This window comes from Canis lupus, chromosome 4, assembly GCF_003254725.2.
Source record: "Canis lupus dingo isolate Sandy chromosome 4, ASM325472v2, whole genome shotgun sequence".
NCBI classification, from domain to species: Eukaryota; Metazoa; Chordata; class Mammalia; order Carnivora; family Canidae; genus Canis; species Canis lupus.
The window spans coordinates 74,044,683-74,116,771 of record NC_064246.1 but is presented as its reverse complement, the minus strand read 5'-3'; the positions used below and the strand labels follow the sequence as shown (position 1 = coordinate 74,116,771).

At 42.8% G+C, this 72,089-nt stretch overlaps 1 protein-coding gene across 7 annotated transcripts; it reads right to left on the bottom strand.

Moving 5' to 3' along the window:
• Window positions 1-18,166: 18,166 nt before the first annotated feature.
• Window positions 18,167-68,970, bottom strand: LOC125755008 (uncharacterized). Of its 7 annotated transcripts, XR_007410404.1 has the most exons (8): window positions 68,727-68,970; window positions 63,904-64,000; window positions 62,051-62,105; window positions 37,011-37,082; window positions 35,758-35,884; window positions 23,797-24,055; window positions 22,740-23,524; window positions 18,167-21,348 (listed from the first exon to the last, which is right to left on the bottom strand). XR_007410404.1 is itself a non-coding variant. In XM_049109398.1 (7 exons), the coding sequence occupies exons 1-7, from the start codon at window positions 68,862-68,864 to the stop codon at window positions 23,391-23,393; spliced, it is 882 nt and encodes a 293-aa protein (XP_048965355.1). In that variant the 5' UTR covers window positions 68,865-68,970; the 3' UTR covers window positions 21,606-23,390. The 7 variants fall into 7 exon arrangements, 3 of the variants coding, with proteins under 3 accessions (XP_048965355.1, XP_048965356.1, XP_048965357.1); XR_007410407.1 differs by lacking the exon at window positions 18,167-21,348 and having other exon boundaries at window positions 21,606-23,524; window positions 62,051-62,101; XR_007410406.1 differs by lacking the exons at window positions 18,167-21,348; window positions 68,727-68,970 and adding an exon at window positions 66,770-66,880 and having other exon boundaries at window positions 21,606-23,524.
• Between the last annotated feature and the right edge of the window lie 3,119 nt (window positions 68,971-72,089).

The following is a 72,089-nucleotide window of genomic DNA, read 5'->3' as shown; positions in this document are numbered from 1 at the left end:
AAGGACTCAGTCTCTCTTGTGGGGGCAGCCTGCATCCAACAACTGGTCCAGCTGGGGAGGCTCTGCAGGACCAGCCCTAGAGCCCCGGTTAGGACCAGCTCAGGCCGACTGCATCCTGCTCAGCTTACCCCTTTGCCCATCTGGCCTCTCACCCCACAACAGCAGCTTTCTTTCCCCAAAGCACTCTCCAAAAAACCTCTTAGTTCAGAGGCTCGGGTCGATTTCTTGGAGTCTCCAAGCTGCATGAATGTGACCGCCTGGAGCCTCTCTCAACCGTCTCTGCAGCAGGCTCGCCTCCAGCGAGGGTGAGGAAGCGTCCTACAAGCAGCACCAGAAGGACTTTTTTCCCCCTTCTGGTTCCACAAGACCCTGGCAGGGCCGATTCAGGGGCTGGGACCATGCCTAGGCCAGAGTTCCTTTCATCGATCCGTGCCAGTGGTGTCATGCTTTGCCACCACCCTGTTTCTCAGAGCTTCAGCATCTTTCTTCATGACAGCCTAAGCCTTTCAGGGGCGGCTTCCTGAATGGCCATCACAGATCTACAGAGCTCAGGAGTCCAGCCATCTCTGGTGTCTGAAATAAAATGCCCGGGTCCTGCAAAATTCAAAGTCCAAAGTCCCCCACGTGCCCAGAGAGCGAGCCCTGCATCCTCAAGGGTTCAGGACATCATTCTATTAGGCCTGCACCTCACCCACGCCCCAGCCCCATCTCAGCTTCCCCCTGGCTGTGAGAGCCTGGACACGTCACCTGCCCTCACTACACCTTCATCTTCTCCTTTGTAAAACGGTGCTAATGAAGAGCACCCTATTTGTAAGCACTTTCCCGAATCACTTAGTTCAATGCCAACTGAGGGCAGGGATTCCCCTTGAACGACACGGCAGCCCGCTTCTGTTTGACCACTCCCTGGCACCCCATTTTCTCATCAGGCTCCCCAGCTTATTTCCTGGTCCCCGCTTCACATAAGTTCCAGATTCCCCATCATTCTGGTTGTTTTCTTCCAGGAGACTTTCCTTTTCTTCTTTAAAGATAGGGAAAGAATGGACCCCAACATTCAAGGTGCTATCTGCATAAAAATTCCATTCATGCATTTAAAATAATATTCAACTTACAGTGACTTAATTTACACCTATCTTTTCAGGAAGATGTTTGTTATAGTAAATATATCATGCTACCCCATACTGAGAGATTTTCTTGGACTCATAGGGTTTGCTTGGGTTAGTGTGCACGGGCTGCAGTGATAGAATTCCCAGCTAACTGTGGCTTACGAAATAAGGATCTTCATATCATTTTTTAATTTTTTATTTATTTTTAATTTTTAAATTTATTTTTTATTGGAGTTCAATTTGCCAACGTATAGCATAACACCCAGCGCTCATCCCATCAAGTTCCCCCCTCAGTGCCCATCACCCAGTCACCCCCACCCACCTCCCTTTCCACCACCCCTTGTTCGTTTCCCAGAGTAAGGAGTCTCTCATGTTCTGTCTCCCTTTCTGATATTTCCCACTCATGGATCTTCAGTAATTTCAGAAAATAAGATGTCTAATCAGAGATGGGTGATTTTTGTTTGATGAGGGGCCTAACAATGTCCATCACAGACACTGGCTTTGGTCTACATGGTAGTGAGACAGCTGCTGGACTTCTAAGTGGCATATTCTTGCATAATCACATTAAAGATCACAAAAAGAGTCAGGCCTCCTTACCCTCCCTCTCTTTATTAGGGAGCAAAATCCTCAGGAATTATCCACTGGATGGCCCTACATGTCTTATGGCTTAACTTGCCATATGCTGATACTAAACCAATCATAGGTAAAGGAAATTAGGAACACATACTTGACGGATACCAATCTAGGTGTATCCTCCTCCCACTATCCTACCACCTGCGGACCCCCCAATGCCAAGTTGGCAGATGGGCCTTTCTCTCAGGAACATGCTGTCTAAAAAAGAAGTGTAGGCACTTAACAGTATCTATCATAGTTCCTTAGGATGCAAAATCACTTCAAAGTCAATGTTATAAAACCCCCTTTCCAATGATCAGTTTCAATGCTTTACTTAAATAAATGGGGACACTATATTCCAAGAAATTATTAGACAGTTTCCTCTTTAAATTATTCTTTATAATTTAATTCTAAACTTATTTTCTGTGTTTCTTGGGTCATCCGGAGCAATGGGCTTTCTTTTCCAAAAAGTGGCCATTCCAATATTCTAAAAATTTTTTCTCCCAAGTTATACATACCCAATCCTTTCTCCAGTCTTCATCATATGGTTTTGAAAACTTGCACAATATTATCCGTTCTACAGACATCCTCTGATTTTTCTGCTTGGTACTCACACATTCCTGTTTCTAACATGGTTTAATCAGTATAGCGTAGAACGCAACTATTGCTTCCTTTTTTTTTTTTTTTTCATTTAAGATAATCTAATACTAGTTACACCAGTAATGTAGATTTACCATAAAATAATTTATTTTTAAAAAGATTTTATTTATTCATGAGAGACAAAGAGAGACAGAAGCAGAGATATAGGCAGAGGGAAAAGCAAGCTCTCCACAGGGGCACTTATGTGGGACTCGATCCTAGGATCCCAGGATCACGACCTGAGCCAAAGGCAGACACTCAACCACTGAGTCACCCAAGTACCCCACTGTAAAAATACTTTAAAAATTCTGGTGAGCTTTGAAAGATCACTACAAGATATTCTCCTCTTTCGTGTATTTTCTTCCCCGATCTCCCCTGAATCTACCCATATCTTAAATTTCTTTCTCAATTTCCCACCAATATCTTTCTTCTTCAAAGCCAACTCCCAAAGCCACCAGAAGATCTCATATGTGTTTCCAGAAACAATGTTAACCCCAAATTTGTGAACCTTATCCAAAAGTGGTGGATTTCTACTCTCAGTTAATTTACTCTCCCTTTGGCAATTTTGGAATCACCTTCCCTGTTTCAGATTCTATTTTTCTATTAATACAGCCCAAGATCACCCCAGCTTTTTATGCACTACATTTTTTAAGACCCCTTCATTACATTTCTTGTTTCAGTGTAAGCTTATTATTGATAACAAGTATTTCTGTGTGCTGCTATTCAACTAAATTTCTTCATTCTTGTAGAATTTGTGCAGTTGGCTCTGTGGGCCAAGTACAGGGCCTTTATTTATGACTGTAACATTTCATCCTCTTGGATTTGACCCATTGCTCTAACAAAAACGCCTTTGGATACTGATTCTGTCCTCCAACAAATTCAGTATCTCTCTCTTAACAAACTCTAGAAATTGCTGTGAAGAATGTTCTGTAAATGTCAGACAGTAATATGTGAGTCATGTCTGCTGCCAGGAATTTCAGACAATTTCACACTACATTTGTAGCTAAGCCTTTCAAACTCATGACCAAAGAGCGCTGCTTTTTCTGCATCTTCCTCTCCACTTTGGGTAGTGTGTCTTGTGAAACTGGCCAGGAATTTAAAGACAATGGCTCTTCCAGGAATTTGAAAAAGAGAAATGACCACAATTCCAAGTGCCCAGGAGTCTGGCCTATGCAGTATTGCCTACCTCACCTCAATCCGCTCCCCCGCCCCCGCCATGTGCTGCCTTGGTAAAGGTTTTGTTTCCAGGGGCTTCCCATCAGCCCAGCTACAGTCCAAGTGCCCTTCTCCAGCTACTTTCTGTGGCTTTCAATTTCCTGCTCTCCCTGACCCAAAGGACCCTGTAGTAGGCCTAATAGTGGCTTCCAAAGATACCATGTCCCAATCCCTGGAAACTGTGAATGTTAACATGCATGGCAAACATCTTTGCAGGTGTCATTAAGTTCAGGATGTTGAGGTGGGGATACTATTTTTTATTATCTGGGTGAGCCTGTAATGCAATCACAAATATCCATCTAAGAGGGAGAGAGGAAGATTTTATATACACACAGACAGAAGAGAAGAAGGCAATGTGACCATAGAAGCAGAGACTAGACTAATGTGTTCACAAGCCAGGGGATGCTGGTAGCCATCCAAAGTCAGAAGAGGCAAGGAATAGGTCACCCCTTAGAGCTCAGATCCTGTCAACACATTGATTTTGGTCCAGTGAAACTGATTTCAGACTTCTGGCCTCCAGAGCAGCAAAAATATAAATTGTGCTAATTTGTTAGAGCATCCATAGGAAACTAGTACAGACCCTAAGGACGCCTGGAGGAAATGCTCAAATCTTAATCATTTTCGCCCCACTGCAGGTCTGTTGGAGCTCCTCCTATAGCCCCCACATCCTGGGTTGTTTTATATACTATTTTATTTTTATTATCCTCATCTTCTTTTTTTTTTTTCTTTACAAATACTTCCCATGCTTGTCAAGTTACCAGCCTACTACTTCTTTGCTCGTTCACTGTTTTACTGAGAAGAGCAGAATTGCAAGACATAAGCTCCCTCAGCTAGCTCCCTCCCTGCCTTTTGATTTGTACACCCTGCACCTGCACCTGGAGGAGAACTGCCCACGGCACAACTCCAGAGGGCACCACTCACAGCCCATGTGAACGGTGCCCTCTGTAGCCTGCCTGGAAGACCACACAACACACACACACACACCTCTATTCTACCTATTGGAATTTTAGCTTATATATCTCCCTTTACTCCCTTGATAACTCTGGCCAGAGTGCTCTCTTTCTTCTCTTTCTCTTTCTTCTTTCTGAAGCCATGAAGCCCCTTATTTATTCTGTTAAGGCATTCCTATTATGGTTAGCTTCGTTTTTGCCTCTCAGTATTGGAAGCTCAGAGGTGCCATAAGCCTCTGTGTCCCCAGTGCACCTTTCCTATAGCTGGCTTTCTGTACAGGTGAGACCTGGGTATCAGTAGCCTGATAGTGGCCCTTCAAGACCCCTACCTTTAGGATTCATTCAAGGTGGACTTAACCTCCAAGCTTACAAATGGTGGGAATCAATGCGGGAAGGTGAGATGTAGGAATGGCTGATGGCTCCTGGTTACTCTGCACTCCACTCCCTCTTACGGGTTTACTGTCTGGGGCATTTCTCCTCTGAGCAACATCTCCCATTGTGCTCCTGGAGGACCTCTCCTTTCCCATAAGGGCAGCTAATACAGGGTTGTGTATCCAGGAAACTTTTTCTGAAGGTTCGAAGCAACCAGAATGGGCCTTTACGTCACACAGCATGACCTAAAACTGAATAAATACCAGGCATGCCTCCTCTCTAAAAAAAAAAAAAACTTTGGTCAAGCCCACCAACCAAGAATCTCTGCAGGGTAGCCTTTCTCTCTCCCTGCTCCTCAACATCTCTAAGTGAAATGTCTTATTCTTGGTCAAGCCAAGAAATTGAGCAACCTCCAGTCTTTTCCTAAGCCTAAACTGCAGCACATAACTTTGCTAATGGTCAGTTGAACAAGGCTTTGGATCCACGACTCCACCTCTCAGCATCAGAGCAGACATTTGAAATTATAGTTTTCTCTTTTTTTTCACAGACCACTTCAAATTCCTGGGCTGGAATGACCTCTCTCCAACCACCCCCCACCCCAACAAAGAGGCAGAAGGAAGTGCACATTTACTCTTCGCAGCATTATTGGCTGATTAATGAAGAAGATGGGCTGTTCAAGCCATCCACTTTTGGGGACTGGTTTTACTTTTCCAAGAGATAATGGCCCACAAGACAATCTCACTGTTCCTTAATCTGAGTGGGCTGGTTTTCTATGAGGTTTAATCAGAGAAAAAGGAAATGAGCTAATGCAAAATGAAACCCCCCCAAAGCCTCAAATTCTTGGGTTTTTGAGTCATCTGTGCAATATTTTCCTTTACCTCACTGGAAAGCAGAGCAAGAGAAAGAAAGTGTATTGGTTTCCTAGGGCTGCTGTGACAAAATATTACAGACTGGGTGGCTCAAAACAATGGAAATGTATTTCTCTGGTTCTGCAGGCCAGCAGTCTGAAATCACAATGTCAGTGAGATTGGTTCCTTCTGGGGACTCTGGAAGCGAAGTTGTTCTATCCCTCTCTCCTAGGTTCTGGTGGTTTACTATCAATCCTTGACATACCTGCAATGTACACCGTATTTCTATTCTGAGGTTCTTGGTAGTGAATTGGGGGGTGAGGGCACTATTCCAGCCTAGCCAAGAAGGGAAAGGGCTGTAGGCCTGGTAGGAGGACTGCAGAAGCCCCCTTCATTCCCACCTGTGGGGGCTCCTCTGGAACAGGTACAGAAAAAGCAGAGTGATTTTAGATTCTCATTCTCAGTATCAGCATCCTCGTGCTCTCGTCAGCCCCACCTCACACCTTGTTTCTTCCCTTTCTTTACCTGACTCCTCACCTTGAAAAATGGGGGTAATAACAGTCCTGACTTCAAAGACTGGTTGTGAAGATCACGTTCATTAATCAGTGTGGAGTGCTTGGACCACTTCCAGGCACCTGGTTCTTGTTCAATAAATGTTACCAGCTGCCTATATTTTTCTGAGTGCTTTTTGCTTGTAGGGGCCACAGAGAGGCACTAGGGACGAAAAATGACGCAGGCAAAACTTCTGCCCCAAAGATACTTGCCAACTCACAGGGGAGACTTTGACAAGGTCAATAACCATTAGAATATGTATATGCTTGTGCTGAGTGGTGGACGGCTCAGCTGGCAATTGAGAAGGAAGACAGTCATAGCTTGACTCCTTTGGAGACAGAACTCCCCAGAGCTTCTTTTACAGGGAGTGATACTCTTCAGGCCTCATGAGGATACTCGAACAACATGGGACATTTGTGCAGAACGCCACCATCTGTCAAATGCTTCCTCGTAGACATCTCGAGCAAGCCCCACAATGACCTCATGAAGCAGGCAATGCCAATTTCATTTCAAAACTGGTGAAAAATGAGAGCCAAAGAGGTTAATAAGTGATTTCTCCAAGGTCACCCAGCAGATCCAGGTCTCAAAACCAATGTTCTTTGCCTGATGCAGCAAATGACTTAAGTGATCACACCCTGGGCCAATTGACCAAAACAGCTGTGTAAAAGGAGGAGACGTCACAGGCTGCAGGAACACTGCGTCTCCTGATAATGACAAGATAACAGACAATGAAGATGATGTCGTGCCTTGATTTATGTCTGCTCTGGATTTCAAAAGTGATTTGGGAATCACTGAGAAAACTTAAAAACTAGATTTCAAACTGAACTTGGCTGCTCATCTGTTACTTAATAAAAAGTGGCTGTTTTGTTAAATAAACCACTGAATGCTGAGTGCACCTGGTAGTGGGAAAAGGGACTGTTAATCACCTTACCTGATTTTGCATCACAGGGCTCTCTTGAAAAGTCAAGATGTAAATGATTTTGAACATCAGTTGTCTTTCCAGGAAACCCTTCCTAGATTTGAGGATGAATCCTTCTTATCCTAACTTTACATTCCTTTATATTTAGCCTTTCTAATTGTTTATGATCTATAAATTAGCTTTTAAAAGTATGAGAGACACTGCTCTTTATTTTAAAAAAGGAGAATTGTTGTCTAAATATAATAATGCTTCCATAATACACTAAGCCTGCCTGCATAGGTATAAGTTCCAGCTCCTTTACTTTGGCAGTTATGCTTATTTTCCTTTATAAAATACGAGTAATAATATCCACTTCTTAGATATTAAATAAAGAGTTCAATAAAGCAATATATAAAACAGCAGTGCTTGACTTTTATTAGTGGGTAATCAAGTGTTAGCTTTTATTGTAGGTCACGGAATCAGTGGCTGTGGTGCACTGTCTATACAATTCATATCAAACCACAAAAGACTCCAAATAGGCAGAGCAATCCTGAGAAAGAACAAAGCTGGAAGAATCACATTTCCTTTTTTCAAACTATATTACAAAGCTATGATAATCAAAACAATGATATAAAAACAAAGAGACCAGTAAAATAGAATCAAGAGCCCAGAAATAAACCTCACATATATGTTTAACTAGTATTTGACAAGGGAGCCAAGAATACTCAAAGGAGAAAAGATAGTCTCTTCAATAAATGGTGCTGGGAAAATTGGATATTCACACACAAAAGAATGAGACCAGACTTCTATCTTATACCACTTGTGATTAATTTGAAATGGATTAAAGACTTAAATGTAAGAACTGAAACCATAGATCTCCTAGGAAAAAGTTTCCTTGATATTTCCTTGATCCTTTGAATAGGATGCCAAGAGCACAGCAACAAAAGCAAAAATCAAAAAGTGGGACTACCTAGAACTAAAAACCTTCTGCACAGCAGCAGAAACAGTCAACAACAGGAAAAGGCAACCTACAGAATGGGAGAAAATATTTGCAAACCATCTATCTGATAAGAGGTTAATATCCAAAATGTATTAGGAACTCACAGTTCAATAGGTTCTTAATAGGAGGTTTTTTAAAAAAAGATTTTATTTATTAGAGAGAGAGAGACCAAGCATGTGCACAAGCAGGAGTAGGGGGGAGCAGAGAGAGAGGGACAAGCAGACTCCCTGCTAAGCAGGGAGCCTGACATGTGGGGCTCGATCCCAGGACCCCGAGATCATGATCTGAACCGAAGGCAGATGCCTTAGTGACTGAGCCCCCCAGGCACCCCTCAACAGGAGTTTTCTTAAAGGGAGGCAGCGGATCTCCTCTCTCTGTCCCCTTCACTGCCAGCCCCATGCTCAGCAGGAGCAAGTTGCTTTGGCAACTTTGGAGCAAAGGCTGTCAACTTCCAGACTTCTTTTAGCCACCAGAGATCCACCTGGCTCCCCTCCCTTCCCTGGTACCATTTAGAGGCCCGTGGAGTCAGATGGTTTGCAGAGCTGTTCTGAGGAATTCTTGTTTAAAGGGTTGGGAGAACCCAAAACAGGGGAGCAAAAACAGTGTGGGAAGAACACTGCCCCATTCGGAGCCTTTTGCCCTCTGTGGTTGTTTGGCTCCCACCTCCCTCCACATGCACAGGAAAGCAGTGTCCTAATGAAACTCTCTCTCGGAAGGCTGCCAGCATCCAAACATCCGTCTCCAAGGCAGCTGGAGATGAGCTCAAAGTGAACCACTCACCGACCGACAGCTCTTCTCCCGAACACCGAGCAGATGCACCACCGACCCTCATGCCTCTTCTTTGGCAGCTTCTTAATAGTAACCCTTCTAGCGAATTCAGCTGCATGCAATTTGTGAGCTACGGGCACATTTTAATGAATTTCAAATAATGGTTTCTATAAAGCTAGCATGAGAAATTAAATGAGAAACCTCTGCCCAAGCTTTTCATTTACAGCACTTAGCAACCATCAGCCAAGCTCGCCTGTGTGATTTACAGGGTCTGAGGACCGGATCCTCCTTCTCCCCACCGGGTTTGCCCAAGTAATTCCAGAACCTCTGCAGAGAAGCTCTTTTTCAAGAGGCCTACAGAATCACAAGTGTTCCACAGAGATAATTCAGCATTTCCATGCAGTTGGACGGGAAAAATTGCAACTTTATTCTCACTAACCTCAAATGGATATTTAGCACTTCTTTCAGTTATAAGGAAATTATAATTGGCAACAAGCCACGGAACTCACAGTAATCCCTAGAACTTTTTTGCCCGTTGAATCCAAGATATTTTCACAACGTACGATAGCTGTTGCAATCGCATTTACTAACATCGCGACCTCTAAAATAAGGTAATTAATAGACCCATCACTAGATCTCATTTAATGCATTGGCAAAGAAGATCTATGCTATTATATCACAAACCTGTTTTTTAAGCATTGAGACAACTATTTTGATATAATAGTGGCCTGCATTGTCATCCCATGATTTTTATTTTATGCATTTAAGAATCTTATTCTGACAAAGGGACCACAGCCTTCACCAGGCTGCCAAGGATTCCATGGCACAAATACATTTAAGGACCCTCTAGCAGAAGGCCTCATGCCTGGTCCTCTGGCCCATCCACAGCACATCTTTCTTTCTTCTCTCATCCTGATCTGTCCTTCTTTTTGGGGCTCCTAATTCCCCCAATCCCCCAGACACTACCCTGATTAGGGTAACCCTTTTCTGGCAACCGTTCCTAAAACACAAACTAAAAGTATAGGCATTGCTTGATTAAGCATGTAAAATGCCATACCTCCCAGAACTGAGGGAATGTTCTCTGGGTGCTCTAAAGTACCAAAAACCGCTTTCTAAATGTGGAAAAATGAAGCTGTGCCGGTGGAACAGCAGGCCGTGGGTTCATCAGAGGGCAGAGGCCAGCTACTCGTCCATATGCTCTTGTGGGCAGCCCCCTGCTAGGCTGAGAGGCCTGGGTCTGCTTAAGTCAGCCACGGAGTTCTCATGAGTCACACTCCCTAACTGCCCCGCAATGCACCATCCTGCAAAAAGCACTTGTGGGAGGCCTTTCAACGAACTTTCAGCAGCATGAGTTCACTGGACCACTGATTTCCTAGAGGACACCTTACCAGAGAAAAAAAGTTAAAGCACAGGGGCTCCCGGGTGGCTCAGTGGGTTAAGCGTCTGCCTCTGGCTCAGGTCATGATCTCAGGGTCCTGGGATCGGGCCCCGTGTTAATCCCTCTCCCTCTGTGTTTTCTCTCACTCTCTCTCTCTCAAATGAATAAATAAAATCTTAAAACAAAAAGTTAATGCACACAAAGGTATTATTGCTTGTATGGTCAAAAAGTGGCTGGGTCATCAAAAAGGTGCCTCTGGCTCCCAGGGCTATAGTTCTTGAAGAGGCTCCCTGCCCTTAAAACAAAGGTCCTAGATCTTGGTTCCCTCCTTGCTTCCCCCCTCCACTCCACCTCTTTCCTCTGCTCCCTTCACTGGCTCTCTTCTGCCTTGCAGCTTAGGGACTTTCCTGAAAGGGTTGCTTTCACTGGGGGTTAGTTTTTACTTCATAAAAGATGTGAGTTTTCAAAGGACCTGAGTGGCTCAGTGGTTGAGCATCTGCCTTCAGCTCAGGGCACAATCCCGGGGTCCTGGGATTGAGTCTCGCATCGGGCTCCCTGCGTGGAGCCTGCTTCTCCCTCTGCCTGTGTCTCTACCTTTCTCTCTATGTCTCTCATGAATAAATAAATAAAATCTTTTTTTAAAAATGAGTTTTCAAAAGACATCTAGGCCTGGACTCCATGAACAGGGACACCTGGATGAAGAGTCAGGGGACAGAAATACCAGAGAAGCTCTCATGTGCTCTGGGGGCTGGAGGCCAGCTCCCCCTAACCATTTCTGAGAGTGAGGTCTGGTGTCCTGGGATCCTGACACTCCCCAGAGTCAGTGCTGCCTTGGACAGAAGTGAGCTATTGCCTGAGGACCAGCAGATCTGACTTTTTCATCTCATGTTTTAATTACGGAGCTAGACCTTTCAGGGACAGACAGACAAAGCCACCGACTGTTGCATGGTCGTACAAACAGTAGCAAGAACATTGATCAGAGTCTAGGCAATGAGCTCCTTTTCTCGTCCCTACGTGTTGGGAGGCCTCAGCAAGCCTCAGCCTCATTTGCAAGAAAAGGAGAATATCTACCATATTATGATGCTGTGAAGAAATGATGGAGGTGAAAAAGAAAGTATGTAGGAAAGTACAATTTTTCTACCCAAATGGATTACACTTTTTATATTTTTTAAAAACACGCTTCTCATGCTTGGCACTCATTCTGAAAACCAGTGGTCTCCAAGATTTTTAAATGATTCACCTGCAGTTAAAGTTTCGAGGCACCAAAGCTCAGCTTAAGTTCCTTGGGAACATGATTCCTTCCCTAGGGCTCTCACGTTTATAGTGTGTAACGTACTGGGTGAAGTTTACCTTGACTTTCAGATCCTAGCCCATGGGGTCCAAAATGCAAGCTAAGTTAGATGATTTTATAACCTAATCAGGATAATGGACTTGGTTCAGCTGGTAATGGGAAGTCATTGCACGTTCTTGAGCAGAGAAGTGACACAAAGTACCACATAGGGCCGTACAACAGCAAGGAGACATTGAAGGGACAAGAAAGTGCAAAGTGGCTAAATAATGACTCCAATACTCCAGTATAAGGAGCTTCCTCTTCCTTGCCTGAGAGCTGGGCCAGCCAACATCAACTTCCGAAGTAGATGAATACTTTTATTTCTCACCCATTCATTTCTTAGCCTCTGAGCCTCTAGGTATGAATATTTTTATTTCTTACCCATTTATTTCTTAGCCACTGTCCAGCTGTCATAAGAACTTTAATAAGACACCCAGGGACACCCGTCCTACAGCATAAAAGCTTCCCACCTTTAAACGTGCTCCCCAACCCCCGCAGGACTCCCCTGCTCCAGGAGGACAAAAGGAGATCCACCTCTTGCCTCCACCCTGAGACTGATGGAGACTTGTACTTTCAAAAGAGAATCTAAGTCCCCACCAATAGATCTGCAACGAACGTCATGTTGTATGACACCAGACGGTCACAGGGGGATGAGTTCTTGGCAGGCAGCCTGGCCAGGACTTCGTCCACAAGGTGCTGCTCCTGAGCTCATCCTGCAGTCGAGGCTTCTTCCCTCCCTGCCTCTCAGAATTTCTGGCGTCTCTGACAGCACATACCTTCAGGGCAGGGACCGCTTTCACGCTGGTGCCCCATTTGCCATAATGAAAGTGAGGCTTTGCTGGGAGAGGAAGTAAGTCCTGTACCTGGAACAGGTAAGCATGAGCCCCAGTGACTGACATCATAGCTTCACAGAGGGGAAGAAGCGAGAGGGGGTGGGGAGGGAGGGGAGGGGGAGGAGAGAGCCTTCATCTCCCCAGGTTGGGAAAATCCTTGCTACCATCTAGAACCTTTGCTCATTATGAACAAGAGGTCTTTTCAGCTATAATGTTCTAGGAATCGCTGGATTTCTTAAGGTAAGCTGGCCAGGATCATTGTGGGCCACCTCCCATCACAGCTAAAAGTAAAATTGGCCAATTAAGCTGTCACCTCTAAGGAATTATCTCCCGGGACCATTGATCAGCCAATAGGTTCATAGATTTTGAGAATCTCCTCTATTGCCTGGTGGCTCTTACCAAAAGAATAAAAAAATAAAAGCTCAGTGCCCTGCCCATCAGGCACACAGTCTGGGAAATCAGAGTCAGGGATGTAGAACTATTTATATAAAGGCAAGTGCCAGGTACTGGAGTCCTGAGTCCATGGGAGCTCAGGAACCAGTACACAAAGGACCAGCTAGATAAAAATCAGGTTGATCTGGAAAGTTCTTGTGGAGGACAAGTTCTTAGGCCTGCTTCTCTTTATTCTCCAGCATGAGATTTGGAGAGAAAGCTGGAGGAGCAGGCTCAGAGCCAGCCACTGCAGAATTATTTTCCCCTCAAAAGCCTCCTAAACTTACATGTCCTATTGTTGCACGGTTACCCCCATGACTCCCCTTTCTCCACAAGAGCCCCTGGGGAACACCCATTTCCCTGCATACTCTGAGAAACATCCCAAGGCTGCCTGGAGCCCCTGGGCCACCAGGTCACTGAGGAAGGCCAGGTTCACCCTTGGGCATTACAGAGTTTCTCTAAAATGATGCTCCCTGTCCCAGGGCCGATGCTGAGGTTGGGGATTGTTAATAGGTCCATAAACTATCTTTATAGCTCTTCTTGTTTGTTTTGAAAACATCATAGTTATCAGCAGGATCCTGAAAGAGTTTTGTTTCACTATTCGAGTAGGCCCTATTTTTGGCCTGGCAAGTTAGAGAGCAGAGCCTCTTCATGAAAGAGAAAAGAAGTCAGAAAGAAATGGCTTTTCTAAAAATGTTTACATAAAGAAAAGAAATGCTGTCAAAGGTGGAAGTTCACCTAAGAATACAACAGAGGCCCAAGGCAGGAGAGAAGGCCTTCAGGGGCTCATGGGACCCTCCCCTCAGAAGGCCCCATGCTTAGACCATGCAAGGCTGCCACCATCTTAAAATCTGAATAAGTCTGGAAGATGGGGCTCTGTATTTTCATTTTGTACTGGATCCCACAAATGATGCAGTCAGCTCTGGCCAGCCGTCTGTTTTCTGGGAAGTTCTCAAGGGATGAAGAGGGAGCTCAAGCGAGGAAATGGCCATCTCAGACATAAGGGTATAAGCCAAAGTCCTCCTGGGACAAATCAGGCTCCAGGCTCACTCCCCCAGGTTCCATTTTGCACTGGCTGGCATCCTCTGGGAAAATAAATCCGTGCTAGAGCAAAGGTCTTTGTTGGGCCAAGCACTCTTAGGGCCATGTCCTGAGTGATGCCGGCCCCCTAAGTAACACGAGTTTCCTTGGAGGACCCAGAATCGGGATGGGCTGGGGAGCTGTATTTATTTCCTACAGCTGTTAAAACTACTGACTACAAATGGAGGGGCTTAATACAACACAGATTTATTCTCTTATAGCTCTGGATACCAGAAGTTTGAACTCAGTCTTATGGGGCCAAGATCAAGGTGCCTGAGGGCTGTGGGAGAGACTCTGATTTTTGCCTTTTCCTCCTTCTGGTGGCTGCCAGCTATCCTTGCCTCATCATGTAGCCTCATCGTTCCTGCCTCTGTCTCTGTGGTCACTTTGTCCCCCTCCTCTTATTAAATTCCCCTCTGCCTCCTTCCTATAAGGACACTTACAGGTTACATTTATAGGGCCCACCAGGATAATCCAGGATAATTCTTCATCTCAAAATCTTTTATTTATTTACCTCTCATAACTGCTTTGGCCATATAAAGTCACATTCCAAATTCTGGGGTTTCAGGCGATCATTCTGGCTATGATAGGGGCAGTGGGGAAGCTGGTGCTCTGCTGAGGAGCCCAAGGAGCTGAGATGCACCTGTAAGCAAATCGAGTGGGAGAAGGGGAGAAAGGAGAGGAGGGCCCCCAGGACCCTGCTCCGTGCCTAACTGGTTAATACAATAAAGGCATTTGAGCAATGGCATGCATAATCTTAATACTTAGTTTGACCTCAAAAAGAGACAAATAACTTCAGGCCCACGGGAGGACATTTGGTTAGGCCCAGGGGGATGAACAATATCAATTTACCAGCACACAGGGGTGGGCCACCAGAAAAGCAAAAATAGCAGCTGGAGTCCTATATGAAGGCAGAGGGATGGCCTAAAATGAGCTCCGCAGGGGTGGGTCTGCGTCTGTTCTGCCGCAGGATCTGACTGAGGCCAGGGCAAGGCCAGTGGGAAACGAGGACAGGTAGCCCGTGGTCTCCAAGGCTGCTGCTCGGCGGCCTGCAACTCTGGGCAGCGACACACCAGGGGACGTGGCTTCCAATTATCACCAGCAATGAAAAAGCCCTAGATGATGTTAGTCCCTTGGAAATGGGCCTGACATTCTGAGTGGAATTTGGCATCAATCGGGTGCTGGGCAGAGCCAGCCCTGAGCTCCCAGGGGGTGCGTGGAGTGTTGCCCTTGTGTTTCTCATCCCCTAGGAGCCCCCTGAATCCCCACCCCGCCTCACCCAAGTCCCCAAACGCTCCACCTGCACTGCCCGATGCTGTCCTCGCCTTTACGGTCCTGTCAGCATGGGCTCAGGGGACAGCAGAAGAAAAATAGCACACTTTAAAAAGAAAAAGTGAAAATAAAAATGAAAGAAAAAGTGAGGAACAGACTAAAAACCCAATGAGGGATGCACGTAATTGTATCAAACTCAGAAAGGAGAGAGCTTTTGGTAGAAGGTACTACTTGGGTGTGGCCCTGAAGGGTGAGCGGGACTTAGGGGCAGGAGGAGGAGGGGTAGATGGGAGGACTGGAGAGAGGGAAGGGAGGGCCACAGGAGGGGTTTGGGGGAAGGCCAGCGAGTGGAGGCGAGGGGTGGCGGGGGTGTCTGGAAGCAGGGGGACCCGTGGGCACACAGTGTGGCCAGAGCCTGCTTGTAAAGGGATGAGGTCTAGATCCAAGTGATGGTATGGAGAAGGGAGGGTCATGAGAATTGAGTTAATGTGGCCCAAAGCTAGTAATCCCCCTGCCCCCCTACCCCTCCCCAGCCCACCCCACCCCTGCCAGATGGGTGCTTCCAGCCCGCCCCATCCAAATAACAGCACCCCTGTGCCCCAACCCAGCGGCCACCTCCCGCAGTCACACAACCACCACCGACAGCTCCACTCGCAAAATCGATCCTGCATCAGATCACATCGAATCCCCTCCGGTTCAAGACATCTTGCCTCACACGTGTGACCCAGAGAGCTCCCCTAAGTGGGGGAACTGGGGTGAGCCCCCCTCCCCGTGATGAGAAACCCTCCCCCATCTCCTGTGAGTGGTGAAGGGAGGGGTGTGGCTCGGGGTGCTCCTCCACGGGAGGGGATAGGAGCCCCCTCCCTGCACGCCAGCACACGTCTACCTGGGTGAAATGCTCGCGCGTGCGGAGAAAACCGTGCACGTGGATGCCAACAAAACAGCAAAGTGGAAATGGGAGAGTAGGTACTTTCTGTTGTCCTCTGATACCTTGATGGTTAATTCCTACCCTAACCTTGGAAAGGTCTTGGCTCCAATTCCACCTTCTGGGCGGGGCCTCCCTAAGACCCTCACCCCCCCACCCGCACCCCCCACCCATCGCTCTCTGTGACTCGTCTTACCATCCAATCAATATACTATCTTTTTACTTAACTATTGTGATTTTCTGTCTCTGCGAGGATGTGAACTCCGTGAGGGTGAGATTGCCTGCCCCCTTCCCTCCTGTATTCCTAGACCCTACAACAGATAACCCCATAGTGAGCACTCAGTTTGTTGAATGAAGGATGGATGAAATAGCTGAAGCCAAAGAAGCAGCATGTCCTATCTGGCAGCAAGCATCATAGGGCCTCTGGTCTCCCAAGGAGACCCACAGAGCCACCGCCGCAGCGCTCCCAGCAGCTGGGAAGGGAGTTTGCGATCGCAGGGCCCTGCTCCTGGGGGTGCTGCTGCCAGCCTGCGGTGTAGCTGTCCTTCCTGCTCTGTACTCGGTGTACACAGCCTGCAGCCCCTCCAAATGTCATTCGCAGGCCGCTTCGTGTAACTGCTCAGGGTCACTGGTGGAAGTGGTCCAGGCCTCTTCTGGGCCCCAGTGACCCGGGGTCAGGGTACTGTAAACAAGGCCAGGTGCTAACTGCTTCCTGCTCGGTAGCTACACTCAAAGACAGCTCAACCCTCGGTCCCCAGAGTCCTCTGTGCAGACTACACACGACCTGCAGGAGACAAGGGAGAGAAATACAGTCCCCATGGCCATTGCCTTTGGGACAGTCTAAGAACTGAAATTTTCCCTCTTGTGTCACAGTGTGGAGACTTTCCCAGGGGCCATCACGTTGACGGTTTGATTTTACGACCAACAGGGGGAAAACCTAAAGAATTACTTTCCGAGTCTCCCAGAAAAATGATCGCTGCTGTTGTGTATAGGAGTGTTTTTAATCAGACTTTTAAAAATTGTTAAAATAGTAACATAATAACATCAAAGAAAATGTATCCAGCGTAATCCCACCGTCCTGACATTCTGCTTCTCAGTTTTCAAAGTCCAGTCCTTGCCTGTAGGTACGTACGTACCTGATGGTCGTGATAGTCACATCCTACACACAGGGTTTCATTCCACTTTAAAATTTTTTCTTTGTGTTCAACACTCGTGAAAATTTTCTTGGTAAAAGATTACGTTTAAAACTTCATAAGGCTAGTTATTATCAATGCCTGTGTTATATTCGTTAAAAGATATGAGATGAGAGAAGATAGGAGAGAATTTCTAAAACAGCAAGCAGCCAGGCATTGCTACCCAGGCCACCCCAGCCCATGCTCACCAAGTGCAGTAGCTCTGTGGTTTACAATCCTTGGGTGTTGTGACCTCTTCACACTATTAAACATGTTGAAGGACCTCAGAGAAACTTTGTTTGCGTGGGTTATATGTATCAATCTGTACTGACTTAGAAATTAAAACTGTGACCTCTTTAAAATGCTTATTTATATCTATTAAAGACAATAGTAACAATTTCATCAAATAATGTATTTTTTATGAAAAGTGACTAGGCTGTCCAAAACAAAAGAAAATTTAGTGACGAAACTGGCATCGTTTTGCATTTTTTGCTACTTTCTTTAAAGTCTGGCTTAATAAAAGACATCTGGACTCTCATAACTTCTGCATTCAATCTGTTGTGATATGTTGCTTTGGTTGCAGTATATGAAGAAAATCTAGCCTACAGACAGATGTGGAATAGGAAAAGAGAGGACTATTTTATTAGCCTTTCCAAATAATTGCAGATGTTGTTTGTTACTCAAAACTTGACAAGTGGGAGTTCATTAAAGATTGGTTGCAATGTGGAATCTGAAACAATATCAATGAACTTTTCATATCTGTTACATTAAAATCCATTTGTCTATCTTGCACTTAGAATGAATCTTTTATTCATGCAATTTTGAAACATCATGCATTGGTCACTTGGAAGATATCTGTTCAGGGAGATACACAGAGCTTCTTAATATTGACACGTTTTATTTTAAAGTATTTAAAAAATCACATTTGTTCATATCACTACTGACTTATCAGAAAAGTCTTTAAATGGTAGGAAGCTTTCAAGCTGATAATGTGAGCATAAGCTTCCCCAAAATTTATCTTTTGCTTAGAAGCTTAGATGTTATTATTAGCAATACATAGTATTAGTTGGTTTCCTTGAAATAACAGACTCACTTGATTACCTTTTGAAAAAATATCTGCCAAATACTCTAACTTGAATAATCATAGTTTGTCAGTCATTCTGTCAAATAAAAATGGTGTTCCATGAAAAATGTTGTTAGTTCAGCTTGTAACTCAAACAATTGCAATGTCCTTTTTTTTTAATGACAACCAGTGTACAGACGTCTGCAGCAGAAATGCTTTATGCCTATTGCATCATATTAAAAAGATGTTTTTTTGTGAAGCTCTTTTTTAAAATTATGACTATATACTAATAATATATATGATTTTAATACCACACTGTATTAAAGCATAAAACCAATTCTTTAATTCATGCCAGCACCTTAGTTCACTTTGCTTTTGCACCGTTAAATTAAAAATGCAAGTAACATCGTAGTATTATTATGAAGGTGGTTTGAGCTTGCAAATCTCCTGAAATGGTCCCAGAGACCCCCAAGGTCTGTGGATCACACCTTGAGAATTGCTGCCTTAGGAAAGTGTTGAGATGAACCACTCTGGGCAAAGGAAAACTTAATACTCTGTGTTGGCCTCAGACCCCTATCTGGAGTAAACTGAGCTGGACATCTGTGAGTCACAGACTTTTAATCCTCTATCCCATGCTATACTAAAAAAAGAACCAAGTTATCCTTGCCTACTTTCCCATGGGTCACATCCTTTTCTCAAGGCTCCAGGTCTTACCAACCTGATGGTGAAAAGAAGCAACTAAAGATAACCCTGAGAAAAGACTTTGTCCTTCAGCCCCACAGGAGAGTCTCCCAAACCACTTACTCCTTCCCCTAGGCTGCAGTTTGGTCTGGCTAGGTTTTCCCAGCAGGGAATCCTCCTAAGAGGAAATAGCTCTCAATTTGCCTAATCTCTCCCCTCTCCACCTAAGGCCAAAAGGATGAATAAGAGTTTTTAACTGTTCCCTCTTACCCCAAATGGATCCCCTGTGAGCTTTGTCCAGAAATGTGCCCTAAAGCTTTATCAGCATGGAGCCTACCAAAAAAGTAGGGGGCGGGGCAGAGAGTGGCACCTGGTGGCTCAATTGGTTAAGCATCTGACTCTTGATCTCAGCTCAGATCTTGATCTCAGGGTCATGAGTTCAAGCTCCTCATTGGACTTCATTCTGGGCATGGAGCTCATTTTTAAAAAGAAAGAAAGAAATGTGTCCTAAAGCATTATCAGAGTTTAAAGCTCTCCCCACTGGTATTTAAATACCAGTGGGGGGTAGGAGTATCCCTTGCTGTTGGGTGCTTGCAGCTGCTTCGAATGCTTCACCATTGTAATAATGTAGCAACAAACACCTTCTTATTCACCTTTGGAATTCTTTCATAAGGTTAATCATTCTACCTGTTGGTTTTAGCCAACATACACTTGGCATCTGGCAGGACAACACTTTCATGTTATGGCATCTGGTTGGTTACTTGGGAACCCTAAGACTTGTGTGTATCACACCCTTGATTCCAAAAAGAACTGTCCAGTTCCCATTGGAAATATTAGTAATACAAGTGGTGTTCACAGATACTTAGTTGATAGGACAAGGAGAATCAAGGTAACATTGGGGGGCAGAACCCAGATAACAAGACGTAGTTGCCAGATGTAGAAGGTTCTGAGGTTCTGTGCAAATTGGACTCTGTAATGAGGTAGGTGGGCAAGAAGTTAAAATATCAGATTTGAAGGTTAAAGATAAAGAGTCTAGTATAGTGGTTAACAAATATGGGTTTGGAGTCACGTGTCTAGATTCAGCTTCCAGCTACATAAATTGGAAAAGTAACCTAAACTGAGTTTCTTGTCTCCAAAATGTCAAATGTTACCACACTGACAGGATTCCTATGCCCTTGGACTTCGTTTTGGGTTTGGCCAAAGGGAACACCAGCTAATGAGAAGGGAAGAGAAGAGAAGGTCTCTCCTCTCCTCAACAAAACATCATTACTCTTCTCCAGGTGGCCTGCTCTATAATACTGCCTTCCCTTCCAGATTCCGGGAACCTGTCCCCTGTCATGGCATCTGTCCCCTGTCCCTTTGATCTTAGGGATGGGCACAACTCTGCTGCTACTAGTCCCAGGATCCTTGGAAAGAGAAACAGGTAGGCAAGTAGCAGTAGGAAGCACACTGTCCCAGAGATCCTGCCAAAATGGTGGATCAGAAATCCAAACCAGTAAGTCAGGGGTGAAGGTGCACGTAATAGCTGCTTGTTGCTAGGAAGCAGAAGACCCAGAATTTGCATGGAAAACAGTGCAAAGCCATACAAATGAAAGAACCATAAAGTGAGCATGAAACTGAGATAAGTTCCCAGTCTGCTTAGGAGCTCTTTATTCCCTTCCTGTGGAGATAGGAAGCTGTTCCACCATCCACCATGCATGCAAAATAAGAAAGGCAAATAGTAAGTCACAGGGGTGAAAGGTAGAGCATAGGAATACGGTCAATGGTATTGTAATAGTGTTGTAGGGTGATAGACGGTAGCTGTTCTTGTCGTGAGCACAGCATAACGTATGGACTTGCCAATCACTATGCTGTACGTCTGAAACTAATGTAACACTGTACATCATACTTCAGTCGGAAATAAGGAAGAAAGGAAAATGGCAGCATCTGTTTGGAAAAGGAGCAAGGGGGAGTACAGATGGCTAATTCTGACAGAAGATTTAGAGCACTGGTCACGTTCCTTGAGTCCAATGATTCAGATGCTTTCAAAACTGAGCTGAGTTTCTTGGCCGGGCTATTTATGCCATCCAACCCACTAGATTCCAATCTCCTCTGGTCTTTGGTACCAGGCTCTGTCTCAGCCCAGATGTGCATGGCGTTCAGGTCAACATCCCACAAGAGGGAGGCTAGTAAGCTCCCCCTTCTCCCTGAAGCTGGTAAGGCCTGGGCGGGTGCTTCTCATGTTCCTGTTGTGAAATGGAATGTACAAACAGGGGATGTGATTCATGTCTGTAGACACATAGTATTCCTGACAGCTAATCAGGAAATGCCTCTTTATGTCTGGTCTTGTAAAGCCTCTTCAAAAGTTTGATAGAGACTACATGGGAGCAATCATTTTAAAGTGAGCACTTGTTATCTCTTTAAGGGCTGATGTCTTGGAACCACCACATCAGGTTCTGAGAAAACTTTACATCCCCCTCCCCTACCTCTGCCCAATCCTGCTATGCCACCCCCACTCATCGCCAACCCACGAGCGTGTGCACACACACACACGCACACACCGAAATACTTTGGAAGAAATGTCACACAACATGAGGCATACTTCAAACTAAAGTATGTTGTTTGCTTTCAAAGCAGAATAACAGTTTCTCTTAATTTGTATAAAATAGAGAGAAATATTTAAAAGGCTTGTAAGAACAAATAAATCCAGCTCTCATCTGGTGCTCAACAAATAAGGAAGAGGGGGATAGGTAGGGAGAAGAGTTATTTATAAATCATGTGCCTTTAACAACTTGAATTGAGGCTTCCCCAAAAGGAAATGAAAACTGCTCTCTGCCCCCTATTCAGAGAAGCAAAACTAATTATTTTATTTTATTCATTTGCTTAATTATTTATTTTGCAAAGAGGCACCTAAATTAACAAAAGGACCAGATGTCAAGGAAATATAAGATCTTCATGGAAAGATCATGGCATTCACAATTTCAAACTGTTGGCAACAGTTTACTGGAAAGGATTCTTTAGACATCTTAACAAAAATGAAAGTGTGTATTTTAATGAACCTAGGCCAAGGGAAGCTATGAGTACAAATCCTTTCCAGGGTCAAAGGGGATCAAGACTTTTGCTCAATGAGTAAATAGTGTTTGACTGGTTGACTAATGAGGATGTATTTTAAATTCCTCAAGATTTAACAAGACAACAAATTAGACTTGTTTAGATTTCTCCTTTGGACGACGGAAGAACACTTTGACACCCTCCCCTCTGGAAAGGATGGGTGGGGGCTCCTTCTACTAATTCCCAGACTCCTGAACCCTCAACCTGAAGTCACACACAGCGCAGGACATACAGAGGGAGTCTCTAAGTTGGGAGACATTTACTCAAAGCCTTCTCTGAACTATCAGAAGGGGAGATATAGGAGCTTTTGGGTAGAACCTAATATCCCCCTCCCCCAGCAAAAGAAGAGGTGAATTTTGCTTCTCTGATCAGAGGGGCAGTTTTTACTCCTTTTAGGGAACTCTGTTCAGGTTGTTTAAATGCACAGGAGGTACCGATGACGCTCCCCATCTGTGCCCCCTCCCCTTTATTGAACATGATGGAAACAAATGAAGTCATCCTTCTCTCATCTGCTCAATTTACTCACCACGTCTGGCCAGTCCTTCTTTGGAAGGGTGGTTCCAGCTCGCTCTCTCTCTCATCTCAGTCCTTGGTATTTTGCACAAGCATGTTTTAACAGCTCTCTTCTCTTGAGTCCTTTCCTTTCTTCCTGATGTCTCCCCCTTCCCAACACTCTTCTTTCATTTGCCGGTGCCCTCCACAACTACCATGAGGTCCTTTGTTTCCACAGAGTATAGATTCCTCTTCATAGCTCTCAAGACTTCCTCATTCCTCCTCAACCGCCTCATGATCCGCTACCACTATTATCGACTACTTCCTAGACCACTCTCCTTGATTAGATCGGTTTTCTCTTCCACCGGCTGGCCTTCTCTCTGTCTACCTTCTCTTCCTCCCTTGACCTCCTCTCCAAGACCATCCCTTACCTCTCTCTTCAGAGCACTCCTCCCCACCAAAAGCCCACTGCTCGATGACTTCTTTCTCATATTCTTCCCTTTTTCGAAGCTCTGCCAACATGTAGGGTTTGTAGTGCTGAGTTTAGCACTGGATTCAACATACCTATGGAGCATTTTCAAACTGCCCCATTTGTGTGAATCCCGTCTTCCACTAATACGATAAGCTTTTCAAGGACAGGAAGTCCATTTCCTCTGCTTACATGCATTTTGTGGCTAGAAAAAGCTTAGAAGAAAACGCATGATTCAAGCAGATCCATTGACACCATCTGTGTGGTGGAAAGGCCTTCCGAGTCAGACAAGCTCGATGCTGCCGTCTCCTCACTGTATAGTTGAAACCTCTGAGTCTCAGCTTCGTTACCTGCAAAATGGGGACACAGAGTTACTAAAAGTACTGAATGTCATAAAATATGTAAAGCTTCTTACATACTGTTTGGCCTATAATTAGATATCCAATAGATGGGTAGCAATTTAAATTACTATTGAGGCTCTGGAGCAGGTAGGTGGCAAGATTCAGTTCTGGAAGTGAGTAGGATCACAGTAGGAGACCTTTGACCCTCCATCACTGACAAGGAGAGAGGAAGCACGTGCAGGCTTACGGTCTGATCAGCTCCCTTGGTGGGCTTTGTTTACCTGTCTGGAGAAGATTTCCTTTATAAGGTGAGAAGGAAAGCTTGTCCAGATGGGACCAACAAAGCGGAGGCCCTGTGCTCCTTGCCTCAGAGATAATGCAGGACCCACGTGCAGAACTCAACATTGTCATGTAAGAGCAATGATCCAGAGATGAGGAGCAGACATTTGGCCTTGGCAGAGAGATTCTCCAGGAAGCAGGAGCTAGGCTGGCACTTGACCCGTAAGGAATGGCTCCATTGATTCTGCAACAACCTGGGTGCTAAGAGGCACAGAGAAATATTAGGGATATAATGATAGCAACAGATTATTCCCCAGTGCTTACTATGTGCCTGCATTGCTCTAAGAATTTCTACACAAAAACCTCTTTAATCCTCACAACAGCTCTATCAGGGAGCTACTATTGTTGAGCTGGATAGTCCCTGTCTACCCATCTGCCATTCTCTGCTTTCTGTACTCTGCTTTGTACCCCAGAAGCTAGCTTTTATGGATGGCTTCAGTCTGGCTCCCTTGCGCTCTGGATCCCATTTGGGTTCAGCCACTGGGGACTCCAGCAGGAGGCACCAACATCCATGAATGGGCATAATAGCATCAGGCCTATGTAATGACAGTGGCAGTATTCCTCCACTGAAAATCCCCTACAGGCAAATCTGTACTTACTCGCCATTCTGGTAACACCCCATGGCCCAGGGACAGCATTGGCTCCGTGGAGTTGCCAGGTCTGGGGTGCTTCACTACCCCTTGCTGGTTTTCCCTAGTCCTGCCCACTTTGGCAAGTAGTCTCTTTAATAAACTCCTCAATTTGAGAATGAATCTGTTTCTTGCTGGGACCCAGACTGATAGAATCATTGTCCCTCTTTTACAGATGATGGCACCGGGTGCCAGAGAATTTAAGTATTACCAAGAAATAGTGGAGCTGGGACTCAAACCAGGCCCCCAGACAACCTGATCTCTGAATTGTTTATACATTTTCCTACCAATGCAGTTTATGAGATACCCAAGAGGTGATCCAGTGGAGGACTCATGATTGCAGCCTTGTACGACGTAGACACCCTACCAGGCCATGTCCCCAAATCAGGCTGTCCTCTTCTCCATGCTCCAGGCCACATAGCTCAGATTCTGGATGTGGTGACTCACTGGCAACTGCCTCTCACTCCAAGAAAAGTACAAACCTCTTTCCAAGCCATTGTCAATTCAGAGTTTTGTTGTTGCTGTTCCTCCTTGCTGACCAAAACTCTTTAATTTACAAGTTTAATGAACAATCTGAAGTCCATAGTTGCTTGAAATTCTCGCATGACTCTTGTGAAGAGCTAAGTCTATGCCTTCAGCTTTTGTCACCTGGAACGACACCCAGTTCTTCATCTGCTCATTGGGAAGGATCTGGACATGGAAAGTGACCCAGCGCAGCATCTGAGTGGGTGTTCAAATGCCAGGGAATCCAGAACCACATGGTCCACTGAAGAACTCAGCCCAGGTCACCTGGGATCTGATTAGCTGGGGAAGCTATCTATACGGGGGTTTCACGTGCACACTACTACTGGCACGATGGACCCCACTGCCTCCAGCCACCTGTGAGTGGTGGCCTCTGAAGAAGTGGCCTTTAACACCAACAGAAAGTGCCAGCCATGTCATAGCCGACAGACATGCCAGCCTGAATCCCCACTGCAGTGTCCAGGCTGAACCACCTCCTCCTGTCCGAGTGGTTTGTGTTTAGCCCAGTTCAGACTCCAAATGGGACTGCAGGCTTTGGAAGAAGTGGACAGAAGACAGAGGGAGGACAGAGAAGGAGATTGCCACAGCCTCCCTAGGCCTATTGCAAGGAGATAGAACATGTGAGCCTTTCTTGTTTATTCATAATCTCTTTTCCTTTCTCTGAGGATGAAGATAATCCACAAAGATCCTAATGACGCTTTGGGTGTGGAGAAAATCAAGACTTTTGTTCCATATGGGAGGCAACATTTCATTTGATTGGTAGAAACCATTAAAGAATAAAAGCAATTTTGCTTTCCACATCTACTTTTTAATTTTTTTGTTTTGTTTTGTTTTGGAGGAGTAGGGAGGTCTACTTTGAGTGTCATGCAATCACAGGCTTCTCAAATGTGAAAAAAATAAAATGTTAAATGGGTAGGTTCACATCTCACTGGAAAAGAAGAGAAAACAAAGAAAAGAGAAGACATCCAGATGAGTGCCCGCCAACTCTCCCACAGAGATTTATACCAAATGAAGTACTATTCTGTAAATAATTAGCACTCGGCCGTAAGAGTTTGTGAAGGTGGAATTATCTGGTTTGGGGGCTGCTTTTATGGATCCCTGGATTCTTTTCCTCCTCTCTGGCATCTTTATATTTAGGGGCCAATTCTTTAATTCACATGAATTGTTAAAGGCAAGGACTCTGAGGCCAGGATTTGCATTCTGGCTCAGCCCCTCGGAGTTTGAGTTTGTCTGGAAGCTGACATGAAGTCATGTCATGATTTGGGTATAAGTGGCTTATTTGAGAGCTAACATCAGGAAGCATCAGTGAGGGAGTGTGTATGGGGGGTGGTGATGCAGGAAAGGGGAGTGGGCCATGCAGTGTGCTTAGGGAACACACACCCCTAGGGAGTGTCTGGGGTTCTCTCTAAGAGGACATGCTTCAGAGGCAAGGAAGTTGGGCATTTCTCTACCAACTCCCATCCTTTATTAGTTGAGGGCTGCCCTCTGGCCTGTGAACTCCCTGGAATTTCTGGCCAGAGAAACCCTCAGGCAAAACTGGGGATGTGCTTGCTTGCCTGGGACCAGTGGGAATGGAGAGGGTGTGAGCGGAGAACCAGCAGCATCTGCAATAGCCCACCCCGTCACTACTCAGATCCATGCATGCATCTTTCTTGTCATTGAGTTTTTAAGGTGGCTGGTCACAATTTTCAAGAAAAAAAAATTATAACAGGCATATGAGTGAGACAAGCTACAGTCCCTTCTATTGCAGTAAAGACCTAAGCTTTAATTCTGCTTTCATTATCTGGCTCCTCTCCTCCCTGCCTTGGGTTCTCCTATCCCTCAGCCAGTCCTTCTGCTGGTTTAGGTTTTGTGCCCAGTCAGATAAGCTAGACCTTCACCCCAAGGGGTCTAAAGGCCAGGTTTCCATGTCCTCATCAGGCTGCGGTTGCTGCAGTTGCCCATTCATGATACGGAAGCATCAAAGGGGGGAACCAGGATGCCCTCTGAGTTCCAGACATATTTCTTCCTGTTCCCACCATGCAGAAGTAAGCCTGCTTCCTTGGGATCATCAGGGTCAATTATCCCTGCCAGTATAAAAACTTTTTAAGTTTTTTGGCTTGCTGGGGGAGTGCTTTGTTGGCTCTGCTGGTTAAGCATCTGTCTTCAGCTCAGGCCATGATCCCAGGGTCCTGGGATGGAGCCCCTAGTCAGGGTCTCTGCTCAGCCCTGACTGCTCAGGAATCTGATTCTCCTTCTCCTCACCACCCCCTCCCCCGCTCATGGTTTCTCTCTCTCTCTCTCTCTAAGTAAATAAATAAAATATTTTTATTTTTATTCTTATTCTTTGGCCTTCTGGACCCAAAAAGTTTAAAATCACCAGATGACACACATAACCTGAGATTTATTTAGTGAAACTCTGATTATGTTCCTCTGTTCTGACATTCCTCCCACCTCCCACTCACTGTTAGGAACCAACATCTTTAGTCCAGTAGAAACTAAACTTGTGAAATCAAGAAGCACAAACTCCCTGAGGAGGTCACTAGGAATGGTGGTGAGAGGGCCACTCACTACTTTTATTTCCTGGATCTGTGTACTCTACCCACCAAGGACATGGTGCTGGATAGCATCTGGAAGACCAGCGTCCCAAGCCTATGGCATGTCATCCCCAGCTAGCGTCTTAGCTAAGTATTTATGAGGCCATTCCAAAATTCTACCAAGCCAGCAGCCTCCAGATGATGTGCTGTGTGGTAGGATCAGTAGATCCAGTGGCTATGTAACCACTGTCTTGACTTCATTGCAAAGTGGCTCCTGTGGTGTGAGGTGATATTATGTGGGTTCCCATTCTGGTAAACTAGATAGTCTGTGAGTCCTTGGATAAAGGTACTGAGGGAGGCACTGTAGACAAGGAAGGTAAACCTGTCCTCAGTGTGCGTAAGTCTCTGTCTCCTTCTGAGGGAGACGGGCCCACCAGCAGTAAGTTGACTCTTTATAGGATGGAACAAACTAGGGCTCAGCACCAGCACTGTCATTAATAGGTCAGGTCAGTCACTGAGGTGCAGCAGGGGTGAGAGATGCCTTGGTGAGAGGGATCCTGTGCTGTTACTTCCATCCCTGTCACTCTCACAATCAAATTACAGCAGCCTCCCCTCTAGCTGTAGACGATTGTGAGTCTCTCTACACGCCAGCATAGAGGACACTTTACCTTCTCATTCTTCAGGAATATGAATCTGTTATCTTCCTTCTTCAGAGTCAACAACAGACAACCAAATCCCTAGTCTTAGTAGTAACTGTTGTCCCCAACTCTCTTAGGTGCTGGAACTGTCCCATTAGCTGGAGTATCCCTTTCTACTGGTACACCATCTCAATCTTCCACAGGTGAGAGTCTATAAGCTCCACCACCAAGGGTTTTCATCACTTCACTTACTACCAACAAAGGATTCTCGTTACCTTCCTGCCATGAACTATCAGGTTCCAAATCCATTTGTGGGGCCGTTTTCTAAGACCACTTCCAGTTCATTGAACTGTCTTGGTTTGAGTCTCCAGAAATAGATTCCAAGACAAATATTTGAGTGGAAATATTTTATGTGCGAGATGACATCAGGAAGCATCAGTTCGAGAGTGATAGATGGAATAGAAGACAGCAAATAAAAAGTGTGTTAAGGAGCTTTTTAACATTGTGGGCAGATGCAGCTCAATCCCAGGGGGGACCTCAGACACCATACGGAGAGAGCATGCTACAGAATGTCTACTCAGGGGGAAAGTTTGCTGGGGTCTTTAACCACCAGTTTCATTGGTTGAGCTCTACCTGAGGGGTGGTACTTCCCTGGAACTCCCAACCTGCCCTGGTGCCTGAGCCAAGCCTGCTCCTGTGGCCAGAAAAAGGCATCAGGTAGAGAATCCCAGAGTTTCTAGTAGGAAGCGGCTATTGCAAATGGGAACCATGAATGCTGGGAGTTTATGGGTGGGGCAGGAATGGCCTGTCTGATTTTGATCAAGTTACTTATCATCCCAGTGCCTCCCTTACCTGGGATAATAATAGTATTTCCTACATAAGGTCATATTGAAGCCTAAATGGGAGGTTCTAAAGTGTGTAGAATAACATCGACCAAAGTGAGCAGCAAGTGGTAAATTCTCTCCTTTGGGATCCGCATTCAGACCATAAAAACTAATGCTGGGCTTCCATGATGGAGCCCCGGGAACGACAATCCTTGGTAGTCTTCGGCTTCAATTAGATTGAATGCTTCAAGCTAAGGACCAAAGCTACAACGTTATCTTCCTTTGCAACTAAAGTGACTGGTTCCCAGAGAAGAGAGAGAAATTACATGGGCGAATTACTGTCTGCTAAGAAACATGAATTCCCAGTACAGGAGAAGTCCCACAGCTTTGGTCTAAAGTTCCTATCCTTGTTAGTGATGTTAGCTCCTTCCCATCACCACAGCTGTGGAGTCTGGGTCAAAACTATACAAGAGATGGAGGCCAGAAGACCTGAGTTCTAGACCCTGCTCTGTCATGAACTCATTATCACACACTGTATTTCTCAACCTGTCTGGATCTTAATTTTCCTATCCATAAAATATGAATAAAATCAGGGCACCTAGGTGGCTCAGTCACTTGAGTGTCTGCCTTCGGCTCAGGTCATGATCCCAGGATCCTGGGATCATGGCCCACATGGGGCTCCCTGCTCAATGGGGAGTCTGCCTCTTCCTTTCCCTCTCCCCCTCCCTTTCCTGCTTGGGTGCACTCTCTGACTTGCTTGCTCTCTTTCTCTACATCAAATAAATAAATAAAATCTTTTAAAATATATGGATAAAATAATACCTCTATTCATTACCTTATTGATTAGAGAGTGTGTGTATGTGTGAAAGATTCTCAAAGTTTAAGATGCTATTTTAAATGAATTTATATTAAACATAATTGCTAACCCTCCAAGAGGTAAAATCTGGACATTGAATGTAGCTTTTGGAGAAAAGCATCTTTAAGAATCATCTCTGGCCCGGGGACTCTAGCTTTTGTTCTGGCCCCTGACACTTGGCCTGGCCAGACCTCTTGTCTCCCTTTTTACCTACAGCTACCTCCCCCAGGCTCTGTCTAGATCTCCAGCCCCTCATTCTGGCCATTGACCCCATTCCTATGTTTGTACCCCACATTTGGTGTATTGCCCTGAGAGTATCTTGTGTCACATCCCAACACTGCTTCTCCCTTGAGGCCCCAACTTCACCCTGTGATTTGAGCTTGAATATCCTGTCTTCCTGCCTGAATTCTCCTTCCTTTGTCTAACTCTCTACACTAGGTGGCTTAACTCTGCCGTTAAGCACTTTTTAGAAATATAGATTAAAAATATGAAGGAGAGAGTATGATTTTTAACCAGTTCACTTGAGCCCCAGAGTCTGATTTTCAAATTATAAAAAAGAAAATAAATCAATTGAAAGAAGACATAGAGTCCAGTTTATAAGTCACAGTCTGCCAGCCACAACTACTAGAACTTCATTTCTCTTCCAGGGCATCTGGACACACCATGCAAAGGGAACCCATACTTGAAGGGAGCTAAAACTTAAATCACAACAAAAACTCATGTATTTGGAGTTGATTTTGAATTAGCAAACAAGAGGATTCAGGGCAAAAAGCATGAGACTAGGGTCCTGGCTCATGAAGGGGCCCAGTAATATTGTTGAATGACAAAATGAGAATGCCAATATGTGATTTTTAGTGCAAGTTTCATTGATAATTATTTACCATATGGCTCTGAATAAAGGGCTTCACCCTGGGCATCCCTGTGGTCCCTTCCAGATCTAAAATTCTCTTCAGTGTCACTGGGCTAAGGTTCACAACTATACCGCTAAGGTCACAGAGGTTTCCTTCAGTTCTCTGCTCAAATGTCTCCTTGTCTGAGAGTTTTTGTGATAATTCTGTATTAGGTAGTGTCTGCCTCCCTCTCCCGTCACTCTCTGTCCTTACTCTGGTTTTCCCTCCTAACACTATCATGTATCTATTCGTTATTTGTTTATCGTCTGTCTCCTGCCACTAGAGTTTAAGTGCCTTGAGAGTAGAGATTTTATCTGTTGTGTCCATAGCTGTGTCGTAGCACCTGGCACAACACCTGACACACAAGAGGCTCTTGATACGTACTCATTGAATTAATGCATGATCTAAACCAGCTACAGACTATTTTCTGGGGAAGAGCATGCACCCTATTCAAGAAATTGAACTTTTCGAATGCTTTTGACTCTGTTTCAGAATTACTTATTTGCTTTGAAATTAATGCAGTTAATGGCAAATCACTTTTCTCCTTTCTTAAGACCAAATCCTCCACAACCGTTACCCAGGCAATGCTTTGCAGCCCTAATCCCAATTATTCTTCATCTTGAAGGTAATCTGATTGCACACATTTATAACAATTAAAGTTCACTTTTATTTGTTCAGGCTGGTTTTCCCTGACTATGATGCTCCAAATTCACAAGTTTGGTAGCAAACCATATATTGCTACATGCTGGGCTTCTGTGCCATGTGAGGACCTGTTCTAGAACAAGAACATTGAGTGCTTCAGTTCTGCACTGAAACCTACTATATTTGAATCTTCGCTTTGCTACTTATTACGTGTGTGATTTGGAGCAAGTTACTTAGCCTTTCTGCCTCCTTTCATCATCTGTAAAATGGGGATAATAATCTGTTTCTTTCTCCAGTTGCCTTTACCATTCTGTATCTGCTCTGTGTCCTGAGAGACTGACCTTTAGAGACTTCAGCCCCGAGGCTCCCTTGGGTTAGGCTATAGGGAGGGCCTGGGCAAGAGATTTAAGGACAACAAGAAAGAAGTTTGGAATATTTATCCTCCATGCCAACCCTCCTTACCAGGATTTGGACAGGAGCTGTCTTCCTTGACCATGGCCATAGCACCCAATAAGCTACCTGTCTGCCACAGCTAATGATGTCACCCAATTCTGGTGACTCTGTCCTTTCTCCTCCCTCATTCCAGCCAGGGACATTAACAGTTTCCTGTTCTTGCTGGTTCCAGATGTATCTATATTCCTTGAAGACCCTATCTACACCTCTGAAAGTAGTCCCTTCATTAAAATCTCTTTTAGTTAATCTTTTGAGCTGTGCTTTCCACTTTCTGCCAAATCCTCACCAAAGGAGTGTGAATGTATGTATTAAATGTGTAAAAACATGTAAAAACTAGAACATTGCCTGATTATTAAATGTGTAAAAACATGTAAAAACTAGAACATTGCCTGATACGTTGTAAGTACTCAGTTCATATTAGTGATTATTATCCACATAACTAGACAAGGAAAAATCACACAAGACTATATATGTGAAGATATTGTTCAGAATTGACCTACATTCTGTCCAGTGGGGAAAAAAGTGGGATTATATACAATCTTTTGCATATGATCTTGAGCAAGTTATGGAACCTTCCAGAAGCTCACAGTTTCTGTGAGAAGATGATGTATATGACAAAGAGAGGCCTACTGTCTGGTAACTATAGGCACTCATGCATGTTAAGCAGTGAGGGTCTAGTGTCAGCTTCGCAGGCTCCAATCTATACATTGAAGGGGCCCCACATTTGTTTAATGCTCTATGGAATCTTGAAATTCTTTTTTTTAAGATTTTATTTATTTGAGAACGAGAGAGAGAGAGAGAGCGCCTGAGTTGGGGGGGCAGAGGGAGAGGGAGAAGCAGGCTCCCCACTTTTGTACTGGCTTCCACAAATTATGTAGCCAGTCCGTGAGGGAGGGCTCACTTTATTTTTCAGATCATTGATGGCACTCTGTAGTTGACAATTTTTGGGGGGTGGGGGGGTATAAAACATGGATTCACCAACATCTATGGAGAGGAAAATGAGACTCTTAAAAGGTGATCTCTGGTCTTGAGACTGTATTAATCAATCAATAAATATTTGCCAAAGAGCTCGTATGCATTAGATGCTGTGCCAATACCTTTTGAACCTCAAATTCCCAGCTCTGCAGTTCCAGGCTGAGTTGATCAACACGTGACAGGATGGAACTGCCCTTGCCATGAACCTTTCAGTCATATCTGCGGTATCTGAGTCTTGGGGGAAAAAAAATTAGTCTCTTATTTCATCACGGAACTGTGACTTGGATTTGAACAGTGAATCATAGAAACTCAACAAGATGAACTGGCCACTAAAATCCTCCAATTAAAGGATTTTAAAGTGCAGGAACACCATACCAAATTTGGTATGACTTGAGGTATGATGCTTAACTTGTTCAGCATCCCAACTCTACAAAACTGAAAATACAAAGAAGCACCCAGAAGTCTTATTTCCTGGAGGTAACAGTTTGCACCCACTAGGGTGCTGTGACCTTGACGGAGGCTGGAGTAAATGCAGAACATAAATGTGTCCACTTAAGGAAAATAATAACTCTGCTAGGCATCGGGCAAGGCAGGAGTGCTTACGGGACACCCTGATAGTAGCGTACTAACGCGTGCAACTCTGGGAAACGCTCTTTGTTCATCCCACAAGCCTGAATGAAATACGCCTCCCAAACAACGGGCAGCAGTCAGCACATGCTCACATCTCAGGTGAGGGAAGAAAGGCTAAGAAACGGGTCTTGTATGTCTGGCTGGAGTCTAAAGGGATTCAATGGAGCAGAATCTAGGAGCATAGCTTTGTGGTAAGAGATAGGCTTTACTTTCTTAAAAACGAACCATTAAATCAGAACACTTCTCTCTCACAAGTAACACGCACACGCACACAGAGCCAATGTGCCCTCCTTTACAACATGAATTAAAGTCTTCTCTAAGATACAATGAAGTAAGAGAATTGAGGAAAATATAGGGAGTGGCACATGGAGAGCTGATAGAGAAGGTAGCTTTTTTTTCTTTTTAAATGTTATTTATTTATTCATGAGAGAGGCAGAGACACAGGCAGAGGGAGAAGCAGGCTCCCTGCAGGGGGCCCCGCTGTGAGACTTGATCCCAGGACCCCAGGATCACAACCTGAGCCTAAGGCAGACACTCAACCACTGAGCCACCCAGGTGCCCCAAGAAGGTAGCTTTCTATTTGTCTAAGTCATTCTAAAGACAAAGAAGCTAGTATTAAGCTATATGATTTATAAATTCTCCAGGTGGTTTTCTCATTAGGCTGTGGGTTACTCAAGGTCAGTGCTTGATACAGGGTTGGTCTCCATATGGGTTTAGACTGGAAGAAATAATGTAACTCAGTGATCTTTTCACCTTTCTGGAAACAGGACTGGCACCAGTATGTAACATCTTTTCCCCTTCAGATTGTCTTGGATATTCTGCTGTAAATGAATAAAGGTGTTAGAGGAGAGCTCAAAGGCACAGAGCATGATATATTCTGGGCTTCAAAGCCTACAGTGCTGTCTCTAGATGGCAACCAGGAGATAGGTTTAAGCAAGCTCCTGCAGTTGGTTATCTTAAACAACTTTTGGGAGCAGGTCCTGGAGAAAAAAGGACCCAAGCCCGGCTACCAATCAGGGAGCAACAGCCTTGGAAAACCCCAGAGACAGACAGGGGTGGGGTAGCTCTCACGGACAAAAGGTCAATGATGACTCAAAAAGGCAGCTTCATCAACATGGCTGTGCTAACTGCTGTTTATTGTCAAAGTTACCGGGCGGTGGCTGTGGGTCTCTGTAGTATGCAATGAGAGATGAGTGTGATACTCCATATATTAACAAACCATCTGATAATAAAGAGTGCAATAAATATTTTTTGAGTGAATGTTGTTGAGTAGGCAGGGCTGTAAGAATTCATATCTTCATGATTAAAAATGTTAGTCTGTCACTACAGGTTAATTCTTGTCATAAAGACTGGAATATCCCACCCTGTGTTGGAGACTAGGGATTCTCAGTCTGCCTTCCCTGGGGGAGGCAGTGGTTCTTGTCCTCCTTCTGTTCTTTATTTACTTTCCCATCGTTTGTTTGTTTGTTTTGTTTTTTTAAGATTTTATTTATTTAGTTGTGAGAGACACAGAGAGAGAGGCAGAGACACAGACAGAAGGAGAAGCAGGCTCCCTGCAGGGAGCCCGATGGGGGACTCGATCCTGGATCCCAGGGATCACACCCTGAGCCGAAGGCAGATGCTCAACCACTGAGCCACCCAGGCATCCCTACTTTCCCAGTCTTAACTTTTCTTCCCCTCCCTTTCTGAGAGAGGAGCTAGTGACAGAGTCAGGGTTAAAGTTTATTTTCTCTGTAAGGTGAAGAGAAGGAAGAAAGGCCCTCAACATCACTTACCTCTTTTCCTTCCTCCTTGTGCTATCAATACCTATGCCTACAATCTCCATCTTCTTCAATACCTCAGTATCCATCTTCTCCTTCATATCTTCTTGTTTTTCCATCTCTACCTTTTTCAACTAATTGGTTTTTTTCATACTCAATGTAGGGTATTGTTGATTAAGCTAAACAAGGTCATATGAAAATGCACATTTCATGTTTTCTAACAGATTGGATATTATTTTATTAATGACAATACTTAAACGTATTTTTGCCACTACTCTCTTGTTCTGACATCCAGGGGTACAGTCAGTCCTTGGTCTCCTCTATTGTTTCCAAAACCGAATATTAGGGTTTCTCTCATCAAAGTGTTTCATCATATTTTTCTTCATTACCATGAGCTATTGTTACATGAAAATAGAAATAACAAGCACTAAGGAAGTTTAAAGGAAGGAGAAATTGTTGTGAGCAGGGAAGCTTGTACAAGATTTTCCATAGAAAGGCAAATTTGAATTGACCTTTAAAAATGTGTAGGGTTTGGGATGCCTAGGTGGCTCAGTGGTTAAGGGTTTACCTTTGGCTCAGGGCGTGATCCCGGGGTCCAGGATGGAGTCCCACATCCGGCTCCTTGTGGGGAGCCTGCTTCTCCCTCTTCCTGTGTCTCTGTCTCTTTTCCTGTGTCTCTCATGAATAAATAAAATCTTTAAAAAAATAAAAAAAATAAAAAAATAAATAAAAAAATAGAAAAAAAAAATATGTAGGGTCCAAGTGGTCCAAGAAGAAGGAGAGAATTTTAGGTGGAAGAAATGATGTGAAACAAGCCAAAAATGTATAAGGTGTGAGAGGAGGAAAAAAAGTAGACTGATATGAATGAAGTTCTATGTAGGGCGGCAGAGAGATACAAAGATGAAAACCATATCGAATGGCTAAATTGTGGATAGTGTTGAATATCAAGCCAAAAGTTTATAATTTTACCTTTACCTTGACCCAAATGGTTTTGGATACAAACAACAGAAAACTACACAAAGTAATGTAAGCCCAAAGGAATGAGTTCACCCAAAAACAAAGGGACCTGGAGGAACCCCATGGCAGAGTGGGCAATTGGGTCAGCCCAAGGGCTAGAACCAGGAATGAGAAGCTCTCAGGAGCTAGTGCCATAGGCTTCCTAGTTGGGAGCCCTCAGCTCCAACCCAGTCATGTCCTTCCTTCACCTTGGCTTCTCTCTGTGTCTTATCCTTTCCCCTCTGCAAAACCAATTTCTTTTTGTTCCCCATGAATATATAAGACAATCCACCCCACATCTCCCAAGTTTACATCTCTGCTCAAACAACAGCAGAAGCTACCAGCATCTTTGATTTCCAATTCCAAATTTCTGTGAAAGAGAATCTTCATGTCTATTCCTTGTACAATGGGAGAACTCACTGAATTAAAATGAGTCCTGGGGCCCACATCTGGGATAAAGGAACTCTCAGAGAAGAATATAGGACTGCAGCCTGGACAGATATACTAAAGGTTGTTTTCAATAGTTTTAGAGCCACGTGAATGTTTTGGTGGTGAGGAAAAACACAATCAAAGTGATCTTAGGAAGTTTCACCAGGGAGTAGAATGGGTTAGAAGGGAATATTCTGGAAGCAGGAAGACCCAAGAGGAGCTATTTGAATCAAAGCATTGAAAGTTTGATATAATGTGGCTCTGGCCAACCTGACAACTATTATCTAGAAAAATAGAGTTGGTTCAACCAATACAACTCTGCATTAGTCATGAGAAAAACATTTATTTCATAGGTCAGAGCTAAGCCTGGGTGTATGTAAGCTATATAATACTTACCTGCTGGCAGTTGATCTGTCTTTATCCAGTGGTTGCCCAACTTCCTGCTTTGAAGCTAGAACTTGGGGTAACCTAAATTAGTAGGGGGAGACCCATAAGATGGAGTAGGTTTATGCCATCCTATTTAACTACTACGTAGGATGTTATAAATTCTCATTCCCTGAAGCTGGTCAACATTTGTTTTTCATCTGTTGCTAGTTAATTTGATTGGTTAGCTGAGGTCATAGTCGTCAGTCTAAACCCCCACACGGACAGTCAGCTTCACTCTGTCCCTTGACCATTAACCATATCCTCATGAGGCTCCATCATCAGATCCAGTTATGGCAAGTTTGGGAGAGAGCAAAGACCAAAGTCCTACCCTGGCATTTGAAAAAAAAAAAAAATCAAAATACCACCACGCCCCTGACATCTTTAGCTTCCTCTTGATCACTAGTGAATGACCTGCCAGTCCTTGTGTTTATAGCAGTAAATGGGATGATCTTCAGTGTTCTGGCCTTCAGTGTTAGATGTTATAGCTCTCTCTCCTATCTTCAGACTTGCTTCCACTTGCAATAGAAAAATATTGCTTTGGTATCTTTCTTGTGTATTTTTAACAACTCTGTTAGAACAGAAAACCCTACTCAAACAAACAGAAAAATTGTATGGCCAAAGACCAAAGGAAAGGCATGCCTCAGTTTACAAGGACTGCCATAACGAAACACCACAGACTGGGTGGCTTACATAACAGATTTTTTCTTTCTTTCTTTTTTTTTTTTTTCCCAGTCTTGGAGGCTGGAAGTCTGAGATCAAGGTGTGGAAGGTGTGGTTTCTTCTGGGGCTTCTCTGTTTGGCTTGCACATGGGTCCCTTCTATTTGCACTTGCTGCTGTTTCTTCTATATGTCCTAATCTCCTCTTCTCACACAGACTGTGTGAGACCTCTCCTCATTTGACCTGATTAGACCTCAATTACCTCTTTTAAGGCCCTATTTCCCAATACAGTTGTATTTTAGAGTATTGGGGATTAAGGCTTCAACCTACAAATTTTGGAGACTGTTTACTCCCTAACAGGTAGCTCTGTGGTTGGTTAATTCAGTGTTTCAGTTGCCTCAGACCCCGGGTGTTGCCACCTGTCTGCTTGGTGGTACTCAACAGGTGGGTTGTATCCTCAAGCTAGCTTCCTTCAGGTTGTACAATGGTGGTTGCAGTTCCAGCCATCACATCCAGATGTGATAATGCCTAGTACAATGACAAATTATCTTTCCCTATGTGTGTCTCTGTATAATTCTTTTCAAAAGGACCCAGTATAGATGTCTCTCTTTTTTTCTCACTAGCCATTATCTCTTTCTGTGTCAGTGCTCACCTGCAAAGAAAAGAGACTGCCATGATTTACTTGAGTCAATCACAGTTCATGACCTGGGGCTAGGGCCAGCCTCCCTGGGAGCAGGGGGGTGTTTTTTAAAATGGAGATAGTTGCACAAAATCAGAGTCCTCTGAGGACAAAGAAGGGGATAAATGGAAACCAACAATGTCTGCTGCAATAGTTTGCCCATTTGCTTCCCATAGACTATGTTCCTGAATTTCAAGCACAACTATAGACCCTGGCAATGGCTCGTCTAGGAGCACCAAGTAAAACTAATCTTTGTACCTGCAAAAAAGAGCCCTATTAATAACTATCATTTTCCCTGGGCTCACTCACTTGGAGCGAGCAATCTTTGCCAACTTATACCTTCTCTACCCTATACCCATGACCCCAACCACAATCTTCACTTTGTCTTTTTGACACAACCAGCGTCTTCTAGGAAACTAGCAATCCAGATCTCAGTTGCATGTAGAAGTTGTAACAAACCTCTCTCTAGCTAGCCATTTGGCAAACACTGAGAACAAGAGGAACTGGTCAAGAGAAAAGGGATCACTTAGGACAAACTCATCACCAATATTAAGAAAATAAGGCACCGTGGTAGCTCAGTTGATTAAGCATTTGCCCTTGGCTCCGGCCATAATCCCAGAGTCCCAGGATCAAGCTCTGCATCAGGCTCCCTGCTCTGTGGGGTGTCTGCTTCTCCCTCTCTAGAGAGAGGCCTCTCCCCTCTCTCTCACTCTGTCAAATAAATAAATAAAACCTTAAAAGAAAAAGAAAACTTGAAAACTATGTCATGCAATGATGGGATGGGAATCCTCTACTTGTGTTGCTTAACATAGGGCAGGTATCCATACCATTCAGAAACTATTCCTTTACTGTTGGTAATTTAATTAAGCTTAGAAGAGCTTTCTACTTTCTTGTCAGTTTCATTCTTGTATTGCCTGCATCAAGAAAGAAGAATCTGGTTCTGCTCGGTTTTTCCCCCAGACTGTCCAAGAACAACTTAAAAATCTAATACTTGCAATGAAAAACACACTATTTTTAATCTTCCATGAGTCTCTTATTCTTTTACAATTCAGCTATTTGACCTAGACATGGCTTTGCTTCCAAAAATGATGATTATTTTGATTTGGTTTTTGATGAAAAAACAGCTATGTGTAAATAAATAATACAAAAAGCTTGCTATCTTCTATAATTTCTATTTAATATTAACAAAGCCTTTCTAAATATGAGCTTGCTATGTCTATATGATTACTTGTTTAAAATCACTTTCCCTATCCCAGCTCTTCTTCAACAAATAGACACTATGGGAGATTTTGCTCTTCTTTATGGACCTATATATAGTTTTCATCCACCTCAATGGATCACCACCTTAGTCTACTTTAGGCATTTGTCTCTGATAAACACAGAGCAGAGAGATGAAAGGAGGCCTGAAGACAGAATGACTTGAGCCAGGAAATGTCAAAGAGAATTGATCACAGGAAGCACTGGTCACTGCGTGGTGGGTTGTGAACCACGTGGCAACCAAAAGAGAGAGCAGCCAGGACAGCAAGGGATCTGGGAACCAAGTCGTGAGTTTAAGCAATTGAAGAAATTAGCCTTGAGAGGAAATGAAAGCCTTGATAACCTTTAGGTGTTTTTCATGAAACAAAAAAGCCAATGACAGTAACCACAGTAAATGCTAAATTTTACTGAGGACTTAATTCAGATGAAGGCTTCAAAGAAGTAAATTATGTCAGATCATGAAAAACAAACATAGCCATCTGAGACTAGAATGAATGGGCTCCCTGGTGAGCTAGTGCCCCTGGGGTATTCAAATGCAAGCCAGCTGCTCACAGGTCAATAATGCCCTAGAAAGGACTTAACCTCTTGCAGTGGGATGTTGGACTAAATGGTTTCTAGTTTTCCTTCATGCTGAATCTATGGACCCTTAACAGTTAGGAGATCTATTTGTATTTGGTTCATGGCATTTTCTTAGAAAATATTTGATCTAAGCTACGCTCCCCACCCCCACCCACCATCCACCCCCAATGCCACCTTTCCCATCTTCTTGTCATGCCATGCCCAGCGCTGACAGCAAGAAGGGAGAAGAAGGCTTGGTGGGCAGTCCTTTCCTTCATACACATAGACCTTTCTCCACTGCTCCAGGCAAAATGCCTAGACAAATTCTGTCCCATGCAAACCTTACTACTCCATCGCTGACACCAACAAGATCAGATTTCGTAACCACCCGAAACCTTCTGGTGGGTTTTCCTGACTTTCACAGACTGGCCTCCAATCTGTTCTTTCTTTGAAAAATAAATACTTCTTCATCTTAGGATATGTTCTGTGCCTCTTAGTGATATGTTCTGTAGTTTTAACTGTATCTAGTTGGAACAGAAATTCACCAAATTAATGATCAGAGTTGTATGACTAGTGATTGTAAAACTAAATTGAAAGAGTAATAGAAAAATGGCCTAAGAAAGATTCTTACCTTGGCTCAGAGTAGCTGGGTCAGGATGACTTCATGGGTTATTTCACTTCTAATTTCTAGATTGCTGGATAATTTCAATAAAGATGATGCTGGGCAATTACTGAGTCAGCCACACACTTGAGTTACTGCCTTTACGACTTTTACAATAGAGTGGAGAGGTGAGTCACATTTTATTGCAGAGCGCTTATGTCTAATAGAGCTTTAGTCCATCCCACCAATGAAAAAGTCAAATACAAAGAAAAAAATATCCCCAGGAAGACACAATAGAAGGAAAATGATAGAATATCATCTTTATCTCCGAGCTCTGTTTCATCCTCAAATTATTCTTAACTTATCCATGAATGCTTCAGACAGCAAAGATGATCTTAAAATGTGAAGCATGTTGTTGCCCTCATTTCATGGAATATAGTAAGGCATCTTTTCCTCTTTTTTAAACTGCCAAACTGTGTTGTCTAAATCTTGTGTTAGATCTCTCAGTTGTGAGCAAATGCATAAAAATAGCTTTCCACTCTGTAGCTGGGTCTAAGCCAATTAATGAGAACAAGGAAATGACTCAGTGGAGAGTCTGAGATACTTTATATTTGAGAATTCACATTATCCCTCCACACACACACATACCAATTTAAGAATGAACTGGAGTAAGACCTCAGGAAAGAATATGATGGTCCCCTCACATAGATACCTATCTTCCAAAGAGTCTCCAAAAGACAGAAACATATCCAGTGACAAGGACATGCAAGCAGAGCGAATGCTTCCCCATGCAAACTATATTTCCTAATAATTCCAGAATTATTTTTCAATGTCCCTTCAAGTTCTTTTTATTCCACAAATGAGAGAGCCTCTCAGGGTGATCATTTGAGTTTAATACCTCTTTAAACATTTTGGGAGTTCCAATTAGTGAGCTTGGGGCTACCAATTTCCCCTTTGAAAAAAAGAGTGAATTCTAGCTCAAAACATCTGTCAATAGCAGGAGCAGTGAGAGACAGAAAGGAGGGAAGCTGGTGATAAGGATGCTCCATCATGTTTAAGAAAACAACAGTGGAAATTCAGAACAACAAATTTTGAACCTGCATAGCCCTGGTGTGTTCTACACAGAGCACACAGCTGTACTTTGGTTGGTTTATAAGGGATGGAACTGGGGATCTCATTCAAGACAGGTAGTAATCTAAGATAAGCTGAAACTATATAGCAGCGCTTTCCTTTTTGAGCATGAGAAGAAAAGACTTTCTTCATCTTAATCATGCAGCAAACCTCAAGTAAATGTGACAGGCATGGAGAGAAATCAGACCATTGGGAAGAAAATGAAAATAAACAGGGTTTGGTGGAAAAAACAAGGGAGGAAAGCTAAGCAAAAATCACAAATGTAAAAAGAAATGTGTTGGAAATGTTACAAAGAAAACTAAAAGGAGATGTGTGAGTAAGCTCTAAAAGCAAAGAAAATTAATGGAGGCGAGCAGCTGGAAACAGAAAATAGGATATGTGAAGGAGAAAGAAAGGAGAGATGGGATCAAGAAAATAACGTATGGTATTATTAATGATAAATGGTCACTTCATATTTAATGCATTTTAAAAAGAATATACCATTGTACCATGGAAATTCTAAGACTGCCCACTCTAGAGGCTATATAATCCATTACATTTTTGTGTAGGAAAGTAACCAAACCACAGACCCAAACCACTCATCACTGGAAAAGACTGCCTAGCATATTGGTTCTCCTGACGTTAGAGTATATTCCAGGAGTATCATTCATAACCCACAGGGGAGCTTTATCTTTAAATGATGTTGCACATCACACATCCACATACTAGGAAGACCCTGTGTGATCTATAATTTTTAAGAATTCAGATTCTCTTCTATCTCTGTTAGTACTATAGTACAATAATAAAATCTTGGTTGAAAATAAATAAATAAATAAATAAATAAATAAATATCAGGGCTCTTATGATTTACTGAACCTCTAAATTCCAGCTTCGCTTCTGGTAGATTTACTTGTGTTTCCCTCATATTGATTTTTTCCAGAAGCCCAGATGCAGGCCTGCTTTGTGGAGAAGGATTATATATGGATTCCCTAAAGAGGAATCTGATACGAAAAGAGACTTGGGGATTAGGAGGCCCAGTGTTTATAAACATGAAAGAGATTTGAGCCGGAATTTTTATTTACAAAGGAGGCTGAAGTTTAGGGAACTCATTTTTGAATGGTCAGAACTACCACAAACCTCTGCTTCTCCAAAGGACAAAGAAGAAAAGTCTCAAGGGTAGCTGGAAGGAGAGGACAGGGAATCCAAACTAACCAACAAGTACTAATGATTGAATAAGGAACAAAAAACAAAGGCTTGTTGTGTTTTGTTCTCCAAATCACAGAACATGGGTTTAGTACAATTTTTATAAATCTTTGATTCAGCACCATGTGATCATACTGTTATATATAATGAGAAGGTACAGTTATAGGCAAATAAAATATCTGGGCAACCTCCTGGCAGTAATCTCTTTAGGATTTTCACCCCACACTAGTTGCCTAGACTACAAATCATAAAATCAACTACCATTTACATCCCCATCCTGTTGACCCTTTGCAATTCTAGAAATTCCATGAGAGTCCAGAAGGAGATTTGTTTGTGACCTCCCACCCAGTCACAAAACTGGGTCTCTGTAGGACTCTAAAACACTTCCCAAACTCGTAGATACTGCTGATGGGAATGGAGATTAGTACAACAGTCCTGGAAGGCAATTGGACAAGTATCGCTCAATATGTTCATGTCTTTTACTCAGATAACTCGCTTTCAGAAAATTATTCTAAAACAGTAGGCATAGATGATTGCAAAAATTTAGCTACACACCTGTTCATCACAGCACTGTTTAAAATAGCAAGAAATGAGAATCAATCTAAATATCAGGCCATAGAGGTTAGTTCAATAAACAAACTGTAAATCATGGTAGATTTAATGTGACGCAGTAGTAAAATATTTAATGGCATGGGATCATGTTCTCAAAATATATTTTTTTAAGATTTTATTTATTTATTCGTAAGAGATACAGAGAGAGGCAGAGACACAGGCAAAGGGAGGAGCAGGCTCCCCGTGGGGTACCCGAAGCAGGACTCGATTCCGGGACTCTGGGATCATGCCCTGGGCCAAAGGCAGACACTCAACCACTGAGCCACCCAGGTGTCCCAGATGTTCTCAAAATATTAAATGATAAAAACCGCAACTGCATGATTCCATATACAGTTTTTAAATGTTTTTTTAAACTATGTATATATGTGTATTAAAATGTTAATAATAATCATGTCTTTCAAGTGGGACTATGAGTGATTTTTTACATTTTTTTTCTGACATCAGTAATGAAATGTGTTTCTCAATGAATATTGTTTTATAATAAGTAAAAATGTTATAATTTTAAAAATTAAAATGTTTTTTTAAAATCTAAAAGCTTGTAGCCTATTGGTTATTGAACCTGTTTCCCATCTGACCATACCTGACCATACCTTAAATAGGTTAAGTAGATATGTGGAAAGGGCTCCAAACAAGAGACCAGTATTATATTACTGGAGACACTTCATATTTTCTTGACACTTGGGGTAAGAACACCAGGCCTGCACCTCATTGGCTTCAACTAGGCTGGAACCTCCTGCTGGGTGCTGGGCACTGCCCTCTGCCCTTGCATAGGACTGGAGGCTCTGTGGCCCCCACATAGTCCTGACCTCACCCTTTTTCGGACCTGTCAGCAGTATGTTGGCCTATCCCCGAGTTCTCTGAGGAGACCTAAAATCTTGGCAGCACTCTGATCTGGCGGGATCACTATCTCTGAGTCTAATCACCTGTGGCACCAAGCAAGACCAGCTACATAATCTGAAGGGCTAAGTGCAAAATGAAAATAAAGAGCCCCTTACTCAAAACCTAAGGATTTCAAGATGGCAGCTGTAAAGCATTAAGCAAGAGCAGGCCTTGCTGAATGAACACAGGGACCCTGGGCCCACACTCAGGTCACACACCCAAGAAGCTGTCCTGGCACCAGCCTCCTTTCTATTTCTTGTCAATTCTGTTCATTTGCAAAGTGTGAACAAGTTAGTTTTTTCTTGACTCTGAAAATGGGACCCAGAAACAAAGGCATTTAAAGAGAGCCAAGAGGGGACGCCTGGGTGGCTCAGTGGTTGAGCATCTGCCTTCAGCCCAGGGCATGATCCCGGGGTCCAGGGATGGAGTCCCACATCAGACTCCCTGCAGGGAGCCTGCTTCTCCCTCTGCCTGTGTCTCTGCCTCTCTCTGTGTGTCTCTCATGAATAAATAAATATAAGAGAGCCAAGATGACTGTCAAGCTAACATAATTTATATTCTAATATCCGAGGACCAAATTCTGTATACTCATGTTGTAATAATGGCTACATCATTCCAGAGGGTGTCTGTTCAAATGCAGGGAGACAGGAAGGCAAGAAAAACCTCACAACTATCAAATCAGTTTCCTTTTCCCTCCTAGAATAATAGCGATGCATAGGTTTCACACATCCTTGAAATAAAAGCATCTAACTTCTAATTATTTAGTAGCTTTTGTCTAATAGGAGGATTATCTTGGCCAATTCATTATCAAGTTAATTAGAAATTTGTTACCAGGAATTTAGTGGTAATTAGGGCTCCAAAGTGATATGTAATTAGCATTTTCTCTTCCTCCACCTTGAATATTCCAGAAAACTACTAAAAGGCTCTCATAACATGTGGCAGTGGTGGAAAGCAGGCATTGCAGAGTCTGAAATCAGTTTGAGTTCTTCTGTTATCGAGGTGCTCGGTGGCCCCGAAGAAGCCACTGGATTGTTCTGGGTCTTGGTCTCCTCAATTGTCAGCAAAGACAATGATTCCCCGAGAATGATGGATGAATAAAATAAAGTAATATAAAGAATTTGTAGGGATCCCTGGGTGGCGCAGCGGTTTGGCGCCTGCCTTTGGCCCAGGGCGCGATCCTGGAGACCCGGGATCGAATCCCACATCGGGCTCCCGGTGCATGGAGCCTGCTTCTCCCTCTGCCTGTGTCTCTGCCTCTCTCTCTCTCTCTGTGACTATCATGAATAAATAAATAAAATCTTTAAAAAAAAAAAAAGAATTTGTAAAAACGTTTTTTAAAAAAGATTATACATACATCAAAATTATTAGTGAGTTATTACCTTAAATTGTAGCCGTTGTGATATGTAACAAAAGGGAGCTGATCAGATACTAAATATATATCCTGTATTCTTTTGAAGGAAATAATTTGTTTTCCTGGATCTAGGCTCACTGTGTACAAAATGTTTCTTTAAAAAGGAAAATATTGCTTGTATCTTTCTGCCAAAGGTATATGACAGTGCTTTGAATTGGACAAGCCTACTAACCCCTCCATTTTAATGATCATTATAATAAATCATGGGTTAGAGGAAAGATGGCCTGCCCATAGTTGTGTAGCTCATTTGTTTTAAGCAATGTTTTATACTTCCAACGGCATTGCAAAAGAAGGCTTTGAAGATGGCCTTGAGATATGACTTAACTTATCCTTGGCATAATTTTCACAGATATATTTCTCCAGTATAGACCTGTATATCACATGCTCAGACTCTACGCACACATTATCCCTGGGTCACCAATGTGGTGACAAGAGGAGGGGGCTTTCTCAACATTTTGAAACCTGTGGGACAAACAAATGCTGATGATGAGCCTATGCAAGTGAATTGAACCATGAATCTCTACTGCTTTTGACTAGAATCTGAAAAAATCCCACGTAAAAATGCTAGTTATCTAAAGAGGATCAAAAACTGATTGGCTTTGGACCCTCCCTGTCTGGGGAATTCACATAGAAAAAAAAAAAACGAGATCATTGTGAGGAAAACCTCAGAAACCTGTTCTTGATGAAAAGAACTTGATTGTTCGGCAGACTGTGACTTGTACTCACACATATGTAACTTACCACGGTCAAGCCTTCTGATGATCATGTTTTACAGAGTTACTCAATTTCACTATGAAAACTATATTGTGATGGTGATGAGGTAAGGGCTTCACCCCAAATATCTGGTCAACAGGGACATAGTTTGGGATGCCCAACCACTCTGAGCCAGTTTCCTTCTCTATAGAATGGGGGTCTGATCTTTACCGACAGCTCCACAGGTTGTGAGGGTTAAATGAGATCAATAATTCAAATGTGTTTTGCAAACTGTAAATATATGTACAAAGAGGAGGGCAGAGTCTTGTGTTTGATGATTGCAATAGCACCATGTGTGTAAAAGCAATTTAAATTCCCCTTAAGGTGAACTGTATTTATAGAACCTCGTGTTTCTAATAATGAGTATCAGAAGAACATATTTTGGAATCCTAGGTTTATGTAATATCCTGTTTTAAGAACCACAAGAGAAGCCAGAGAAAGAATAGTGAACTTGTAGCACACTTGGAGTCAATTATCTGAAAAACACGCGTGCACACACACACACACACTGTGAAGGGAGATCCAGAATACGTGTTGCTGCTAGTAACTTGGCTGAGCAATAACATATGGATGCTGCAACTGGACTTACAAAAGGGCAACCCTCCACAGCAATAAAATTTTCCATTGTTTCACATTTATCGTTTGACACTTAGAAGTTCTCGTAATATATTAGACCCTGTTTAGAATACACCCCTCTCAAAAAAAAAAAAAAAAAAAAAAGAACTGGTACAAATTATAGAAGAGAGTCATAAATAATGGGTCTGGAAGTGGGAGGACTTCCCAGGAGGCATGGATTTAGAGTCAGATCCTGAAGGAGAAGAGCAAGCTTTGCCAAGGCCTGAAAGACAAAGGGCCAAATAATTTAAGGGACCCAGTTGCTCATCAAGTATTTATTGACTAAGTACTATGTGCCAGCTTCATGCTAAGGACGCTATGCTGTTCAAAATAAAGTCCTTATCCCCATGTCCTTACATTCTGTTAAGGAAAATAGAACAATAAGGCAGGAAAAATAAATCAACGAAAAACTTGCAAACATGGCAGAGAATGATTGGGGAAGGGTTGACACATCTGACTGGGTGGTCTGGGAAGGGCCGTGGGCCACGGGCTGGGACCGAGGGATGACAATAGTGATGACGTGGTTGGTGCTAATCCAGGCAGAGGGCAGAGGAAGTGCCAGGCCCTGAGGAGGGAAAAGAGAGAGAGAGGCCACTGGCTGGAGCCCAGTGAACTAGGAAGAGACTGGTGTGACATGAGGTGGAGGGGAAGTGAGTGGCCAGATGTTACAGGGCCTTGCAGGCTGAGATAAGGCGTTTGAGTGCGATTCTGAGCATGATGGGAACTATTGAAATGTCTGAAGCAGGAAATTGCTTTATGGCATTCAAAGATTACTTTGGCTCTGGTGGTTGGACAGGAGAGGTGATCGCAGGGAAGAGAAGAGAGGCAAAGAGACTGGTGGAGCGTGCCTGCAGAGGCCCAAGTAACAATGGAAATGGAGGGGAAAGACTCCTTGGGAGCCAGCAGCCTGCACTGCACTGAAACACTTACCCTGTTTCAGTCCACTGTGCTCTCAACTGCAACCCAAAGACTCCACCCCAGGAATACCCTCTTCCTGACAATTTCCTGAAAGCTGCATCATCTGGCCACATGCATCTGGAAGAGGCTGCTGGCGACTGCCAAGACAAATGGTTAACAAAAGAGGTTGCAGTGGGAGCCAATGAGTGGGCACATGTGTCCATGTCTCCTGTCACTGCCACTACTCCACATTGACAGAGACTCACCAGCAACACCCTCATCACATCCATTTGTTGCTTTTACCTACCCTTTTGAGGCTATGGATGGAAACTATTAAAGTTAGGGAAATGACTGAAATATTTTCCCGCTGTCATGAAATTAAATCCATACAAAAGCTCCAAGAGTATTCAGCAGCCCTAAAGCTCACCAGGGTGGTGAGAACCTGTACCCATTTGCTTTTAAAAGATGAGCGAGGATGGTTCTTTAAATTAATTTCTCGCTGCACCCAGAAATAAAAAATGTCCACTTGTTGCTGATCTCTTGCAAAATTTGGAAGAAGTTGCCTTCCTTTGTAGGCAGGATTCACATAAAACAGCACTCATACCTTCATTCACTCCATGTTTGGTTGTAATTAAGTGTTTCATTCTTGAGGTTTCTTATACACAGAGTCTCCGTATAGAAGAAGAGTTACTAGAGACTGATTTTTTGCCTTTTGGAAGCAGGGGAGACGTCCCCCACCCACCTCTGTCTGAACATTAAATCACAGCACTTCAAGTTGAACTGGGTCCCATTTTCCCAGCCTTTGATATTCTTCCAATATCCCAGTGTGCAAGACACCAAAACCAGGAAAACCTATTGTAATTTTGTGAATTGCTATTGTTTATTTGATTGGTATCTATACCTACTATCTCTTTCTTTGACTTTCCTAATTTAGGATAGTCCTTGAAAGATAAAGCAGTGTGTGGAGAAGAGTATTGTGAGAAAACCAAATAGGTCTCACTAACTTATTTTTGGAAGTTTTGGAAATAAGTAGAGGAGAGAAATAAGAGGTACTCACGAAGGAGAGCGGGAATTAAGATCTGGAAGAGGCTGAGGATTTTTCTCATTTAAGAAAACAAGATATCACAGTGTCTTGAGTTGCATTTTATGACTTGGATGTGAGATCATAAAACATGGGTGAGTTAGTTCAGAGCGAGTAGGTCATGCCTCTCCTACAGGTTGGGGTGGATCAGCTATGCTGGTCCCAACCTAATCCCTTAAGTATAGCAAGAAGACTCCCAAAGGGGATTAGAGCCCAAAGATGACACACACAATTTAAATTAGTGCATGATGACCCCAAATTAGGATAGAAAGTGAACTCAGACAATCATTCAAATGGTATGACTTTAGGGACTCTGAAAAGCAGCCTGGTTCAAGAATGTCCATCCTCACATCAGCCCAAAATTCTTTTCAAGATCCTCTTCTGTGAGTTAGTTCCTTCCTACCTCCTTATAAAAAGTCATAAGCTATCAGAGATGAGTAAACGTGATGCCATTATTACTCAGTCGGATTTTAATGTGACTTGATCTGTAATATCAAGGGAGGGGGTGTAGAATGTAAGCAGGAAGGATAGTGAATTCTGACATTTTGATATGTACTCATATCAAAATGGATGGTCAGAGAGTGGTTTTGCTGCAGGAGAGGATCTGGGACAGATAGGGGTTGTCCTACTCAGAACTTTGCACAGTGCTGACCTGATAAACCCTCTCCTAGGACTCACAAATCAATCATTAAGTACTTACTAAGGACTACTATGTGCCAGACACTGTACTATGTTCTGTGGACCCAAAGAGTTATCAAAGATAACATACCTGGTGTAAGTAGATAGTTAGGACACTGCACATCTTCCCTATTCTGCATTCAGTGACATCATGACGATATGCACCGGGTTCTATAGGAATACCAGCAGGAGGGGGGCTTAGCCCAACTCCAAAGGAAGAGTGAATGATGGCTAGGAAAGATTTCCCGGAGGAGGTGATAGCTAAGCCAAATTACTTCTGTAGTAGAGTTTACCGTATTTCACCGATTCTGAAGTGCACTCTTTTCTACATTGCAACATCTCTGAAACTAGGATTTGTCTTATAATCCATAGAGACATAGTAGCTATGGGCCAGGCAAGCTACTATGACATTAATTGTCATTACCTGCACAGGAACACACTTGCCCATTTTGACATCAGTTCATTCGAGCTATTTTTAATGTTTAATGTGGAGTTTAATTGCTGTTTAAAAGGTCTTCAAGAAATCATCCATGATTTATTGTTAAAGCAAAAAGTTATTGTCTACACAGAAAAGTGTGGGATCAGAGTGAAAGACCATACGTTGGCATTAAGAAAGCAGATACCTATCAATACAAGGATGTCCACAGCTCTGTATTTCCTCACAAAGTAGCGTATTTTCTGAGATTCAAGAAGATACCCAGGAGCAAATGAAGCTATTACATTCTGTTGCTAAGATACCAAAGAAAGAATTGCCTACCACACACTTAGCAACACAGCTAAAGGCAGGATAAGTTGCTAAGCCCAAAAGAGTAGATTCAAGAAAGTGTCAAAGGAGCAGAGGCTATTGGTACTGATTTACCATGGTAGAGGACTCTCCTTAAAGCATTATGGTATAGGTTTTTAAAAGTTTTTTATTTATTTATTCATGAGAGACAGAGAGAGAGAGAGGCAGAGACACAGGCTCCATGCAGGAAGCCTGATGTGGGACTCGATCCTAGACCCTGGGATCACACCCTGAGCCAAAGGCAAACAGACGCTCAACCACTGAGCCACCCAGGCGTCCTGCATTATGGTATAGTTTAAAAAGTAGTGTTCTTTCCTTTATTGCTATGAAGTGGCTAATCAACAGTGTCTTTTTAAAAAAATTAGGTAGGTATATTTTATTCAGTCTATTTATAAAAAGATATATTTTAATGAAAACTCAGGATTAATAACTCTTTTAGAATAAAAAAATAACATTTTAGAATATATAAACTTTCATAGTATAATACACTATTTGGTTGCAAGGAGCAGGAACCCATTCACTTAGCTTAAACCCAACAGAGTGGTGAGCTAGAGCCGGCTCATACAAGCTCATGAAGGGCGACTGTATGTGCCTGTTTCCCCTCCTCTGTGTTCAGTAACATCATGATAGCTTGCAATAGGCCAGGGTGGGAGTATTTATACTCAGGGCTTTGTTGTTTGTTTGTCTGTTTGTTTGAAGAGCTGGTTTACCGGGACACCACTGTCAAAGGGAAAATCTGTGAATTATACAAGAGTATCTCATGGAAGCAAAGGGTTTGGAGCCATGTAATGTAAAGTTATTAAGAACAAAGATAACTTCTTTTTATATATTCCTCAGTCTCTCCAGAGCCATGTGGCCTCTTATCTCTTCTTAGATCTGCATATCTTTTCCTTCTTCTCTATCCAGATTTCATGCCATCTCTAGTAAAATCAGGTTCAAGTAAATTCATATTGAGTGTAGATCCTCCTTTCTAGAACTATGACTAGGGTAGATTTTCAAGAAGGGGGCATAGGGGCGGGAGAAAAATGATGAGCACCTCAGCCTCAGTCTTTAAAAAAGTTAGGGTAAGAAAAGTAAGTTGGAAAGACATCCCAAACAGTGGTACCTATTTTAGAATTGCTAGAGCAGGGACACCTGGGTGGTTCAGTGGTTGAGTGTCTGCCTTTGGCTCAGGGCATGATCCCAGGGTCCTGGGATCAAGTCTCACTGCGGCCTCCCTATAGGGAGCCTGCTTCTCCCTCTGCCTCTGTCTCTGCTCTGCCGCTGCCCCCCTCTCTCTCTGTGTCTCTCATGAATAAATAAATAAAATCTTTAAAAAAAATTGCTAGAGCAAAAAGTAGAAACCTGGCATAGCAAGAGGGTGAGACTAAAGAGATGGACAAAGGACAGGCATGAGGGCCTCATGCATCACGTTGATGGGCTTAGAATTTGTTCTGCACACAACAGGGTTTCAAAGTCTAAAAGTTATCAGCACACCAGGGTGGCTCAGTGGTTGAGTGTCTGCCTTTGGCTCAGGTCCTGATCCCAGGGTCCTGGGATCAGAAGTCAGCTTCTCCCTCTGCCTATGGTTCTGCTTCTCTCTGTGTGTCTCTCATGAATAAATAAATAAATAATCTTTAAAAAAGAGAGAAAAAAGTCCAAAAGTATCAAGCATGGGAGAACTGAAGTCTAGATGCTTCTAATAAAGTCCTGAGAGACATTAAGCCGCAGTGAGAAAGGCATGAACAGGACAGTCCAAAGCTTGGGTCATATATGTGTCCATTGACAGATTCCTTCCATCACTTGGGCAAAGTTCTCAAATCCTCAGTTTCTTCATTTACAAACTGGAGATAAGTAATAGCTACCTCTGACTACCTCTGAGGAGTCACTGGGAAGGCAAATGACATAATCTGTGTGAAAAATATGGTTCAAGCATAAGGTACTTACTCATCTGTAAAATGAGGGGGTTGGTCTAGATGGGATCTGATGTTCTTCTAGTTCTAAAGCTCTACGACTCTATTATTATCCTTATTATCTGACGATCATGCTAAAATTATGGGTTTTATGGATCTGAAACACCCTTCTCTCATCTTGCCCAGAAAACGTAATGCAAGGCTCTTAGCCTGGGAAATACCACTTCCTAGGTGGTTGTTTCCACAGAAACACCAATAACCATAAAGTTGTGCAGGAATGTGAACTGTCTGGGTTTGAACAGGAAGAGGAAATTAATGTAAAAACCAGGAACAGAACCAAACCCCTAAAAAAGAATAGAGTTTCTTTCTGTACATTACATGTAAATATGTAACCTAATCCCCCATCTGAAAACTTTCTGCTTTTTAAAATACTGCACATGATACCATAGCTGAAACACTGAACGATTTAAAAGTGGTTTCAGAACACTATGACAAAACCTAGAGGTTTAGAACGATGAGGTCTAGAGAATTGCTTCATTCCAAAATTGCCCTTCAGCCACAGTGGTTAGTGTTCAGTGACTCTCTTGTGTTTTAGAAAGAAAAGGGGGGAAATGATCCTCTTCCTAGGAATACATCATCAGAGGTGGAGCAGTAATGATTGAACCGCTGCTGACAGTCACAGAGGGCTGCCTATGTGCCAGACGCTGGAGTATGAGCGCTTTACTTGGATTTTATTTAATCTTCATAAAATCTCCAGTGAGGCAGGCGCTCTTATTGGCCCCATTATGTAGATGAGAAACCGAGGCTCAGAGGCCAAGGCTCGATCTGAGTCCTGCAGCCAGCAGGCGGTAGCTCTGGGATTCAAAGCCACAGAGCCTGGCTCCAGACTTCATCCTTGTCATCACCTATGCTACTTTGGCTCCGACTACTTACTATGATTCCCTAAAAACAGTTTTTTCCAAAGCAAAAGATAACATGATATGTATTGAGGGGCGGTTGGGAAAGGATCTCATTAGCGAGAGAGGCTCTGTGGTACTTCATTTACAACAGTTAAAAATGAATAGTATGTTGAATGTTCTCCTCAGCACATAGAAACAGTCCACATTTCCCAGAATGGACAACCTAAAACATCAGAGGCATCCTGTCTCAGGAAAAGCTCAGACCTCCAAAACCCCTTTTGTCCCATAAATAAAGAGTAAGCCTCCTTATCCCAGCTCACAAGGATTTGGAGAGGAGGCAGGGATTCTCCATCCCAACCTTGGTCTCTCCTTAGTGGCTGTCGGAACCATCAATTAATTGCCACTCTTTCTTCCCATGGTTCAGAGCAGTCAGACCATGGAAAGGGAGTGAGATCCCGAGGAAAGGATTCTCTCCCCATCTTCCAAGCAAAACACTTCAATCAAATATCTTTTTTCTCATACGTTTAAACAGATTCTAAAAATACATTTACAGAAAACCCAAAAATGACATTAGATTCTCCTTTTCTTTGGTTAGCCATAAACGTTTGTGAGGCATAAAAGCCTGTGGTAGGGAAGGAAATGATAATACAGCTCAGTAATCCACTATTTCTATTCCTAGAACATAATTACCGAGGAAAGCAATCAAGTGGCATGCATTTATTGAGCATTTACTAAATGCCTTGCTGTGTGGGATAGAAAATAAGGGCAGTAAGGTCTTAATTAACAGACCCCTGGGAACTGAACATGGTTAAAGCAAAGATGAAGACAAAATTTCTGTAAAAACTGTGGAAGCAAGGCTGCCTAAGGATAGGAGAAAACACTAAAGGGATGGAGAATTGTGAAGCTGTTCCTCTCTTGCCAACTCTTTGGGGGGCTTTTCCTGCTTCTTGAGAAATACCCTCCCTCAAATCCTCTGCACTTTCTCTCTCACTCAGCGGGCATGTGTGGTTCCCTGCAGCCCTGGCCAGGAGCTGCGAATGCAAAGAGGATCTGGACCCCACTAATGGGCTCTGCTTCCAGCCAGCATTTGCACAGCTTCTGTCACTCTGCTCCTACCCCCACCAGGCCAGTCAAAATAGGGTATGATGACGAGTCATTCACACTTTTGAATGGGTTGGCCAATAACGGCTCACGCAAAGCCCATTCACACTAAAATGGAACTCTGGGTGCTTTGGCACTTGAAGGCTGTTTCTTTCAGTTGAGGAACGGAGTTTCAGATACCACTAAGCATGTTGTAGGAGGAAGAAGGGGAGCTGGGAATCACCCCAGTTCTGCTTATGTAGCTGGGCCTGGACGCCTCAGCTCAAATGTCACCTCTTCAGGGAGCCCTTCTGTGACGCTGGATCTAATGTTGGTGGGCTGTCAGGTTAGCCACTTTGTTTTATTGGTAGCCCTTCCTGTTATTGTAAATTACCTTGTTTATTTCTCTATGGTAGGTTACCCTGCACTTCCCTCTAAGTCCTAAGATCTTCTCAATTTTCTTTTCTACTCTGTCCGCAGAGCCTGACACATTGGCTAGGACATGGATGGTTATTGAGGGAGCGAGTGACTGAGTGAGTGACTGAGTAAATGAATGTATTTGGCCACTTGATTTAGCTCCTGAGGAGTGGTTGAGAGCACAGATACAGGCAGCTAGTATTTGACAAGGGGACCAAGAATATTCCATGGGGATAAGGACAGTCTCTTCAATTAAATAAACTTAGGGAAGGGGTGCCTGGGTGGCTCAGTGATTGAGCATCTTGCCTTTGGCTCACGTCGTGATCCCAGGATCCTAGGATCAACTCCTGTATCAAGCTCCCTGCGGGGAGCCTGCTTTTCTTTCTGCTTATGTCTCTGCCTCTCTCTCTGCGTCTCTCATGAATAAATAAATAAAATCTTTTTAGAAATTTAAAAAAATGATTAAAAAATAACAAGTTTAGGGAAAACTGAGTAACGTTGAGAAGACTGGAATTGCGCCCCTGTTGTATACCCCTCACATAAAATAACTCAAAAATGAATTAAAGACTTAATTCATTGCAAGACCCAAAACTGTAAAACTAGAAAAACAAACAAACAAACAAACAAAAAAAACAGGGAAAAAGCCTCCTGACATTGGTCTTGGCAATATCTTTTTTGGATGAAACACCAAAAGAAGAGAAAAAAGTCAAAAGCAAAAATCAACAAGTGGGACTACATCAAACTAAAAAGCTTCTGCACAGTAAGATAAACAGTCAACAAAATTAAAAAACAACCTACTGAATGAAAGGAAATATTTGCAAACTACATATCTATAAGGGATTAATTTCCAAAATATATAAAGAACACATGCAACAACTCACCACCAAAAAACCCCAAAATTTAAAAAAAAACCCGATTTTTAAAAAATTGACAGAGGAACCTGATAGACATGTATTGAATCATTATGTCGTACATCTGAAGTTAATAAAGGCCATATGTCAATTATACCTCAATTAAAAAAATTCACATGGCCAACCGGTATATGAACAAATGCTCACTAGTATCACTAATCCTCAGGGAAATATAGATCAAAACAATAATGAGATACTGCCGAACACCTGTTAGAACGGCTATTCTCAAAATAAGTGTTGGCAAAGATGGGGAGAAAATGAGAACCCTTTTGCACTGTTGGTAGGACTCTAAATTGGTGCAGCCACTATAGAAAACAGTATAGAGGTATCGAGGCTCCTCAGAAAATAAAACACAGAACTACCATATCACTACCAGCAACCCCACGTGGGCACATATCCAAAGGAAATGGAAATCGAATCTTTTTTTTTTTTTAATGAAAATAGAATCTTGAAAAGATATCTGCACTCCCACATTCACTGCAGCATTATTCACAATAGCCAAGACATGTAAACAACCTAAATGTCCATCAAGAGATAAATGGGTAGAGAAGATATGGCCTTTTTATGCAGTGGAATATTATTCAGCCGTGAGAAATACGGAAATCCTGTTGTTTGCAACAATATGGATAAACCTCAAGGCCATTATGCTAAGTGAAATGAGTCAGAGTAAGACAATTACTGTATGATATCACTTACTTAAGGAATCTTAAAAAGCCAAACTCATAGAAATAGAGTAGTGGAGTGTTAGCCAGGGGTGGGAAGTTGGTAGAATGAGGAGATGTTGCTCAAAGGGTTTAAGTTAGGGGCGCCTGAGTGGCTCAGTCAATTGAGCATTTGACTGTGGCTCAGGTCATGGTCTCAGGGTGCTAGGATCCAGCCCTGCATTGGGCTCCCTCTGCCCCACTCCCATCTTGTACTCTCTCTCTCTATCAAATAAATAAATAAGTAAAATCTTTTTTTTTTAAAGAGTATAAGTTATAAGAGTCTAATATACAGTGTGGTGATTATAGTTAATACTATTGTATTATATCCTAGAGGGTTTATATGAGTAGATCTTGTATGTTCTCACCACAAAAGAAGAAGTGGTAATTATACGATATGATGGAGGTGTTAGCTAATGCTACAGTGATAATCATTCTGCAATATGTAAGTACATCAAATCACCGTGTTGTACCCCTTAAACTTACATAGAGTTTTGTATCAATTATATTCCAGTAAAGCTTGAGGAAAGAGTGATTGGCAGGGGTTTGGAGATCTGAAGGGTCACAGGCTGGTCTCTACACCCCAGGTCAAGGGTAGGCAAACTAGAGGCCAGCTGCTCGTTTCAATAAATAAAATTGTATTGCGACACACCCACACCCACTAGTTCACTCATTTTTACAGCCACATTTGGGCTCCAATGGCAGAATTGAGTAGTTGCAGTAGGGACCACGATCTAAACATATTTACAACCTGGTTCTTTACAGAGTTTGCTGACCCCCACCTAGATTTGCCCTGGGAGAGTTGAACTGGGACTATTGGATGCCAATTGGCAAGCTATTGGGGATGAAGGAGGTAGTGCCTCCTTGTTATTAATAAATCTTTGTCCCCTTTTATTAATATGTGCCATCTTTCAGAATACAATTTTAAATAAAAAATGGTTTTAAAATTGTTTAAAGTGCAATGCCTTAAAGACTATTTATTGCATTAATCAAGATAGGCCAGGCGGTATGACAGTTAATAATCTGAAAGCCTCAACAATTTAAAACAACCAAGCTCATCTCCCACTCACATTACATTGCCCATGGAGGTTGGCAGGGGCTCTTCACATTGTAGTCACTCGAGAACCCAAGGCTGATGGAGGCTCATCTCTACTCTACTTCTATGATTTCTAAGGTGGAGATAGGGATATGGAGTGAGAAGAACATACTGAATCATATATAGGATTTTAAGGTTTCCACCTGGAAGTGACACAGGCCGCTTGCATTCATATTCCATTTCCCAAAGCAAGGCTATGGCCACATCTTAGTTCATCAGGGGGAGGATATGTAATCTTCCCACAGGAGCAGGCAATGAATATTTGTGGTAACTTTATAACTAGCTATAATTATTCTTGAAATACTTGAATTAACAAGAAAAGTAGTGGGTTAGGATTAGGACCACAGATTTTAATCCCAGGTAGAATTGGGTCCACAGGAATTAGAGCAAGAATGAGGGGCCCCTTTCCTGAGAGTCTCAGCCCCTGAGATGCTTTGAAAAACCACAGACTCCCAAGTACCATTGTTTAAAGAAAGAAATCCTGGGATTTGACATAGGCTACAATATTCTATTAGAGCTGTTATTAACATTTAAAACTCTATTGAGACCAAAATCGTCCAGCAAATAATATCAAAACAGTACTCAGGAATTTAGAACTTTTTGAGTTGCTTTACATTTGTCTATAACTCTCAAGGCTAAAACAGCTCTTCCTGTGTCTAGCAGCAGTGGGGGTGCTCTGCATTCCTTCACATACTGCAGCATGCCCCTGGTGTACAGCGTAAGAAATGTTTGTCTTCCAAAGTTTCCATATCTGGGATGGGGAACTGTCTAGCCTGGGCTTTCAACATCTTATTCATCTCACTCCTAGGAATCATTGCAAGCCCCCAGAACCAAAAAAAAAAAAAAAAAAAAAAAAGTGAGCATCTGTGGTATGGATGGTGCAGGAGGCAGAGATCATGACACAGCTGGGGATAATCAATCTGCTCCATGGGATTCCTGAGTTAGAAAAAGAGTTCAAGGAGGAATTCTATAGAAAGAGAGGGGGGAGATCTTCAGTGGTCTCACTCAGGCCCAGGATTGAACTTGGTTACTTTCAGCCAGCCCATGTGACTGACCAGTTGCTAACACAAAGAGTTAACTATGGGCATTCTAGAGGACTCAGAAGGGGGAACATCACTCTATTTAGACCATGCTGTATCAGTAATCTGGAAGGTTAATTTTGACCCAGAAAAGTGGGTCATATTCAATTACAAGTAGCAGAGCCTTTTGATAAGTATTGCCAATGTAGGGAAAGGCTATACCAAAAGGAGAAAAGTGGGCTGTCTTAGTGTACTAGGGCTGTCATAACAAAATACCATAGACCAGGTGGCTTAAACCACAGACATTTCTTTTCTCAGTTTTGGAAGCTGCAAGTCCGAGATCCAGGTGTTGGCAGAATTGGTTCCTGCTGAGGCCTCCCTCCTTAGCATGGAAGTAGTCTGCGTCTGCACATGGTTTCTCTCTGTATGTGCAAAACCCTGGTGTTTCCCCATGCATCCCAACTCTCTTATTATAAGGATAGTAGTCAGATTGGATTAGGGTCCACCCTGGTGACCTCACTGTAACCTACTTATCTTTAAGTAAGTAATTTTAAAGTCCTGTCTCCAAAAACAGTCACATTTTGAGGTACTGGAGGTTAGGGTATCAACGTATAAATACGGTGGGACAAAATTCAGCCCATAACATGGATTTTTAGCACATGTTAGAAAACTTGAAACTCCCCACTCTGTTCACATCAACAATGAATTTCTAGTATGACTGCCTGAACTTCTTGCCCTTTACAAAATCTCCTCCGGCATCTCCTCCCAAACTCTGTGTGTGTGTGTGTGTGTGTGAAAGAGAGATTGATGTATGTTCACAAAACATGCCAAAAAGTGAGGGTGCAAAACGTACAGCTTGATTCCAGAGTTAAGCACACAGTGTCATCCAATCTGAGTTTTCCTTTCCAGGAACCTATGCACCTGAATACTTTTTAAAATGCTGCTAACATGCTAAAATGTAGACACAGCACTTTCTATAAGTTTTATGACCATGGAGATCTGTTCATTATAGAAACAGGCACGGAGGATCCCCTCAAGAGGCTTACAATTCCACGGTATGAGGATATCTTCCCACATTCTATTGAAAATGCCTTTATTTTGTTCCTTGTCTTGGATGATAGTTTTGCAGGGTATACAATTCCAATGATTTATTTTCTCTCAGCATCTTGAAATATTTTCCTGGATTCTGGCTTCTCTTGTTGCTGTTAAGAAGACTGGTAGCTAATTGCTGCTCCTTTTTAGATTAGAGCTAATTGCTCTCCTTTCTCCCTGGTGCTTTTTATGATCTTCTGTCTTAAGCTTTCTGAAGTTTCATTATAATGTTTGTAGTAATGAATTTATTTTTATTTATCTTGCTTGGGATTTGATGTACTTCTCCAATCTGAAAAATCATGTCTTTGACCAATTCATATTTTTAATTTTTTCTTTGAATATTGCCTTTACTTCCCTCTGTCTATTCTCTCCCTCTGGAGCTCTAATAAAATATATTTTGAATATCTACATCTTCCTCCATATCTCTTTTTCTCAATTTCATAGCTTCCATACTTTCATCTCTCTGTACAGCATTATAAGGTGATTCTTCAGTCTTTTTTCCAATTTTTTAATTCACTCTTTACTTGTGGCTCATCTTTCATTTAATCCATCCTTTGCATTTTAAATCTCTATTATTACAGTTTACATTTCTAGAAATTCTGTTTGGTTGTTTTCAAACCTGTCTATTTATTCTTGATGGTCTTTTATTAACTTCTTATGTCTAAGTTCTCTATTTCTTCATGAATATTTTAAGCATACTTATTTCACATCCTTTGTTAGATGATACTATGCCCAAGGTTACTACAGTATAAGTCTATCCTTTATTGTTTCTGCTGAGCTCAATTTATGGTGGCTTAATTTTTCATGTGTTTCTGATTTTTAAAAAAAATTTAAAGATTTTATTTATTTATTTGAGAGAGAGAGAGAGAGAGAGAGAGAGAGCTCCCAAGCCACTGGGGAGGAGCAGAGGAGGAGGGAAAGGGAGAAAGAATCTGGAGCAGATTCAGTGCAGAGAGCAGAGCCCCAGGCAGGACTCAACCCCATGACTATGAATTCATGACGTGAGCCAAAACCAAGAGTCGGACATTTAACTGACTGAGCCACCCAGATAGCCCTAATTTTTTTTATTTGTTTAAGTCTCCTCTTAAATGTGGGAAGCCTGAAGAATCTATAAAAGTGCATCTCTCTCTATACCTGGTGCCTTGAGGAGTTATGAACTGGCAGTCTTTCAAGATAATTTTTCTAGCTGGGGTTTCCCAAACCATGTAAGTAGAATAAACACTTAACCTCCTTGAGGACAGGCTTGGAATTATAAATTCTCAGCAAAGACTTTTGTTTGTTTCTGTTTTTCATCCCTTTGACCAAGGCCTGGGAAAGTGGGAAAAACCCCTTACCTTGCTGTTTTTCTTTTGCCAAAGGATAGATTTTTTTTCCTAACCCAACTTTTTCCTGGAGAGTAGGGATGCTTGAGATCCCTAGCTTTTTCTCAGGATCTGGGTTCTCACTCCCACAGGACTTTAGTTCCCCCACGGAAAACCAAGCTCCCAGGATCAGCCAATGCCCCCCAAAGCAGCCCTCTGCTTCAGGGTTTGCTAACTACTCTGGTTTCCTTTATCTTGCCTCCTATGAATCTCATTTGCTTTCTTAGAAGTTTAACTGTGCTTTTAACCAAATGTTTGGTATTATCTAGTGTTTTTATGTGTTTGTAGGGGAATATTTTTCAGAATTTCCAGCCAGCTCTGTTGCTAGAGGGAGAAATACATTCCCAGGCTCTGCAGGCTGGGCCTTCTGCAACCCCTCAGGCCTAACTGCATGTGAGGCAGTTAGGCTCTTGCTTCAGTTTAGTGGAACAGAGAGCCTCTTTTCCTTTGTGTATCTGACTGAGACTCCAATAATCTATAGACATATTGTATTGTTTGCCATAAGCAATTGCATGGTAGCAAGCAGTCATGCAGCTGGGACTCAGAATACTAGGGTTCTCATTTTGGCCCTGCCCCGTAGACAAGTCCCTAAAACTCTCTGTAACTTGGTTTTTAAAAAATCTGCAAATAGGATAGCATTTTTGCCTTAATTGTTTTTTGTAATCGGGAGGTAAAATGGGATAAGTGAATATAAAAATCCTCTGTTAACTCTGAAGAGTGATATCAATGCAAGCCACTCTTAGTGAAAGTACAATAGCAAGCTCACCTTCTGAAGGAGGATGCATTGTGTTCCGATGTGCAGCTCCTGGGGTGGCATCTGCCTAATTAAGAATCAAGACTTGTTTGCAAAGACTAAAAATACACTTCTTAAAAATATACTAGTACATAATGTATAATGTCTCTTCCTTCCACTTGTAAACAATGCAATACTAAGTAAAAAGCAAGGGTTGAAAGAACACAAACTCTTGAATACAAATTGTGTATTATTGCACCTTAGGTGTTCAACTCCTCTAAACATTTGTGTTCATTTACTCCAATTTATTTCACTCTTTGAGATTCTTTGAGCTCTGTTCATAGCACCTAAAATACGCAAGACCAGATTCATTAGAAAAACACCTTGAGGGATGCCTGGGGGGTTCAGCGGTTGAGCGGCTGCCTTCGGCCCAGGGCGTGGTCCTGGAGTCCCGGGATGGAGTCCCGGGATGGAGTCCCGGGATGGAGTCTCGCATCAGGCTCCCTGCAAGAAACCTGCTTCTCCCTCTGCCTATATCTCTGCCTCTCTCTCTGTGTGTCTCTCGTGAATAAATAAATAAAATCTTAAAAAAAAAACAAAAACAAAAACAGGGCAGCCCGGGTGGCTTAGCGGTTTAGCGCCGCCTTCGGCCCAGGACCTGATCCTGGAGACCCGGGATCAAGTCCCACATCGGGATCCCTGCATGGAGCCTGCTTCTCCCTCTGCCTGTGTCTCTGCCTCTCTCTCTCTCAAAAAAAAAAAAAAAAAGAAAAAAAAAAGAAAAAAGAAAAAAACATGCCTTGATAACTGTTGCACCTGCCTGTGTATCTTACCTTGACCTGGGAAGCCCCTCTGAACATTGCTAACCTCCTTCTATTACTGCCATATCCGTCTTCTATTAGTGACCTGTCTTTTGGAAAGAGCAGTGACATTCTGTAGATGGCAGTGGATACTCCTACCGTGACTCCCACTGTTTCTATCTGCCTGCAAACTTTCCATCCCCAAAGAGTTTGTTCTTTCCTTCAGTGTTTTAAAGCTTTGCTCCTTGGTCAGCATGGTTCCTCAGACCAGCAGCATCAATGGGAACTTGCTAGAAATGCGGAATCTCAAGCCTTTCTTCAGACCTACTGAATTAGAATCTGCTTTTTCAACAGATCCCAGCTATTCACATGTACATTAAAGCTTGAAAAGCATGATTTTAAAACCATCATACTGAAAGAACACTTAGGTTTTATTTTCTTAAAGATTATATTTATTTATTTGACAGCGTGAGAGAGCACAAGCAGGGGGAAAGGCAGGCAGAGGGAGAGGGGGGAAGCAGACTCCCCATTAAGCAGGGAGCTGGACACGGGGCTCTATCCCAGGACCCTGGGATTCTGACCTGAGCTGAAGGCAGATGTTAACCAACTGAGCCACCCAGGTACACCTCTGAAAGAACACTTTAAATCAATAATTTTCTAGTTTATTGTATATAAGAATTCCTTGGGATGTTCCTTAAACATGCAGATTTTTCTGACCCACCTACTGGAGATAGTGAGTCATTATTTCTGGGCATGAATCCATAAACCACACTTTGAGAAAACACACTTTTAAACAAAGTATAGTGTCTACACTATGTTTTACATTAAGTGGAGATGTTTTTAGCATGTTAGGGAGATCCACCTTTGACGCACTTGTCCAGGTGTAAGTCCAGTAAACTTTTTATTTTCCTTTCAGAAACCCCCTTGAAGGATTCCTTAAACAAGTCTCCTCCATGTCAAACTTTTTCCTCAGGTTTTCCCAAAGGCAACTGTAGCCATCCAACTCCTCCTGCCTAATGTGTGTCCTAACCTCCACCTCAGGTTATGTATGCTTCATGGAGATGGTCCCAGCACACGTTAGATCACCTGACAAAGAAGTGAATGGGCTCCCTCTTGATACAGTCCTTCTGCCTTGACCTTGACTCTGATGGGCAGGGACATCACACTTTTCTCTCTGTATTTGCTAAAGGGAAGAAAGAGAATAGTATTTAAAAACATGAAGAAATACCTTTTTAAAATAGCTACTTTATTATAGCCCTGTCACTTGATTTTCTATCAGATGTGCAACCAGAATGTGCTCCCAAACTGTCCAAACCGAGCATTCAGGTTGACTTGAAGCTCCAGCCCTGGAGTTTTCTTACTTTGTAACCTTGGGCAAGCTCCTTAACCTTTCCTAATCTATTTCTTCATTTCTCAATGGAAATAAGAGTATCTACCCCATGAAGTTGTTGTGAGACTTTTCAGAGTTAATGCTCATTTGGCTCTACGTTTGCTGTAAAATGAGCACTGAATAATTTTAACATATTATCAAAAGATACTTTGGCAGAGATGCCTACCCTGTGGTGGTCTGGTACTTTGGAGGTTCCCAATAAACTGTGACTCCTAGCATGTATGCTTTTGTGTAGCTCCTTCCCACTTTGACTCTGGACTGGCCATGTGATGATCAGCTTTGGCAAGCACAGTGTAAGTAGAGGCTGGATAGGCACTTGTACATTGAGGCTCATGTCTTGGGCCACTCCTTCTTGGAACAAAGCTACCAGTCCATGAGGAAGCCCAAGGAACCCTGAGAACTGAGGTCTTAGCCAATCCCTACCTGAACTCTAGCCAGGGACCAATACTATGCTGTAGGAAGGAGGCCACGTTATGCCTTTTGGCCATCCTGGTACCCCAGCCTATACCATATATCTATACCACCCGGTCAACCCACAGAAACATGAGAAACAGTAAATTATATTATATTGTTGTTGTTTTAAGACACTAAGTTTTGAGACTGTTTGTTTTACATCAATAGATAGATTCAATATCCATTCTTCCCATTTTCCTATTAGTAAAACCCCAATTTCATTTGATGCACAATGCACCTAGCTAAAAATAGATATTTCCTTCTCTATCTTTCAGATGTCGGTGATCATGTGAGATACAATTTGGTCAATAAAATTGAGATGTTGAGTGGGGCTTTCAGAAAATCTCCCCATTGAGTGGACTATACCAGCTGTCTTCTCTTCCCCTTCTTCCTGCCTGACCACAGAATGGATGATGTAAGTGATCAAGCTGTCTTCTAATGAGGGAAAATATAGAAATCAAAGACCTCAGACCTGATCACCTTGAGCCACTGATCTAAAGGCAAGTAACTTTTCAGAATATGAGGGAAACAAGTCCCCATTGTGTTAAGGCCACCGTTATCTGCTAATAGGCATCATTATCACTGGAACAGGAAGCTGATTCCGGCGCCAATGGTGTTTTAATCACATTATTTACTATCATGGAAGCTGCATAGCACGGTGAGTGTCAGCCCTGGCTGCACGTTATAATGGGAATCTCTGGGTAGGGATGAGTTACTTATACTTTGGTTCCCGTAGCGCACTACTACCTAATATTTCAGCATAATAGAAAGCCTCGCATTTTCAAGGGTTCTGCTTACTGGGCAACATGCCTTGGCAGAGCCACAGAAGAGCATCAAAGAACTAGAAAGCAACATGAACTCATCTGTTTGTCTTCTTTTGGTGACTCTTTGTCCTTGTATGTCTGTAGACCATCTCTCCAAATAGGTTGGAAGCTCCTTGAAGGTAGAAAGCATCTCATATTTTTCCTTTCTATGTGTGTTCAATACTACACCTTACAGATTAATCGACAAAGTTTTCATATAAGACTTAGCAGTTAGTGCCCTAGAAATGTTTAAACTACAGGCGATGATATTTTTTTGAAGATTGTATTTATTTATTCATGAGAGACACAGAAAGAGAGGCAGAGACATGGCAGAGGGAGAAGCAGGCTCCCTGCGGGGAGCCCGATGTAGGACTCGATCCCAGGATTCCGGGGTCATGCCCTGAGCCAAGGCAGATGCTCAAACACTGAGCCACCCAGGTGCCCCAAGGCGATGACATTTTTAATAATGGTTTAATTGATTTTGATATACGTCACTATTTTATTTTCCTCTGGGTTCTATGAATCTTGTATGCTTCTCTACATTAATAACAATTATAGATATTATTTACTTAGCTCTTGCTCTGTGCCAGGTACTATTGTACATGCTTCACATGTGTTACTTGTTTAATCTGCAAGATAATCCAAGAGGCTGATACTAACATTATCCCCAGTTGGCAGATGAAGAAACTGAAGCCAAGAGAAATGAAGTGATCTGCCCCAAATTGCACTGCTTGAAAGTGGAGAAGCCAGGGTTCCAAGCCACTACCTGACAGAGTTATTTCTTCTAGTTTCTGTTTTCAAAAATGCTTTCAATTTGCATTTTTATTCCTTGAGAAATAAAGAGAAAATAAACAAAGAGAAAAATAAAAGTTCAATCATGAATGCTTTCTACTGGCTACCAGTTGCTCTTGGCTGGACAAGCCTATTCTCCAGGCCACCCTGGGAGGACACCTGCCCCAATACAGCTCTTCTGTTCTCACTGGTTCTTCTGTAGAGCTGGCCTCACGCTCACTACTATAAAATTTCTCCAAGGTGCACCTCTAGCCTGGAATCATTTCCCTCCCCTCCAAATCAAACATGCAAGTAAGAATGCCCAGACCTGGAGCAGAAGGCAGTGTGGTCAGGGAGGGAGAATCAGGATGAGAAGAAACACACTGAATGTTCTCACAATTTCTATTTCTTAATATGAGCGAGTTATGTTGGATGTGAATGGAGAGTCCTCTTAAGGCCACAGTTTAAATAAAAGTGTTTTAAAATACTTCCCAGAAGCCCACAGAGCAAATATGAGACCCACTCAGACCTCTACCTCCCTCTCTTTGTCTCTGAGTCCTGGGTCTTTTGATGGCAAATTTCCCAGACTAATTCAGAGCCAACTTAGTCTTCTGGTTCTTTCCAGTAGCCTCCAAAAATCCCTTCCTTTTTATATAATTCTAAATAACAAACTCCCCTCTGATTGGCCAGCAGTGACCTCGATACCATTAACACTGGAACTCTGCCGTCCTCCCCTCTATTGGTTTATTATTGTGAAGCCAATTTGTCTCCTTGGCATTTGTGCTCTCAGGGTTCTAGGAATCCATGAGAGGAAGCCACCATAGCCTTTTTCCTGCTTTTGCTGGCTTCTGTGGACCTTCCCTTCCTACTTCATCTCTGTTGAGGGAATATTTACACAGTGATCTTTCTGGCTCCCCCAATTCTGTCCCCCTCCTCTCCTCTGGCATATCACAGGACCGTGCAAAACATTTCCATGGTCTGAATCTTCTGAAACTCAAACAGGAAGTCAAGAACAATAAATTGTAGGGCTGTCTTTGAAAAAAGAAGGCAAAGGAAGAATGATAAGTTTACCTTAAAAGAACCTCCATCCTGAATGTGAGAAACCTGCTCAAGGCGCATTACTTGGAGAGTGGAGGAATTTGTATCGAGGCAAAACAAACAAAGGACTTGTGGAATTCTGTTAAATATCTTCACAGAACTGTAGTCGTATATCTTAAGCACTAACAGTCTGCTGTGGAAAATGAATTTTAAAAATGTGTTCACTTGCATAGTTGAAAGACCAATTTTGAGAACCAGCAATCTACTTTATGTCGTCTACTAAGGATTTTAAAGAGAACGAACACAAATGGAAAAGTGAAAATGAATACCAGAAGCTAAATGGCCACAACGCCTTGGAAAAACAGAAGCAAGAAGCCCTAACAGATGCAAAATAACTCATCAGCAAATGTAGTCCCCAGACTTATTATGGGTGCGCTATTCGGATAAGGAAGAAACATGAATTAAAATGTCTGGTAGGCAGACGTTGATCTCAATGAACAAGACAAAAATCGTGGAGCTCAGGTTTAACGCCGTAACAGAAAACAAGTGTCCCAAGCCAAGAAAAATAGTGGTTTGGTTTAGAATCACTCTGTGTCAAGAAATCCTTCTGGAGCATTGACTTTTTTACAAGGCCCATTGCAAGAGCCACCCCATCCTCTCCACCTAATCTCATTTTTGTTGGCAATGCTAAAGCAAGAAGTGGGTGCTCCAGACACGGCTGCGACAGTCAATAAAGCCTGGCCCCACTTTATGGTGATCTAGGGAAAGAGTATAAAATACCAATGCCTGGGGGTGCCTGGGTGGTACAGTCGGTTAAGCATCTGACTCTTGGTTTTGGCTCAGGTCCTTATCTCAGGGTTGTAAGATGGAGCCCCGTGTCGGGCTCTGGGCTCTGTGAGCTCAGCATAGAGTCAGCTTGAAATTCTCTCTCCTCCCTCTGCCCCTCCTGTTGTGCTCCCTCTCTCAAAACAAACAAACAAACAAACAAACAAACAAATCTTTAAAAATATACTAATGCCCACACCAGACCACTTTAATCAGTATCCTAGGGTATGGGGCTGAGGCAATTGGTGATTTTTACAGGCAGGTGATTCTAAAGGGGCTGCCAAGATGATGACCCACTGCAGAAGACCGAAGAAAAGATGTGACTGGCACACCCATGGATCTACATCCTGTATCGTTGCTTGTGCCTGTGGAGCTTTGTGAACATTTTTTCTCTTAGTCTTCTGCTAAGCAAGTAACTGCCTTTTCAATGTTCTTGAATTCCTCACGATGCCCTCCTCCACTGCCTTAATGGGAGAGAACTTTCTGGAATTTCTGACATGCACATGGCAGAGCAACCAACCTGACGGCACGGATGGCTATTTGGATTACCATAAAATGTTTCTTCTCAGAAAGAAGAGGACCAAGACTGAGCTTTTGGTGTCTGTTGCCTGTTCTAAAGTTGGTCTCACCTGGGTTCCAGTCCTCTTATCCAGGCCTCTGCCAGAACTGGGAAAAGGCATGAGATCAATACCTAAGTGGTTATAAATCCATGTGGCCTGAAGACAATATGGAGTGGTGGTTAGGAGGATGGCTCTGGAGTCGGGCATCCTGAACTACAATTCTTGGTGCCACTTTTTTCTGGCTCGATGATATTGGCAAGTTACTGGATCTGTTTGAAACTCAGTTTCCTCACCTGTAAAAATAGGATAATACTCCATCCAAGTTGCTGTATTAAGAAAAACTTTAATAGATACTAAATTCTTCATCTATATTAGATCTTCAACAGGCAGTATTGCACAGGAGTCAAAATTGAAGGCTCTAGAGCCAGACTGCCCTAATTTATCTCAACATTGCCACCGGCTGCATGACTTTAGGCAAGTTACTTAATCCCTCTGTGCCCCAGTTCCCTTAAGTAGGGAAAATAGTGGTACTTATGGGGTTGGTATCACCACAGGGGCCAAGGACAGTCCTAAGATGGATCACTTTGGCGTGAAGATTATTTTGAGTTAAAAATAATAAAAACTCAGCAAATTCAGGAAAACTCTTTACCTCCCTGTCAATTGCCTGTTTGTACCAATTAGAGGATATTAACAGAGATTCTTCTTTACCTAAGAGACTTACCTGAATAAGAGGGCAACCTTGTTTTCAAAATGTCTCCTCTCACCTTCCTGCCAGCAGTCTTCCTTTCTTTTGTGTCCTCGGACCCCTACCCCTCTCCTTAGCTCACAAAAGCCTTGTGTTGCCTGGCCATCTTGGAATTTTATGTCTGTTTGGAATCTCTATACATGCAAAATTAAGTGTGATTTTCACCGGTTAATCCGTCTTATTTCAATTTGATTCTTAGTCTGGCTAGAAAGATCTTGAAGGGCAGAGGAAATTCTTTCTCCCCAACATAAAGATTAGATGATCTAACATTAGGGTGGCCTACTGACTCAGTTTGTTCAGGACAGTTCCAGTTAATGCTTTTTGTCCTAGTATCCTGGTTTAGAATTTGCCTGGTCCCCTTCATTCTCAAAAGTGTCAAAAATGTCCCAGGTTGAATAATTAAGTACATGGCCATTGTAGTTATGCAAATATCACTTAGAAAAATGCATTGTATAGAGTAGATGCTGAATGTGTCTTAGCTGCTAACATTAAACTCTTCAGCAGTTCTATCCGATAGAAATGTAATGCAAGCCACATGGTAATTTTTAATTTTCTAGTTAACCACATTTTAAAAAGTAAAAGAAGGGGCATCTGGCTGGCTCAGTTGGTAGAGCGTGTTACTCTTAATCTCAGGGTTGTGAGTTCGAGCCTTGCTTTGGGTGTGGAGATTGCTTAAAAATAAAATCTTAAAAAAAAAAAGAAAGAAATTAGTGAACTTAGTGTTAACATATTTAGCCTAATGCATCATTTCAATATGGAATTAACATAAAAATTATTGAGATACTTTTTTTTCTCCATCCTACGTCTTTGAAATCTGGTGTATATTTTGCATATACAGCACATCTCAGTTTGGACTGATGACATTTCAAGTGCTTATGGTTTCTAGTCTATTACTATGGTCTGATTAAATGATTAAGCTGCTATGCTAAAGTTGTTTTATTAATTTCTCCTATGTCACAATTTCCTATTTGGAAATATCCCAAAGAAAATACCAAAAAAAAGTGGTTTTCCTATGAATATTTGGGGTTTTTTTTCCCGTAGATCATCTCCAACGTTCTGATTGTGTTTTTGTTCCATTCACTGGAGTGGGGCCAATATCGTCACATTCCTGTAAATCACGTTGCTTCTAACGAGACCCAGAAGTGCAGCCAGATCCTGACCCAAAGCCAAATAAAGCAAAGGGTTACTTTTTGGCCCTGGTGTGATACCTACCTCTATTTCCTCTATTAGGGACAGTTTCTTGTTATTCCAACTAGTCTTAGCCTTGGTTGCCCGGACTTAAAAAGTTCCTAATGTGGAGGAAAAACAAAATTGATAAAAGATGGAGCAAGAAAGAAGGGATGTGATATTTTTTAATTTCAAAAATGAAAATTTGGCTTTACCAATCAGCTCCTTTCATGGACCCTGCTAAATCCTGGATGGCAACACTCTTAGGAATTTATAATCTTGTAGGTATGAGAAGATTGACCTGCTAGAACAATTTAGAGAATGATGCTTCGCCATAGAATGTAAAGTCAATACCGTTTGTGATGGCTCCTCAAATTAAGACAATGGGTTTAGGATTATAAGCTGAAAAAATTCTCAGAGGCCATGTAGTTCAATGTTCTTTTTTACTGATTAGGAAAGTGGGACCAGGAGAAGTTTAAACACTCGGTGAACTTCAAAAGGCAGGTTGGTAAAAGAGGGAGCAGGAAACATGGTAGCTTTGTTCTTACTACTGCTGGGACTATATATTACATCTCAGTTACCTTGCTTTGCCGGTAATTCATCTATTCAAACACAATATGCTGTTCCACCGAAAAAATGTTTTAACAAGTTTCTAGGCAGTTTAGATGATCAGTTTGTCCTTGCTCCCTTCTCTGAAACCTTGGCACATGGGCCCGGTTTCCATTAAAGGGCGTGTTCAATGTATCCTGAATGAGTTAGCAGTTCTCAAAGGCCTGGGGAAAAAATAAACCAAACCAAACCAATGAGAAGACTGTGTCCGATCCTGTACTTGACCATCAATTCTTCTGCAGGTGGCACAACTTCAGCTGTGGTCTGAACAGTTGTTTGAGTTTCAGGGGAGGAGGCATCTGGAAAAGAATCTTGGCATATCAGCCTAACTACAAGAGTCCTTCCCTCCACAGCAACTCCACACTCAAAGCTGGGCTTGCTGATGTTTGGTGGGGGGTGGGGGGGATTATAAATTAAGGAGAATAAGCACACAAACTACCAACAGGAGCCATCGAGCTGCCATAGGCAGTGGGGCTCAGAGGTAAGTGCCTGGGACAGGGCACTGTAAGAATGATCTTTTTTTTTAAGATTTTATTTTATTTATTCATGAGGGACACACAGAGAGAGGCAGAGACATAGGCAGAGGGAGAAGCAGGCGCCTCACAGGGAGCCCGATGCGGGACTCGATTCCAGGACTCTGGGATCATGTCCTGAGCCGAAGGCAGATGCTCAACCGCTGAGCCACACAGGCGTCCCAAGAATGTTTAATGCTGTCTGATAGTAAACTTCAACTTGCCAACTGTTCCTACAGAATATGCACATGTTCGGTTTCGAAGGTGGTCCCATATACCCATATACCATGCTCCGAATCCCACCTTGCCAGCTGCCCTTGCTTGCAGACTGACCTGCTAAAGGCAGAACAGAAAGCGCACAAGTATTTGTCGATTAATACGAACCATAATGAAAAACTG

Coding starts and splice junctions, on each gene's coding strand:
- LOC125755008 (XM_049109398.1), bottom strand. CDS start 68,864: ATGCCCGACTCCAGAGCCATCCTCCTAACCACCACTCCATATTGTCTT. Junction 62,106..63,903: donor CCCATTCACTTCTTTGTCAG/GTGATCTAACGT, acceptor ATTCTTAATTAG/GCAGATGCCACCCCAGGAGC. Junction 37,083..62,050: donor AATGCATCCTCCTTCAGAAG/GTGAGCTTGCTA, acceptor CTACTAATTTAG/GTTACCCCAAGTTCTAGCTT.